This window comes from Bos taurus, chromosome 24, assembly GCF_002263795.3.
Source record: "Bos taurus isolate L1 Dominette 01449 registration number 42190680 breed Hereford chromosome 24, ARS-UCD2.0, whole genome shotgun sequence".
NCBI lineage: Eukaryota > Metazoa > Chordata > Mammalia > Artiodactyla > Bovidae > Bos > Bos taurus.
In genome coordinates this window covers 4,070,590-4,131,537 of record NC_037351.1, presented here as the reverse complement: position 1 = coordinate 4,131,537, position 60,948 = coordinate 4,070,590, and the positions used below count along the sequence as shown (strand labels likewise).

Below are 60,948 nucleotides of genomic sequence, written 5' to 3'. Positions count from 1 at the left end.
ATGTTCTACTGTTAGATCTGGGTGGTAGGTATATAAGGATGGTCATTTTTGATAAACCATCTAAGTGTGTACTTATGATATGTTCACATTTTAATTTTGAAAGGTTTACCCATGTTGCACATAACTGTAGTTCATTATTTTTTGTTTGCCTTATATAATTATGTAAATATAATTCAGTTTATCTATCAATTCCCTTGTCCCTGAACATTTGGGATTTTGTTTGCTTGTTGTAGCTACTTACTTTATTCAACAAACAATGCTGCTACAAACATATTTCTTGGTGCATATATGCAAGAATCTCTTTAAGGGAAGTGTATGGAAGGAATTTCTAAGTCTAAGGGTATGTTACAGCATTCAACTTCAGAAGATTACATCACATTATTTTCAAATTTTCATTCCTGCATTCCAACAGTGTATGGGACATCTAATCCTGCATCCTTACGATTTTGTCAATACTATGGTATCTCGTTGTGGTCTTATTTAGATTTGATAATTAACGATGTTGAGTATCTTTCCACAGGCTTATAAGCCATCCTTCTTCTTTCTGCAAAATATCTGTTCATGACTTAACTGCTTTTTTCTATGACACACTGTCTTACCCTAACTGATCTGCAAGAGTTCTTTATATAGTCTGGAAAATAACCACTTGTGGATTACTTTCATGAAAATATCTTCTCCCAATTTGTGACCTGTATCTTCAATCTATTTTACTTCTCAAAAACATAATTTTCCAAAGCTTTTTATTATGGACAAGTTCAAACAAACACAATGAAAGTGGGAAGGAGGCCAGACAGCCCATCTTTTAGTCAGCAGCGGCCATACCCTGAGGATGCATCCTACCTCTGTTTGGGAGACAGCAACGACCTCGCGCCGGCCACACCAACGCCAAAACCAGGTCTCTCTCAGAGAACTGTGGGTGCAGGACGAACGGCTCATGCCAGCAAAAGCTATGGCGGGAAAAATGGGTACACAGCGGCATTCTGGGAACGTTCAGAGCATGCTGGGAGCACGCAGAGTATGCTGGGAGCCCTCGGGGTAAGCTGAGAGAGCTGGGGTACGCTGGGATAAGTTGGGGTAAGTTGGGGGCGCTAGGGGTGGTGAGGGGAGGTCTGGGATGGCCAGGCATGCTGGACACAGTACCCCTGAGCCACGAGGAGGGCTCTGAGGAGCGAGAACACGCAGGCCAGGAGACTGAGGAGACTGAGGCCGGAAGACAACTGCCTGACCAGCCCGAGAGGGAGAGGGAACTGCGGAGGTTGCTCCAGGCCTGGCTTCCAGCCTGCCCCCGCGAGGCTCGAGCGTCGCCTCCTGAGCGGTTCTGATGGCCTTGCTTTGACAGGAGGCGCCTGCTGAAGAGATAGTTGTAGCTTTTGAAAAGGAAAGGAACCAAGAATCGTTCTTTCACGAAGGCCCACGGGTTCCAACATTAGGGCATGTAATTTAATCAGTAATGTATAGAATCGCCTTTTAAATAAGGCACTTACGGTAGGTACAGACCTTGGAGATATTTCCACCAATTCCATGCGGTGCGTAAGAAAATGAGGCCCCAGGGGAGGAAACTTGCCTGTTGACCTTGGAAGCGGTGGGTAGGGCCGGTGGAAATCCGACCCCCAGTGAGGCCTCTTCCCACCAAGGCCCCACAGAGGCAGGCCCAGTGAAGCTCCGGCGGGGCTGGACGCTGCTTAGACGGCAGGTCACTGACTTCACAGCCTGGGCGCTCACCATGACCTTGGTTCTCTTGGGGTTTTGAGTCATCAAATGGACAATTTTGTAGGTACCTGTTCCTTACTGTAATACTTATCGCCAGGGCAGAGATGTGGTCAAAATGTTCTTTTGTAGTCAGCAAGTTTTCCATTAATCAGCTTGGATGTGACAGGTGCTACTCTCTAAACAATCTGTTAACTGATCATCTGAATTTCGAGCCTTCCAATGCAGTCCTTACACAGTCTAGGGCAAGAAATTTGTACGTTTTAATTTGTGTTTTGCCAGTTATGAATTGAAAAAAAATTGTTTTCATGTAATGCTAAGTAATAAAATTAAATAAATTCCTGCCTATTCCCGAAAAGGTCAGAGTTGTTTACTCAGTTTTCTGATCAGTCTTTGAAGTTGACAAGAGAAGGGGAGGACCACTCACAGGAATTTTTTGGTGAATTTGCTGATATTTAAAGGAAGAATGAGGCAGAAAGTAATTTTAGTGGGAAATGTGTTTCAGAAATGAAAGCAACAATCTCTAAATTTCAACTGTCTAACCTATTTACACTAACGTGCACTTTTGTACTTCTGGGCCCAAGCTGTAATCAGTTCTTTGTTTTTTATTTTACTTCATTCATTATTGACGTTCTTTACTTTGGTGAAGTAGATTGAGTTGGCCTTGGAACTTTGTACTTCATTAAAAATTTTTTTTTCCACAACAGCATTTAGCATAGAGAGAGAGTAGAAAAACAGAGAGAAGGAAGGAATGTTTCTATTTTTACTATCAGCAGTCATCTTAATTAGGTACACCAAATTAATTAACACCTTGTGTGACTTTGTGTTAATCTTTCTAAGAGTACTCTCAGTTTTAAAAGAATTCCATGATATTTAATAAAGAAAATTTCAAGCACTGTGGTACTTGAGTGAGAAAGACATGTGGGAGCCAGAAGGGCAATGCCACCATTGGTCAAATGGCACCACAAGGGTATTTGGTTACTGAGATCAGACCTAAGGCTGGTCACACTCCGGATTCTAGGACTGTGTTACTACTCCTCTAAAAGAGAGAAAATATGTGGATGCTTAAAAGATTGAAGTACCAGAATACCAGTTACCTTCCCTGGATATGTTTGTGTATCCTAGAGAAACTGAGATTAAATCATTTCACATTGCAGTTTTCTTTTCTGTTATATGTAAGATACACCACAAAGGTATGCCCTGTGAATTATCAACTGTAAAATGCATCCCACAGAGAAGTTGGAAAGCCAGAGAATTAGTAGAAAGGGAAGCTAGATAACAATTTAAAGATCTCAGTGAACAATTTTCTTTAGTGTAAAATGGTGAAAAATATATTCTTCAGCTTTGAAATGCTTTATAGAGATAACTTAAAATAACAGAAGGCTTTGCTATACATTTTGATTTTTTAAGAAGTATTGTTGTCATAGGCAAGATTTTGTTTTCCTGAAAACAAAGAGAAACTTAATAGCCAAAAATTTTAGAAAGAATTTGTTAAATAAAAACAATATAGCAGAAACATATCTAGTATCCAGAACAGAGTATGCATTTAATACACATTGCTGGTGGTTCTTTGTAATAGTTGTACTCAAATTATTCTATTTGTTATATAGAACTGCAGGTTTAAAATTCTAGATTTTATTTTTGGGGTGGCAGAGTGTTCTAAAGTGTATTGTGATGGTTGCAACTCTGTGAATGTAGTAAAAGCCATTTAATTATACACGGTAAATAGGCAAATTGTATGTGATATGAATTATATCCTAATAAAACTTGTACCCCCCGAATTCTGGATTATCATTAGAAAACCTCAAAGGTAAAATGTAAGTGGTATTTAACTGCTAATATTTGCTAAACTTGTTTTTGCCATTGTATACCAATGCAATATCAAATATTCTGTGATGGATTGAAATGCTTTACCCTATTGGTAAACTGAATACAAGTTTACTATGTTTTTATTGTTGTTTGTTTTTAAAGGCCTGATTACTGGGGCATTCAGTCAATAGGAAAATATGAATGATTCTAAGCAGCAGTCACTATTCTTCATCACACTTCCTGATTTACACAAACTCTGTGCTGTCAAGATAATATTGAGTAACGGAGTGGCAGGCACTGAGATTAGGAGTAGACAAATGAAGATATGCAGGTAAAAAAACACAATCTTGTAACTAATACTTTCTAAAATTTTACATCTGGAAGAGCTGTTTTAATAATATCTCCTTTAAAGCAAGATACTCATTTGCTAAATCTGTTTATACAATTTTAGAATAAAGGAATTCAGTATTGTTCTGACCAAGTATATTGAATTACATTTAAGGGAGGACTTAAAGTACTTCAGATAGAATATATCACTGTTGAGTCTTTATATTTGTGGCTTCTTGTGTGTTATTTTAATTTAAAAATTTTATAGACATTTATGAATTAAATCAATGGATTAAGTCAAAACTTAGTCTTGGGAGATAGTCATTAATAACTGTTTACCTACTGTTTGTGAAGCACTTCAGGAGATACTGTAAACATCTTACAATAATATAGTTTTTAGATTTTCAGATTGATGTAGGAGTATTTCTCCAAGAATTATCTTGAAATATCTAACCTACGATAGTCTTTGGAAAACACTTCTGGAAGTTGACGCCTGAAGTATAACACTGAAGACCCACCATGTATTAGTCCCTTAAATTGTTTGAGACACTCAAGGAAGAACTCTTAGAATACATAACAAGATTATATCTCTAGTTGAATTTCACAGAGAGGGGCAAACATTTACAAGATGGCTAGGAGTCAGAAGTAAAATACTCTGGAGTGTCCTCCATTTTGCTCTTATTTATAAAACTTGTCTTCTGACCACTGTGTATTTTCCCACTCAGGTACATCCAGGAATCGGAACCCTTCCTGCTAAGGCATAATTTGATACCCACTGAACATTTACTTGTGACCCCTTACGGAAGCAAATAAGTAGAAAACCTTAAGAGAGCTTTTCTGCCATTTACTCTCATATTGAAGGTGGTCTTGCCCATAGAGAGGGGAGCTTTGACTCATCGTCCCAATAACTGACAAAGAGGCTAGAACAGGACAAAGACATGGTTGTGTCAGACAAAGGCACATCTTATACAAGCATGTCCTGGGAATGTCCCTGGTGATCCAGTAGCTAAGACTCTGTGCTCCCTGGGCAGGGGGCTCAGTTCGATCCCCCGTTGGGGAACTAGATCTTGCATGCTACAACTAAGTTCACACTGCAACTAAAAGATCCTGTGTGCCTCAGTTAAGACCCAGCACGGCCAAATACATAAACGTTAAAAAAAAGTAATAATAAGCCTGCTGCACCACAGTTCCAACAAAGATGAGCCTAGCAGAAACACACTGACCCATCTCACGTTTTGACGTAACCCCACACACACACATGCACTCCTAGCCTTTAAAATTTGTTTCCCTGATGATTAATAATCTTGAAAATTTTTGTATTTCTACATCTATTCCCTTTTGGGTTTTTCCCATCTTTTCTAATAAAATTATTGATGGTAATTTGAATTGTAATGATTATTGCTGTAAGTTCATTTGTCTTTTGAAAACTAAAACCACTACCCACTTCATTTTCCTCCAAAAAATTTCCTTTTTGAAGGAAAAGAATCTAGTCAATAGTTCTGACACTGAGGTAGTTGATAACTACACTGTTCCTTAGACTCTTTTCTCCAGTACTTCTGACCACCACTTTAAAGAAAAAAAAAAAAAGGACAACGGAAGAAATAGGAGTTAGAAGAGCTGAAGTCTTCATAGTGCTTAGACTTTTTCAAGTCTATACTTAAAATAGAAATGAAGTTTTAAAAGAGAAATTTTAATTCACAGATGAAAAGGTTAGGAAACAGATGTGCAGACAAGTTTTTATATTAATATCATATCTAAAACTTTATAGTTCTCTCAGTTCAGACCTTGGCTGATGCTTACAGTATTCAAGGTGCCATGCTCAGTGTGGAGAGACATACGGAAATCTGTAATACAGTCCCTGCCTGCTACTGCTACTAAGTCGATTCAGTCATGTCCGACTCTGTGTGACCCCATGGACGGCAGCCCACCAGGCTCCCCCGTCCCTGGGATTCTCCAGGCAAGAACACTGGAGTGGGTTGCCATTTCCTTCTCCAATGCATGAAAGTGAAGAGTAAAAGTGAAGTCGCTCAGTCGTGCCCGACTCTTAGCGACCCCATGGACTGCAGCCTACCAGGCTCCTCTGTCCGTGGATTTTCCAGGCAAGAGTACTGGAGTGGGGTGCCATTGCCTTCTCTGAATCCCTGCCTAGAAGAAGCTTAAACTTTTATGGGAACTAGCAATTTCTAAACGTTCTGATAAAATGAAAACAGAGGGTGGGCAGTCCGCTTTAAAATGAATACATTTCATCTCCACAGGCAGTTGCTGTTTTTGCACCAAGATATCCTTACATCACCTGTACCTGGAATATTTACCCAAATCTGGGCGGTGATGGCGGTTAGTATTGTAACATTTTATACAGTATCATTTATAATTATTTAGAGCAATATTGATAAGCATTAATTTGGGTATTAATTATAGCTCAAATTGAAGACAGTTTATGAAGACTAATTACATTGTGTTGTAGGTTGATCAAAACATTAACAGACTTTAACTTTGATATACCTCATGTTTAAGATCCATTTTTGTGGCTCTAAATTCATATTTAGTTTTCTCTGTCATTGATGTTAAAATAAAGATTATCAATGAATAAAATATGTTAACGGCATGGTTTTTAAGATAGTACAGACTTAATCCTTTTTTATATTTTATTCTTTAGAATTACATTTAATATAAAAGAAGTTCCTTGTTCCAACAGATCTCCAGTTGTGTTTAAAGAACTGGGGCCGACATGTTTTTTTATTTTGGAAATTTCATTAAAATGTTTTTCTTACTTAGTAAAATTAGAACAAGAAATATATTTTCTGGTGCTATATATAGCTCTTATTCTGAGATTTTAATTTCCTAGAAATTAATATTTATTAACAATGCTGATAGTTCAAAATCTTTAGTTTTTCAATTTTTCTCTAGGTTTTAGGTTTATATCTATTTTTTATCTTCTCATACGTAATATGGTTTTTAAGAAAGACCAGATGTTAGTGAACAAGTAGACAGTAATGTCTCTGTATTCTTTTCTACCTGAAAAACTTAGGAAATGAGTATCCTAATCTTAGCAAGAAGAAGAAGAAGAAGAAGAAAGTCACCATATAAAAATATGTTTTGAACTTTCTCTTGATCTTCCACTTGTGTCCATTTTCCTTATTCATGTCTAAGAAATTATTATTTAATAAGGAAGGTATTAAATATTTATTACATGAAATTTACTGACCTTTCCCTATATGGTTTCTGGATTCAGGTCATTTCCAGAAGGGCTTTCCTCACTTAGAAATGTACCCATAGATTCTATTGGGTTTCCCAGAAAGTTCATTTGGTTTTTTCTGTAAGACGACACTTGTAGCACTTCATTGTCTTTAACTTCATTTGAAACAGCTGTTAGACTGTATTGTGACAGCTGTCATATCAGTATGCATTTTTTAAAAAATCAAAATTGATACATTTTTGTGCAGCCATTTTAATGTTGAAGATGGAAGAAAAAAGCAACACTTTCAGTAAATTATACTTTATTATACGAGAAAGGTGGGCTTCCCTGGTGGCTCAGATGGTAAAGAATCTTCCTGCAATGCAGGAGATGCAGGTTCAATCCCTGGGTCGGGAAGATCCCCTGGAGAAGGAAGGCAACCCACTCCAGTATTCTTGCTTGGAGAATCCCATGGACAGAAGATCCTGGTGGGCTACAGTTCACGGAGTCATAAAGAGTCGGACGTGACTGAGTGACTAACACTCTACCAGAAAGGTAAAAAGCAGCTGAAACAGCAAAAAGATCTGTGCAGTGTATGGAGAAGGTGCTGTGATTGACCGAACATATCAAAAGTGGTTTACAAAGTTTCATGCTGGAGATTTCTCACTGGACAATGCTCCACGGCCAGATAGATCAGTTGAAGTTGATAGTGATCAAATCGAGACATTAATTGAGAACAATCAATGTTATACCATGTGGGAGATAGCTGACATACTCAAAATATCCAAATCAAGCATTGAAAATCAGTTGCACCAGCTTGGTTATGTTAATCACTTTGGTGTTTATGTTCCATATAAGTTGAGCAAGAAAAACCTTGACCATATTTCTACATGCAATCCTCTACTTAAACATAATGAAAAGCTTCTGTTTTAAAAACAAATTGTTATGAGTGATGAAAAATGGATACTATACAATAAGGTGGGACTGAAGAGACTGTGGAATAAATGAGCCACCGCCAACCACAACTAAGCCTGGTCTTTATTCAAAGAAGGTGATATTGTGTATATGGGGGGAGGGGGTGTTGGAAAGGAGTTCTCCATTATGAGCTCCTTCCAGAAAACCAAATGATTCATTCCAACAAGCTGCTCCCAATTAGACTAACTAAAAGCAGCACTCGACAAAAAGTGTCTGAAATTAGTCAACAGAAAAGGTGTAATCTTCATCAGGATAATACAAGACCGCATGTTTCTTTGATGTCCAAACAAAAGCTGCTACAGCTTGGCTGGGAAATTCTGATTCATCTGCCATATACACCAGAAACTGGACTTTAAGATTTCCTTTTGTTTACAAAATTCTCTTAATGGAAACAAATGTCAATTTCCTGGAAGACTGTAAAAGGTACCTGGAATAGTTCTTTGCTCAAAAAGATAAAAAGTTTTGGGAAGATGAAATTATGAAGTTGCCTGGAAAATGGCAGAAGGTAGCAGAACAAAATGATGAATACATTGTTCAATAAAGTTCTTGGTGAAAATGAAAAATGTGTCTTTTATTTTTGCTTAAAAACCAAAGGAGGTTTTTGGTCAACCCAGTATTTCAGGAAGAGAATGATTATCACTTGCTTCTTTCTCTGCTGCTGCTAAGTTGCTTCAGTCATGTCTGACTCTGTGCGACCCCATAGATGGCAGCCCACCAGGCTCCCCCATCCCCGGGATTCTCCAGGCAAGAATACCGGAGTGGGTTGCCATTTCCTTCTCCAGTGCAGGAAAGTGAAAAGTGAAAGTGAAGACACTCAGTTGTGTCCGACTCTTAGCGACCCCATGGACTGCAGCCTACCAGGCTCCTCTATCCATGGGATTCTCCAGGCAAGAGTACTGGAGTGGGGTGCCATTGGCTTCTTCAATGCATGAAAGTGAAAAGTGAAAGAGCATAGAAACTGTTAGGATGATGGTCCTCTGCTGTGTTCTGCTGTATACATGTTTAAATTCTTTATGTAGTGTATTATTTAATAATACATTTAAATCATTTTTATAAATATGGATTTTTTTAATAGATAACATTTTATAAAGCTGGAAAACTTAATGCCTATATGGAAAAATATGGAGCTAAGGTAAGTTTTTAAAAAGATAATAATTCCAGATGTTGTTTTATTGATTTTGTATATTCAACTTATTTTGTTAGTAAACAAAAATTGGAATATCTTTCTCATAAGTTGTTTCTGTGCTTGTGAAAAAACTAATATTTTCTCTCAGGACAATTTTTTTGTGGACATTTAATAGAGAAAGGGGGAAGAGGCTTAATTTTGTTGGGTACTTTATTGCAGGCATTTTATGTGACATAATTTCATTTGTCATCTCTATTTTCCAAGAAGTAAATATTCCCATGTTTACAGATAAAGAAACTGAAACCCAGAGAGGTAAAAAAAAATTGTCCACAATCGTATAGCTAGTAAGTAAGGGAATAAAAAAATATAGACTGTATTCCCCATGGTGATGAGTGTCTGGATCTTAGCAAAGAAAAAAAGAAATGAATACTTGAAGTAGAGCACCTCTCGTGTCTCAATACTCAGGCTGCTGAGACTTTGCTAGAGCTCCCATCATGTCTCTGTGCAGGTGTCTGAGGCAGTGTATCCTTGGTTATTCTAGCAGCCTGTCCTGGTATCACTGCTGGCCTCTGTTCCTCGATCTAGTGGAGTTTGGAATGATGAGGTTTTTGGTCATCTTCAAGATGAAATGCCTTAAGTTCTAGGAGAATGATGAGGTCTCAATAATACCCAGAGATGCTTTGCAGTTCCCTGAGAAATACTCGAATAACCTGAAAGCTGATTTTAGCCATCATTTACCATCTGTGGGAAAGCAGTGTTCTTCTCACCTGTGTTGAGCCTTCACAATTATGCTCAATTTGTCTTTATCTGGATACTTTGTACATGAGTAACAATCATGGCAGATAGTTATTGAACATCTATGATATACTGAGCACTTTGCTTGTTTCTGGAGATAAAGCTGGGGACCTGATAAACTTCTTGCCCTTGGGAATCTTAACATAGAAAAATATTTTCCTCCTTTTTATTTATTGGGTGATAGTTCTTGGCTCGGAGATGGCAGTGGCACCCCACTCCAGTACTCTTGCCTGGAGAATCCCATGGACGGAGGAGCCTGGTGGGCTGCAGTCCATGGGGTTGCTAAGAGTCGGACACAACTGAGTGACTTCACTTTCACTTTTCACTTTCCTGCATTGGAGAAGGAAATGGCAACCCACTCCAGTGTTCTTGCCTGGAGAATTCCAGGGACAGGGGAGCCTGGTGGGCTGCCGTCTATGGGGTCGCACAGAGTCGGACATGCTGAAGCGACTTAGCAGCAGCAGCAGCAGCACATGACTGAAGCGACTTAGCAGCAGCAGCAGCAGCGGTTCTTGGCTCTCTCACTTTTGTCTTGCTAACAAAGGCCCTGGCAGTGTTTTAGTCTAAGCTGCATTTGCAAGAATGTTTGTATAGCAAATAGCCCCAAGTGTTTGCTCATATGAATATGCTACTCCATATGCAACTGAATACTCAAGGAGGGACTCTGCTGATCTCAGAGTTTTCTCTCTGTGCAGCTCTCTTCTCTCAATACTCTGCCCTCCAAACTCTAGCTCCCGTGGCCTCCATGGACTCTCAGTTCTGTCCATTCAACCCAGGGAGCCTGCTGCCTCTTCCGGGATTCCCCCTCCCTGCACTGCAGCCTGGAAAGCCTCTTTAATCAATATGCTGGGGTCTCATGAGTTTCCCAACTCCTAGGGGTTTGTCTTTTTTTGTTGCTTGATGGCCTGTGTGTTGTGAAACATTGTTTCATTTAACATTTACCCAGTGTTTTAGTTATTTTAAGTAGGACAATGTGTCTGGATCCCATTGGTCCTAAGTGAATACTTTGACCTTTGAAAATGGTGTGCACCACTCCAGTGTTCTTGCCTGGAGAATCCCAGGGATGGGGAGACTGGTGGGCTGCTGTCTATCGGGTCGCACAGAGTCAGACACGACTGAAGCGACTTAGCAGCAGCAGCAGAGATACTTGTTGCACTCTATCTGGTACAAACATATACAAATTGCTGGTTCCATGTGTGCTCATGTAAACATTTAACTTTTCTGATATTGGAGTAGAGTGAACAGTAATGGATCATGTTACAACATAGTTCTGGCCGGCTTCCTTTGTACAGAGCAGAGTACAAAGTGTAAGGTTCTAGCACATGAGATCCAAAGATTTAGGCTTATTGAGGCAGGATCAGATCAGAGATCAGATCAAATCAGTCGCTCAGTCGTGTCCAACTCTTTGCGACCCCATGAATCGCAGCACGCCAGGCCTCCTTGTCCATCACCAACTCCCGGAGTTCACTCAGACTCACGTCCATCGAGTCAGTGATGCCATCCAGCCATCTCATCCTCTGTCATCCCCTTCTCCTCCTGCCCCCAATCCCTCCCAGCATCAGAGTCTTTTCCAATGAGTCAACTCTTTGCATGAGGTGGCCAAAGTACTGGAGTTTCAGCTTTAGCATCAGTCCTTCCAAAGAAATCCCAGGGCTGATCTCCTTCAGAATGGACTGGTTGGATCTCCTTGCAGTCCAAGGGACTCTCAAGAGTCTTCTCCAACACCACAGTTTAAAAGCATCAATTCTTCAGCGCTCAGCCTTCTTCACTGTCCAACTCTCACATCCATACATGACCACTGGAAAAACCATAGCCTTGACTAGACGAACCTTTGTTGGCAAACTAATGTCTCTGCTTTTGAATATGCTATCTAGGTTGATCATAACTTTCCTTCCAAGGAGTAAGTGTCTTTTAATTTCATGGCTGCAGTCACCATCTGTAGTGATTTTGGAGCCCAGAAAAATAAAGTCTGGCGCTGTTTCCACTGTTTCCCCATCTGTTTCCCATGAAGTGGTGGGACCAGATGCCATGATCTTCGTTTTCTGAATGTTGAGCTTTAGGCCAACTTTTTCACTCTCCACTTTCACTTTCATCAAGAGGCTTTTGAGTTCCTCTTCACTTTCTGCCATAAGGGTGGTGTCATCTGCATATCTGAGGTTATTGATATTTCTCCCGGCAATCTTGATTCCAGTTTGTGTTTCTTCCAGTCCAGCGCTTCTCATGATGTACTCTGCATATAAGGGCAGGATAAACTGGTAGAATTTGGCCATTACAGTCATAATGTCAACGTGAATATATTTTAACACTTCTTTAACTTCAGAACCAGATAGAATTAGCTGGAGTGATGGCTGTAACTTCTACCCAGGATAGCCCAGTTTTGTTGGGAGGTGATCTAAGCACACAGGCATTTTCTCTGAGTTTCTAGGATAGCATAACAATTACTGTGAACTTGCCCATATTTTGTGCTTTAATATTTTTAGGTGGAGGCTCCACAACAAGTAATTCCTATAATTCTTCAAAACTGCCTTTCATATTCACTCACGGCTAGACTTGCTCCAGCCTGGAATAAAGCTGGCCATCTCTTGATACAAGGTGACTTTATCTCTTTCAATCATTAGGGCTTTCTGAACCAGATTACTTCTATTATGTATGTCTGTTTTTAATTTCAAAATATATTGTTTTTAGGGAATGTTTTTTCAAAAAAAACCTTTTTATTTTGTATTAGGGCATAGCTGATTAACAATGTTGTGATAGTTCAAGGTGAACAGCAAAAACGTTCAGCCGTACATATATTATACATGTATCCACAGGGAATGGTTTTTAAAGCATAGCCCCAACCAAACATTCTTAAGCAAGGCCGCATCAACAAAAGTGTCGTCTCCTTCCTTTGCAATTATATCCAGAGGAGGTCTCCTAGTGTTTCTATGGAAAAAAGTGGTTTTATTATAGAATACTTGATGTTTAAAAAGGAACAAATATAAGTTATGGAGCACTATAATAAAACAAACACAAATTATTAGTGTTGTTGGAACCAAAAGTCTATTCTGAATTTTGTGTTGTGATCTGTTTTCTAAATATTTTATACCAGGAAAAAGTATTTGCAGGAAGAATTGAGTATTTCTGTCTTTTTAATATAAGAGATATTTTTGAGTGTTATATTTTTTCTCTGAACTATCATCATATATTCATTTGTATAAAACTGCATTGTAAAGCATTTCTGCAGCTTTGATAACTTTGCATAAGGAAGTTATATTAAGCATGATTTATGAGTTTTAATAATATGGTGTATCCTCTGAATTTTTTAAGGAAGAGAATTTCTTTCTCAGATGGGAAAGCAAAGTGCTGTTGGTAAGTAAAAATATAAAAGTTAATAGATGAAACATTAATAAAATAGTTGTTTAAAAAGTGTTATAAATTGTTGGGTTGTTAAAATCTTGATGATTAGCTTGTATCAAAAGTTAATCAGATACTGTTAAATCACAGTTTCACTCAGAAAATCACTTTTTATTCAAAAATATATATTCTTCATGAGAAAAAAATTCACTTTTCTTAATTGAAATAAAAGCTGCATTTTAAATTTCACTAGTTAAAGAAAATTATAACTAAAAAAGAGTTTAATTTTGTACGTATTTTATAATATATAGTCTCTAGAACCATATTATAAGAATTCTTTAGTACTGTTGTAAATAAAAGCTTTGATTTTTTTTTTTATGAGTACATGATTCTTGTTTTTAGAAAAAGATTAAAGCTCAACATTCAGAAAACTAAGATCATGGCATCTGGTCCCACCACTTCATGGGAAATAGATGGGGAAACAGTGGAAACAGTGTCGACTTTATTTTTGGGGGCTCCAGAATCACTGCAGATGGTGACTGCAGCCATGAAATTAAAAGACGCTTACTCCTTGGAAGGAAAGTTATGACCAACCTAGATAGCATATTCAAAAGCAGAGACATTACTTTGCCAACAAAGGTCTGTCTTGGTCAAGGCTATGGTTTTTCCAGTGGTCATGTATGGATGTGAGAGTTGGACTGTGAAGAAAGCTGAGCACTGAAGAATTGATGCTTTTGAACTGTGGTGTTGGAGAAGACTCTTGAGAGTCCCTTGGACTGCAAGGAGATCCAACCAGTCCATTCTAAAGGAGATCAGTCCTGGGTATTCTTTGGAAGGAATGATGCTAAAGCTGAAACTCCAGTACTTTGGCCACCTCATACGAAGAGTTGACGCATTGGAAAAGACTCTGATGCTGGGAGGGATTGGGGGCAGGAGGAGAAGGGGATGACAGAGGATGAGATGACTGGATGGCATCACTGACTCGATGGACATGAGTTTGAGTGAACTCTGGGAGTTGGTAATGGACAGGGAGGCCTGGCGTGCTGCGATTCATGGGGTTGCAAAGAGTTGGACACGACTGAGCGACTGAACTGAAATGAAAGAGACGCAGATTGGTCTAATCTAACTGTTTCGTTGACATGCATGGCTCTATTGCAGGTAGACACATTCCTATCAGTAGTCCAGAGATGGCAGATAGAGGGAAATCCTGAGCCAAACAGACATTGTCAATCATGGTGGTTTTCACCAGCATTTGACCATAGCCTTAAATCTACATGTAATCCACAGACTGTTCCATCTGAGTTGACTTTCAAGCTGAAGCCCGTTTGCCCCTCTTGCTCTGGGTTTGTGTGTAAGTTGGGCAGTGGCAGTCACTGTGCTTCAGCTCTGGATGAATGAGTTCTTTACCTGTCCCCAAACAATATCAGGAGAGTAAGCTGTCGGAGAGTAAAGAGAACAGTTTAGGACAGCAAAACTCCTCACTCATGTGTTAGAACTTTTTCTTTTAGTTTTATTGAATGTAATATTCTATAGCAAAACTTACAAGCTGTAGATGTATAGCTCATTGGATTTTCACAAACTAATAATATCCTTATAACCAGTTCTCAGATCAAGAAATGAACATTACCAGTACACCATAAAAATAAACAAATAAAGCCCCCGCATGCTTTATTTCAGGTAGCACTATCTGACTTAGAGGTTGTGGAGTCACTAAATCAGGTCCGATTCTTTGCGACCGCATGACTGCAGCACACCAGCCTTCCCTGTCCTTCACTATCTCCTGGAGTTTGCTCAGATTCATGTCCATTAGTCGATGATGCTATCTAACCATCTCATGCTCTGCAGCCCTCTTCTCTTTTTGCCTTCAATATTTTATAATTACGAGAAAGCAAGATAGATGCCTTGGGGCTCTGAAAGATTTGAAATATATCTGCCGTTATATTTGAGGACATTTGTTAGTAAGTCAAAAACATGGGATGGTACCTATTCTAATTTAAGAAGAGTCTTCATTTTTCACATATAATAAATGTCAGGCCTCTAGGAGGTGTCTGCTGAATTTTCCTCTCAATTGTGGGATGTCTCATTTTTCTCATTGTAACCGTGCCCTACACATTATACCCACATAAGTACTGTTCTGTGCGTTTGTCTTCTTTTATATGTCTCATCTGTAGACCATCAAATAATATAATATATTCACCATATAAGGTGACTATTTGAATGTTACCATGTGTGAAAAAAATCAATTCTTAACTGAATTTCTAATTGAATAAATTGAGTTGATTTCTTATGTTACTAAAATACTTAATTTGTTAGGTTGGAGTAATAATTCCAGAAAGTTCATGGTTAATAATTTTATTTTCAGTGTTAGATATCAATGTAACATCAACTCAAGTTTGTCTAAGCATAGAAGTTCACACAGTCAGACTGCCACCACCTCAGGTACCACATATTTTCATTTCTTAATATATAATTAATGTATTTTTATTACTATATAATTAATGTATTTATTATCATTACTGATATGCTAGGAGGTTTTAATTTTTAATAAGAGTGATGATAAATTTTTTATTATCAAAATCCATATTATTAAATACTTGACATACTGATATTGTCTTAAATCTGTTTACCAAAGAAAACATCATTCTGTCAGTTTAATACAGATCTACTTATGTTACTACTTTGCTCAAAAATCTTTTTAGGTAGCGTTCAAGACTCCACAATGCTGCCTTGCCTCAGCACCCGCTCTTTGCCTTTTCTTTCACCTCCAAATGTTAAAAGTGCTCTATCAGCTCATACTAAATATATTAATAATAAACCCACATTGGCATTACTATAGTTTTTTTCATCTTTTTTTTTTTACAGCTAACACTTTTTGCCTTCTTAGTAGAAGGATATGTCTTCTATTTTGCTTATTCTCATAGCACCCAGTATAGAAACTTTCACATTAACGGTAACTCAGTGAATGTTATTTTTCTTCTCCTGTGACAGTGGTTCTGAACAGAGAGGGGTGGAGGGTGAAATGAGTGATTTGTTCCCCGTGAGACATCTGTAAAGTCTGCAGAAAACTTGGCTGTCACTAGGTGGGAAGGTGTGTTGCTACTGGCGTTACGTGGATAGAGGCCAGGATGCCGCTGAATCTTCTAGAGCACACCGGAGCACCTCCACTCCCATCCCCACCAAGAGTTTTCCAGCCCAAATGATCAACAGTGGCCACACTGAGAAAGCCCAGGCACAGGACAGAAGACTCCTCTTTGCTTAGAGTGCCCCTTGATGTGCTATACACTCTGCTTGTTCTTCGGGGACCAGCTCAAATGCTGCTCCATTCGTCTCTCTATAATTTTTTGATTACTTGTTATGTTAAGGCAACAGACAAGTCAAAAATGAATAGGATCTCCATTCTGGCCCTCAAGAGTTATGTAAGCCACTAGGAAAGCTGACCTGAATATGTGTAGTTGGAGTTGCTGCTGAGTCCATCCTCTTACTGCTCGCTGCATGGCAGGCCAGTAGGTTGAAGCACGAGGTGTTTGGGCAAAGACCTGTCAGCAGCTGGAGAGCATGGTGGACTAGCGTTCCAAAGAACCGTCTTACCAAGTTCCAGCTCAGGTTGCTGTTATACTAAAGAGGGAGCGGGTGTGGCTAGTTGTTACAAACTCCTTGGTGCCCAAATCCTTTGTTCTTGCAGCTGTTGTCCATGTCGGTCAAGTCACAGTCTTCCTATAAACCTCCAGCAAGACAAAGTTTCCACAACTTTCTATCTCTATCTGAATGAAAAGTGTTACACCTTTCAAGGTCAGGCCTGGGAGACAGGGCTTGAGAATGGGCTATCGCATATATTTCAGGTTGGTTCTTCTCTGTCACAGAGACAGTGGCATAATGTGATTATCTTGTACTGACAAGGAACCTCCCTAAAGCTCGAAACCTGCTGTAATCTTTCACCCACTAAAACCTCCACACTGTCCCTCACCACATATATTCCTAGTATCTTCATTCATCTCAGAAACGCAATGGAAATTCAGAGCACAATTAGTCATTGAATGTGGAGGGAAAGGGTCTAGATCTAGGCCTGTAAGGTTTGTATTGGCAGAATGCAGAAAATCAGTGTGGGGGCAGTGCTTTAAGCCAGGGCCTTGTTACAATGCTGATGGCTTGTCCAGGAATTGGAAAATTGGCTGGGTCAGCTGGAGTTCATTGAGAAGCAGCAGGCAGTAGAGTTAGAATGTTGTTTCCCCGAAGATGAATGAATAAGAGTGAGAGATGTGAAACGTTCTCTATGAACGCAGTGTCCTCCACCCTTTAATATTTTATTTTGCACCTCACTTGAGGCCTCTCCAACCTCTGCCTCGCTATAAGAAAATGGCCCACACTACCCAGAGTGAGGGCGCTGTAAGTGGCGAGTAGTTGCCAGACAGGGCACCTGAGGACACAGGAAACAGCACTCCAGATCCTGGAGAAGGGACATGAAAAGAGCACAGGGGCTGCTTCTGCCCCCTTGCCTCCAGAAGACCAGAGGAGGCATAACTCCCTAACACATCCTCCTCCACTTAAAAAAATGTGTTTAAAATTTAATTAAGAAGTTATTCTGACAATGTAAATATCTTCCTTTGGACAGAGATTCAACTCCCACTTAACATAATTAAAGAAACTGAAAGCCAGTTCAAATAAGTACAAAATAGGAGTTTGGCTTTGGACCATAAGAGGGAAAGTATGAAATACTCGATAAACTGTGTAGAGGAGAAACGGGCGCGCTGAAACACTGATTACCTTGTGTAAAGTGGTCATACGTGATTCAATAACAGGCTTTGAAACTGTTTCTTAACTGACGGTGTATGTGTGATAAATGTTTATTTCTTTTTTTTTTTTTTAAAGAAATCTGTGTTTTTAAATGTTTCCTTTTGTTTGCCAAATTCTTTGGCGGACTTACTTATGCATTAAATTCTTATTTCTATCAAAAGCTAAGAGAATTTGATATTTCTCAGAGTATTATAAAGAGTTTTGAGACTAACCAGAATGCTGTTATTGAGGAACAGTCCATTTTAAGCAACTGGTGCTACGTTTTGCCAAGGTGAGATTTCAGTTTGTCATATCTGGGGTGGGTTTGGGATATAGTAGTTTTCTCTTATTTTGCTTCAACATTGATATGTGCAAAGTATAAACCATTTTTGTAAATTTTGGAAACTGAATTATAACTCTAAAAAGATATTGAAACAATATTGTCATACTTGGAGAAGCCATCAAATTACTAAAATAATTTTATTATACATTTTATCTTTATTAGACCTCATTTTAAAACAGTAAAATTTATAGATATACAACTATATGTAACATCAATAGAACCTTATAAACATGTACATATAATTAATGATTCAATATCATTTGATATGAGCTAAGTTATAAGTTTATACTATTTTCAAGGGAAAAAATGACTTGTTATTAATATAAATATGACTATTAGCATGAAATTTTAACCAGATTAGAAGTTTAAGTAGTGGCATCTGCATTATGACTTGGTCACTGAAGCAGAGAAGAGGTGGATAGGGAACAAAGATTTGCTTCCGATTCATTCAACTCTTAACAAACTTTCCCCTAAAGTCTAAAATTACCAGGCATACCTCTGTGTGGCAACACTGTATTTATTAGTCATTGTTCTGTGTTTGTAACTAGCATATTGTTTGCATCAGTTCAACTTTGTTTTTCCTAACATTTCTTTGTTAAGAATTTAATACAATGTTAATTTAGAACTGGGAGCAAATGAGTAGCTTATTACTTATATGTTGATAGTTGCTATAATTTTTGAATGCTTTCCAAATCACATAGTTGACTTAAACCAACCCAGGGATCAGAACCAGTTCTCTTACATCTCTTGCATTGGCAGGTGGTTTCTTCACACTAGTGCCACCTGGGAAGCTCCATGTCTAAGCACTGGCTCATAGTATTTTACCAACTGTATTTTTCGTAGCATGAAAATGGGACGACTGATAAGTATTCTTCACACCATACCCCCTGACTGTCCTTTTCACTCGTATGAAGATTTCCAGATGCACTGGGATGGCCTGGTAAGGAATAGAAATATATATTACATTCAGTTCAGTTCAGTTCAGTCGCTCAGTCGTGTCCAACTCTTTGCAACTCCATGAATCACAGCACGCAGTAGCTATTTAATTTTGCTTCTTGTACTCAAGTTTAGCTTTCACTCAAGACAATTTCAACTTTGTTCTTAACTTTTAGTATGGTTATAAGCTTCCAGAAGACCTTGGAACTATTAAAATATACTGCTGCATCTACTTCAAAATGATAGGAGAAAGGCTCTTCACATATCCTTTACAGATGCTCTCTGCCCTCCCTAGGATCCAGGCATGTCTCCCAGTAGAAAGGAACAAAGAAATTGTATAGGATTCTCCTTAGCCAAGGGCTCCCTCCGGTGGCATATTGGACACCATTGAAAGGATGGAATTGAATGTCACTTAATGAAAATTTCTTTTTTGGAGAATAATTTCACAGGCAAAGTTTAGAGGATTTAAATTGCACTTAATGCACCTCATTGATTTGAGAAAATATTTTTCTTGGTGTTAATTTTAAAAATCTATACACAGAGCACAAGTGCTCAGGTGAAACTCTCCCATCTTAATTAATACTGGTTTCATCATTTTTGTGTCTTTGTATTCTGACCAGCTGGTCCCTAAAAGAAAGAGAGAGGAGCCTAGTGTTCTCTTTCTGTATTCTATATTTCCTAACCCAAATCTTAATATAAAGTTGAAGTTAACAGCTATCAATTATTCCCCTTCATTAGATGCCGAGACATTATTCCAAGTCTTCAGAATGTTTTATATCAGAAAAAGTTAACTGCTTTGCTCAAAGAACCACGTTCAGAGCTTGAATGCAATTCATATGTGGTGTTTCTCTGTGCTGAATTTTTACTGTTCTTGGAGATGCAACCTGTTTATTGTTTACTGTGAATATTTACGTTTACAATCTATGAAGATCATGTCTTTTTTATAAATCTTTTTTTGGATAGCGTAGTTTGCCAGTCTGTGGCAAGAGCCATATGGTAATAAGGGTACTACTGTGAGTTGTTTTTATTGTGAAAGTTAAAATTTAAAGTAGTTAGGATTTAGTTATTTGAACCTTTTCAGCAGTTACAATTTTCAGACCTTTTTACATCAGTTAAAAAAAATGCTGTCTCCTATCTGCAAAAAAAGTCCCATTGTTCTTTAACAATGCTCAGGTACCCTCTCAGTTGCGTCAGAAGCCAACCCATACAGTTCTTTCCAAGGGTAGATATGGAAGGTGTGCTGAGAAGTTTTCTTTCAGATTTAAAATCTAAGCTGCCCCATATATGTGGATTTCCCATAAAGATGACAACTAAACCGTGCTACTACACACAAGAACTAACCACACTGCATTTGCAGGTGAGTAGTTTTTCCTGTCCTACCAAATTCTCTAAGACATGCTCTGCACGTTATTCCTCGGATCTTTGCCGTCAGTGATGGACAGCCTAACCCACTGTGCTGGGTCCTTTCCCTCAGTTCGGTGTTTCCCTGCTGCTGTTTGTTTTTGTTGTACTGTCGTTCCTATTATTATTGCATTTACCTTGGTATCATGGTAGTTGTTGGTCTATTTCTTCTAATTAATGTAGCGTGACTTCCTAGAAGGCAGAGAACATATCCTAAGTTCCCGGTACTTAATACATGTTCATTACATGTTTTTTCAAAGAATAAATGATAAATGATAATTACAGGATAATTTGGAAACATCTGCCTCATACAAATCCAAGTTTTCTTTGAAGTTCTGTCATTTAAAGTCCAATTGATTGAGAAAGCCTTTGAATAATTGATAGAAATTGAATTAACTTGAGAAAATTTTTATTGTAAGATGACATGCCAAGTGAAATCTTATTTATGAAAAAAAAAATAAGTAGTGGTTTAAGCAGTACTGATGAAGAAAATAAGATGGCCTGTCTTCACACTCAATAGGATACAATTTCTTTGTCAAAAGGCAACAAAATCAAAAGGGAAGCTTTGGAAGAACAAATGGAAATTTAATTTAAATTTTTTAACAAGATCTTTCTTTTAAATGACAGATATAATATGTTTTCATCAGAAGGAAAGACAAAGGTTTGAATAATTTGAGCAGTTTGAAATATAATATGGATTACTGGAATATTGCTGAGTCTCCTTTCTTGACTTACTAGCGCCTTGTTTTATTGTAGCCTCCACTGCTCAAATGACTTAGGCTTTCATGTATGTTGACTTGCTATGGCTCCAACAGTATGCCTCATGACATTTTTTGCTTTATGTTTTCAAGCCAGATCACATCATCTGTCACTAGCCAGCATGGGGGTCTGGTGTCCTTGGGTTAAGGGTCAACACCTCATATAAATGCTATAAAAACATGACAGGCAAGATATCAGGTACTATAGGCAAGGCCATTTCGCTGGGAGTGTGGGTAGAGAGTATCAATTGACTTCTTTTTGAACTTTATGCATCTTAAAATTTTGGCCAGACATAACATTTTAAAGAGTTTAGTTGTTGGCCAAGTCTAAATCTGAGGAATTTAGAAGACATGTCATTACATCATGCACTTTTTTCAAATATGTTTATATATTTATTGACTACCTAATATTTCCAGCCCATGTCTATTTTGGAAATGGTGAATGCAGACAATGTATTTGTGAAAATTTGCTTCTTAAATGTAAAATAACACTTATATAGAATTTCTGATCTTTATATTGCCTCTGACAATTGGAACATTGACAATAAGAATTTCTCCTACTCAGTTTTATTGAGCGCCTTCTGTATGCCTTCTCATTTAATTACCAAAATAGACCCTTGGGGTAAAAAATTGTTTTCTCAATTTTGCAGAAAGGGAAACTGAAGCTTACAGCTTTCAAGTAATTTAGCCAAAGCCACACAGTTAAATACATTGCAAAATTAAAACTGAAACCTGAAGAATCAGATTCTTAGTTCTAAAATTGGAAAATTTAGATTTGTAGTTAAGAGCTCAGGCCCTGGAGACAGGCTGCCTGGGTTTCAACCCCTTATTACTTATATAATCTTGAAAGTGAAAGTGAAAGTTGCTCGGTCGTGTCCAACTCTTTGCGACCCCATGACCTATACAGTCCATGGAATTCTCTAGGCCAAAATACTTGAGTGGGTAGTCTTTCCCTTCTCCAAAGGATCCTCCCAGCCCAGGGGTCAAAGCCAGGTCTCCTGCATTGCAGGCGGATTCTTTATCAGCTGAGCCACAAGAGAAGCCCATGTATAATCTTGGACAAGTTATTTGAACTCTCTGTGCCTCTGTTCCCCCAGCTGTAAAATGGGGCACCACAGTAGTGGTAATGCTAGCGCTCATCACAAATCGGGCTCTCCAGGAAGCCTGCTCTGAGACAGAGTCCAGTGTGTGTGATGATTGTTGAGAACTACCCTTGGAATCAACAGCTATGGAAGGCAGGGAAGGAAGATTGGGTGAAGGGAGAAGTCAAAACCAAAGCAGGTACTAAAATGGCCAATCACGGTGGTTTTGCATTGGCCAAAGTAGCAGGCCTTTATACCCTCTTCCAATCTGTTGCTAGATTTGGGCGACCTCAAGACAGGCAAATTCTAGGGTGAGATGGGCGTCCATAACCGAGGCCGTCTCTGCAGGGGCTGACTGCCAAAGGAGGCTTGCTGATAGCACCCAGCAGCGAGGATCCCCCTTTCTGGAAGGAGCTCTATGCAGCACATCACCGTTTCCTTCCCAGCACCAGACTACACAGGGGTTTGTGGGTTTTATTTTTAGATTAGATAATCCTCCTTGGAACAGTGGCTTGTATTGAAGCCTTCAGTAAATGTTAGTTTATGTTATTGCTACCACCTTGTTAGCTCTAAGAGTCGTGCAGTAGTACTAGAAAAGAATACATTAAAAAATGAAAAATCAATAGATCAAACTGCTTGAAAAAACTCAACTGACTTAAAAAAGAGTTTCATAAATTAGCAGGAGTACCTAGCCCAATTAGCTTAAAAAAAAATTATGAGAATTCTCCAAGATACATAAAAGTAATTACTATAGTATAATGAACTCTTGTATACCTACCATCTGGTTACTCCTTGACATATTTTTGGAGTGTGGGATAAACTGTAATATTTTACAACAAATCCAGGATATACTATTATTTAATTTATAGAGATTTTAGCATTAATATATGTCTTTTTCTGATGAGAGCTTTTTAAAAAATTATTTAACAGTAGTTCCCGTGTGTGTGTGTGTGTGTGCTTAGTTGCTCAGTCATGTCCGATTCTTTACAACCCCATGGACTCCTCTGTCATGGGATTCTCCAGGCAAGAATATGGAGTGGGTAGCCATTCCTTTCTCCAGGGGATCTTCCACACCCAGGGATTGAAGCCGGGTCTCCTGCATTGCAGGCAGATTTATTACCATCTAAGCCTAGTTCATACTCTAATTCCCTATTTATCTCAAAGATTTATTTTAGAGGTTTTGTTTAAATCAGAATCCAGGAAAGGTCCACTTAATTTGGTTGTTATATTTTTTTAGATCTCTTTTATTATATAACATCCCAAACTGCTTTCCCTTTTATTTATGCCAGTTATTTGCTGGGGAAAATGGATTTTTTTACCCTGGAAAATGTTCCATATTTTGCATTTGAATGATGGTTTCCTTGTTGTCATGTCTTTTAAACTTAACAATTTCTTCCAAGACCCATATTTCCTACAAACCCCTAGCTAAGTCTGAGCTTAACTGAATCCTGGTTCGACTTTAATTAAAGAAACACTCAGGTGGTGCAAGGCACAGAACCAAATTTTAATAGATAAAGCACATTTGATGCATCATTTTGGTTAGTCTTCAAGCTGTATTAAAGATTTCCTTAATTCTAGGCCTCTATTAGATATCTATTTAAATATAGGTTAAAGCTTTTGGTTTCCCTCTGTAATTTTACATTAATGTACAAAGATATAAACTGTATACAGTTCTAGAAGTTAAAAGTCACCTAAGCCACAGTGACACCTGGCAGAATAGTGGTCATAATGTGGTAAAGCGTATGTTTTCTCTTAGGTTATTATTTCACAAAGCTTTGGTTTTTTGACCATTTATGTATTTTAAGTTCTGTGAATTATTTATGATTTCATCTGCTGTTTACATAAGCCCTTTTTGTAGCCTTTAAAATTTTTTTGAATATAAACCTAGAGGTTTCCCCCTTTGGGCTGTTTACTATATTTTAGAAATTGAAAGAATGCATAAATAATATATTGAAGGGCTAGGGGGCAAAAAAAAAGACCCTGGAAATTATTTCCATCAGAGGTATATTCCTGGAAAATATTCAAGTATATTTAAGTATATTCCTGAAGACAAAACTGGACGTGAATTTAAACGTTTCAGATACATATTCTAGATGAGTTTTATATCAGAATACAAGTAACCTATTCTTATATAAATCTGCCTAGATTGAGTTTTTCTTTTTGTATCCCAAGTAGTATGTATGCTGTTTAACAGTCATTACAGTTTATAAAAACAAAGAGTCTAAAAGTGTTCTTGGATTTTCTGTAATTGATTTCAACTTAATTCTTGAACCATATTTTCGTCAAACAAAATATTCACTCTAGGCAGTTTAAGATGATTTAGTCACTTCTGACAGAGCATCTTTTTGAGATAGAATTTTATGCAAATTTAGACATCATTCTCCCCGTGGTAGCATCTGTGTACAGAGGGAAGCCTCGTAGGGTGAGGTTGGTGGTGTGTGGTGAAGTGCATGTGGTATGTTTACCTAATATGATCCACACCCGGAAAGTGACTGTCCTAAGCTCTGTTTCCAGACATCTACAAAGCTGGTGAATGGACACTTGAACTTCTGCTAACTCTGCCACCAAAATTCCAAAGTCATCCATAAGTAAACCTTTCAGCAGAAACTACAGAAGTATGACTTTACCTCACTTCTCTCTTCCAAATATTGTATGAGTGCATCTGATTGGTTGATCTTAAATCACATCCTGAACCCTAGATGCAAAGGAGAAAATGTTCATTTTAGATTTCTAGGCTCTAGAACGGAGAAGGCAATGGCACCCCACTCCAGTACTCTTGCCTGGAAAATCCCAAGGGTGGAGGAACCTGGAAGGCTGCAGTCCATGGAGTCACTGAGGGTTGGACACGACTGAGCGACTTCACTTTCACTTTTCACTTTCATGCACTGGAGAAGGAAATGGCAACCCACTCCAGTGTTCTTGCCTGGAGAATCCCGGGGATGGGGGAGCCTGCAGGGCTGCTGTCTATGGGGTCGCACAGAGTCGGACACGACTGAAGTGACTTAGCAGCAGCAGCAGCAGGCTCTAGAAAGAGTGCTAAGAGAAGGAAACGGAGTTATTGTTTAAAGCCTCCAAAGTTCCTGTTTGGCATAAAGTTTTATAAATAGTAGTGATGATTATACAGCAGAAGTACAGTGGGGGGTATACTTAATGCCACTGAATTGTATGCTTAAAAATGGTTAACATGGTATATTTGATGTTCTATATATATATTTTTTACCACAGTTTGTTTAAGAAGACTATGAACACTTGTTTCTCCTTGATATATCTGACAAGTCAGTTTGACAAATATTTCCAAAACGCTTCCAAGTACCAGGCACTCTAGTAGGCAATGAAGAGACAAAATGATTAAGACAGTCACTGCCCTATAGTCAATATCGTACTTACTCTGAAAGGCCCAGTGTAAATGCCTCTTCCATTACTTTAATTTCTTTGAATAACGTGTTTTGTTAGTAACTGTGTGGAGGATTTAAGAATGTGAAGGCTGTAAGAAGAAGTAACACATGGTTTTCCTACCCTCAAAGAGTCTAGTATTTACTTAGGGAGAGTGAACATGCATACTAACAGACAAGAGCGCTACACTGTCCTCTTTTTTTGTGTGACAAATACTGACTGATAAATGATCTTTGGGAAGCTGAAAGGGAAAAAAATGGAGAGAAGAGAGATATTCTGAGGGAGAAGGACGCATGAGCACGTTTGAAACACAACGGGAGTAGCTAAGTGTATAGTTTTTACAGTTTAGAGCGCAACTTCATCTTAAAACATTATCTTGAATGGATAGTATCAAAAGTAGGATACAAATCATAAGAAACACACACATGTCCTCAGTAAGGCCTGTTTGCTTTTTGTTTTTCTTTAGCTGTTCTATACATTGTAGTGTTACTTTTTATTCTTATCTTGATGATATTTTATAAATTATTTATTTTCCTTTAAGGATAGTTTTACATTTTCTAATGTTTATCCTTTCAGGGAAACAAAGTCAAGCCGCCCAATCTAACTGCTCAAGCCAAGTCCTCTCCAGCTCACACCCCTTCCACAAGAGCCGCCCGGGCCCCGAGCTTCCCGCCGTGCTCAGCAGCTGCGGGCCACAAGGGGGCGCGCTCGGTCAGCCCGCCGAAGCCCTCGGGGTCCTCCGCTCTGCGCCTCCAGCCAGAGTCTGTTCTGAGCAGCAAGAAAGCGCCGTCTGACCAGGCCGCACAAGTACTGGAAGTACCCAAGCCCACCAGAGGAAATGCTCAAGTTCAAGACACAAACTTTAGCTCCCAACATAATATTGCCCCTAGATTCATACCAGTTTTCAAAAGTCGACCGCTACAGATGACCAAAAGTATCTTAGCACCTGAGAACCTGAGAAGAAAACGTGTTGATACAGAATCTAAGTTGTTTTCACTGAAATCTAGTGAGATCCAGGACGATAAACCAAATGTAGATCCAACTACTAAAAAAAGACCTAGTCATAGCATTCAGATGAAGGCTAAAAATCTGAATCTCAAGACTTGTAGATCTCTGCAAGAAAAAAACACTGAATCCTATGGAAATATGACAAAAAGTCCCCTTTCTAGTGGAAAATCATTGATCACGAGTTTAAGTGAAAGTAAACAACTGTCTAATAGTTCAGTATTTCAGATGCCAACTAGCAATTTAGATGTACTAAAAAGTGCTGTTGGCTCCCAAGTGAATGGAAAAGAGAATTTGACAAGCAAATATATAACACAGGTTTTAGGGAAAAGCCATGAGTCACTAAAAGTAAAAAGACAACCACATATTTTTGAGTCAGACACAGATCCGGAAGATTCCCAACCGCTACAGCCGCAATCAGTTGACCAAACTAAAGAAGCTGATGTAACTGACCGCCAATTAACAGTAAGCAGAACAGCCCCCAAGTCTAAGAAGTTATGTCAGGACTCTCTAAAAACGTCAAAGAAGCCTCACTCCAATACTGTCCTTTGTGGACAATCCCGTGCTAGGAAACAGGTAAAAAACCAAAATGCAATTTTAATCTGGGGCCACTCATCATGTGATACACTTTTAAACCCCCTAAATAAAGATTTAAATGACTTGCCAAAGATCTCTTAGAAACACACTGAGAATCAGAGTATCTAACACACCTGCAAGTATATACAATTAATTTATAATAAAATGTGATTCTTCAATCTGGTTACAGATACATCACTTGGACAAATCAAAACCCAAGAAGTCTCTCATTCCTAAAGCTTAGGACATGGATGTGAAAGAAGGAAATATCCACCAGGTAACTTCAGTAATATCTTCTGAGTCGTTTTTTATGACATTACCCAAATTGGAATCATCAAGATTAGGGGTCCCCAATCTCATGTACCAAAGGAACTACCTTTAATTCCTTGAAGCCTTAAAATCTAGGAAATAGTAAATGGTGGGGACAGTACAGCCCTTGACGAAGGACTGTGTGCAACAGCTGTGGTGTGTTGTAAGAGGGCCCTAAAGAGGGGTGAGGTAGAGGGGTCCCATCGCTGGCTCCCACCCACTGTGGGGTCTCAGCAGACTAAGAGGAGGGCGCTGCAGCAACTGACTGCCTAAAGATGTAGGATTTCACAGCCGCTAGAGCACCTACCTTTTGGACTCTCACCCAAGATAACAAACTTCAAATGATATTTCCAAAGTTAATCATTAAGTTCAAGTTTACTCCAAAGAATTTTACAGTGCTGGCTGGAGTTAAACATGAGATTTAGCTGAAAATGCTGAGTCCACAGCTCTGAAATCACAAAACCATGCATCTGGAAAAAGCATTTTATTTTGTCCTGCCATCTGGTTAATCTAAGAACAAACATATTACTAAAATATACACAAATACTTTTCTGCATAGAACTGCTGGAATATTTTCAATTCAAATTTACTATAAATGAACTAGAAAGCATTTTCTTATTTTCTCTTCCAAATGCTATTTCTCTCCATAATTAATAGAATTTTAGCCTGATTTGAATTAACCAAGAGATAATTAAGTCTATTTTCATTTATTTTATAATTTTATGTTTCATGTAGTGTTTGATGTCTTTCTTTAAACAACCAGTAGATGGTTGAGGAAAAATTTTTATTTCCATTGTTTAAGATAATGACATCTACTCTGGGTTTCATGTTGTTTTAGAAGTATAGCACTTTGCCACTTTGAATTTTTTTATTGTTTAGTCTCTAAGTCCTATCCACCTCTTGCGACTCCATGGTCTATAGCCCTCCATGCTCTGTCCATGGGGATTTCCCAGACAGGAATACTGGAGTAGGTTGCCATTTCTTTCTCAAGGGGATCTTCCCAACACAGAGATCAAACCCACGTCTCAGGTTCTTTATCACTAGAGTCACCTGGGAAGCCCTCTTTGAATTACATAAGACCTAACACAATTTTTAACAATTAAATAATCATTCCATCAGCTAGGAAGAATAACATGATGAGAAAAATCATAGGATATTATAGAAAACAATATCCCCAAATATAAAATTAATATAATATATATGCCTGTAAAATTTTTGAATAATACAAAATAGGTTCAAGAAAAGGTAAAAAATAAAAATAAAAAACCACCTGCAATTCCTCTTTGCAGAGATAACCACTCTGAACAACGGATGGACATGCACACACTCCTGTGAACATGGAATCAGGCTCCATATGCTGCTGTGGAAACTCTTTTTTCACTTAACAGGCTTTTTCATCATTGGATAGGATTCCATTGCATGTGGATGTACTATATTTGACTGTTCCTAATGATTGATGTTTAAGTTGTTCCCAACCTTTCACTATAACAACGAGTTACATAATTAGTCTTAGTACAGATCTTTGCAAAATGTCCAGTTATACAGTAGCTTTTTTATTATTGAAACTTGGTTGGATTCATTATTTTTACTGTTAAAATTTTCAACCACAGAACATACAGATAATACTGTAAAAAACCTCTGAGTACCTATCACCCTGCTTCAAGAATTATTAATATTTTGCCACTCTGTTTCATCTATTTCTCACTGATAACACTTTTTTATTATACTAATTTAAAGCAAATTCAGCACATCATTTGGTTTTACCCAAAATATGTTTTCTCATACAGATAAAGCATAGAATATTTTTAAAGAAAAAAAAAGAATGTGTTTATATACATTACATTTTGAAGGTCTACCATATCTTTGTTGAGTCACTAAATTTCATTTTAGTTTAATAGGCAAACCAACAGGAAGGCCTCAATAAAAATAAAATAAATTTCACAGAAGAACTAGAGCCTTCAATCATGTAATCAGGATACTGGAGGGTGATTTTATTCGTTCAGTCTTGAAATGATAAGACTGCAGTTGACCGTGTGGCCTCGTGTCCAGCAGTCCCATTCCATTCTGGGTTCCTGGCCAAGATGCAGAAGTATAAATACATCGAAACAAATGTCAACAACGACATTTGGTCTAATATTTAAAAAGAGGGAAACTGAAATGGAGCTTCTGTTCTAACAAGTATTATTCTGGCTTTCAAACATTTTAGATATTTAATTTACAAAATGTGATATAATTGTTGTGGTAAGATATTTAAAGAAACCAAAAATCCTTATTGATGTTCCACTGAAATAATCCTTCATTAAAAAAGAGCAGCAGAGGGTCAAATATAAGTTGAGCTTAATTTTATAGTGTGACTTACTGCTTTTACTACTTCCCTAAACCATTGCAATTAAAGGCAAAAGTGAACACAGATTTTATTTCAAAACTGTAAATATAAAAATAATATAATTAAAATTGTACCTTGTTAGTTTACTGTATACCTTTGCTGTAAACATTTCTATTGTCCAGAGTTATCTTTATAATTATTTTACCATTTTCTTAGGGAAGTGCATCTAGTTTAAACACTATTTTGAACATGCCTTTCTCATTCTAAAACTAGTATGATGGACAACTAGTAGACTGCAGTAAAAAACGGTATGTCACTTTGTGAGGCTATGGTGGAAATATTTGTTTATGAAAGTGCTGTTAATAAGGATAAATATTTGATCACTTGATCAGTCATCCACAACACACTCATTCCTGAAACCAGCATTCCTTCTGTTCCATGTATCTCTAGACTGCCTTCCTGTTACTGTTCTGTTATCATGCCTCAGGTAGGTAAAACTTATTTTACTATTAGACTTAGCAAAATAATTTAAAAAGATAAATCCACTTGATCAAGTAGTGTATTATATCTTCCTGTTCATTATATAAAAAATCTTGATAGCCCCTCCTCCACTCTGTTAGTGTCTGAAACTTAGAATTTGTAGGAAAGTATTTCTTTAGATAAATATTAACCTACATGGCAAAAGCCTGCTTATGTTAGGATCAGTATATTTTCTGGTGTAAAGTAGGTTTATTTTTCATCTTGTAATATTTATAATATCTAAATGAAAATTTACCAAATATATATATACACATATAACATATAAATGCATATACATATATGTATATATATGATTTACTATAAAGATAAATTGATAATTTACTAGTCCATATTCAGACCACATTGTGCACAAATTCACTGGAGAAATCAGTGAAGTTTTTTATTCATTTTAAAGATTACAATTTTGAAAGCCAGAATAATTCCAAATCTAATTAAGGAAAACTTAATTATTTTCTTGTTTAAATTTTTGGTAATCTGTATGCATTGTGGGATACCCCTACCTAACTCTGCCCTCAAATCATTTTTCACATTCCAATTGTATGTTGTTAGCTTTAGTACCATTACAATTTCAAAACCATAAATAAATGATTTTGTTTGCCTAAATACAGAATCTGAAAAGATCACCCATTGCATTTAAAAACCAAGTATGCTGAAATTAATGATAAAAATCACCTTCATAGACATTAAAATTTTTTTCTACCTTTTATATTTTAAATTTCACAATATTGCTTACGATATCACTATTTTATTTGTATTTTATTATATATTACTATAATTTTTATATCTCATTTTATTTATATTTTATTTATTGCTTACATAGCAAGTAAGAAATATGAGTTAGTCAGTGATTAGCTTTTATCTGACTAGCCAGTTGACTACCCAGTTTTTGCTCTTTTTCAAATTTCACATCATCTGCTGCTATGCTGAAACTGACAATATATTGAGTATTTGCTGCTACTTAAGAATGGTCAATATTGATAAGTGCTTTAAAATGTCATGGTCTTTATTTATTGATGCTTAAAATACTCATGTTGTATCCTACATGGTGTCATAGTGTCTTATTTTTAATGAAAATAATGTATTTCAAATAGATGTATTTCCCTATGTCAGAGTGACTGTAAGTAGGACTGGAAAGGCTTGGATAAATAATAAATTCCTTTACCTCTGTGGTTCTATTTCTTCGCATGCATTTACTGCTGGACCCATGTAAAACAATTTTAGGTTCTCACCCCTTAACAAAACCTTTATTCTCAAAGTTGCACATCCCTCTTTTTAATATAGTTTTATTTATTTCAGCTGTGCTGGGCTTTGGCTGGCGTGTGGGCTTTTGTCTCGTTGCAGGGAGTGGGAGCCCCTCTCTAGCTGCGGTGTGCGGGCTTCTCGTTGCGGTGGCTTCTCTTGGTGTGGAGCAGCAGCTCCGGGGCTCGTGAGCACAGGCTCAACGGTTGCGGCCCGGGGCTTAGTTGCTCTGTGGTACGTGGGGTCTTCCCAGATCAGGGGTCAAACTCATGTCTCCTGCGTTGGCAGGTGGATTCTTTACCACTGAGCCACGAGGGAAGCCGCAAGTCTCACATTCTTTCATTCAACAAACATTTATTTAGTATTTGCTGTGTTCCAAGAGCTATTGCAGATGCTTGGGATATACCAGTGAACACTGGCAGAAAGAGACAAACAGTAAACATAACAAATAAGTTATGTTTTAGAAGGTGACAAATGTAGGAAAAAAGAAATACATATTCCTATATAAAAATAGAAACTGCAGTCATATTCAAGGAGAAATCTGGCAAAATTATTGGCTTTGTGGTTTATGATATATCTACTTATCTCACCATTAGAGTTGTTTGGGAATAAAATATTTAAATCTCTGAGTTAAGCAGCTTTTAAAATAAAATCCTGGGTCTGCACGTAGAGGGAACACATGTCAGTATAATCATTTAGCTAAGATGAATAACGTAATGGAATTTTAAAAACATGCTGTTTAAATCATTATAAGGTTTTATTTCTAAGAGTAAGGATTTTATATAAATTGCCTTTTCCAAATCCAGTTCTAGGTCTGCCCCTTACCATTACTACCAAAAAGAAAGAAATATGGGACTTTTATGAAGAAAATGCAGCCTCACTGCCCTCATTTCCCTTTGGTTCTCAGCTTGGTGAATGCTTGTTTTGGTCTGGATCAGAAGTTGAAAACTATCTACCTTTTTGGAGTTCCTGTTTTTGATAATGGCACGCTAGGTTATTCAAGCTAACCCTCTCATGGAAAGCAACTAAAAATGCTGGATGAATTTTCTTAGAGTTCGTAGAAACATCCAAGAACCAAAGTGACATATGGAATTACAGTCAAAAAACACTAAGAAAAAACCAGAAAGGTAAACAGAGAATTCAAAATCACTTTTGCTCCTAAGATATGTGATAATCCAGACTTGACATGGAGCTGTGTTTCCACGACATTGAAGAGTGAAGGGAGACAAATATCCAAGTTCAGAGCCCGCAGAGACAGAGAGCCCAAGGGAGATGCCGGCACGCCCTGCAGCACAGGCGCTTTCCTGGACCCTGAAGGCTGTGCCCACAGTGAAGGGACGCCCTTGTAACTAGCTCCATGCTCTCTTCCCCCAGGGACCTGTAAAGGGCCCCCCAGTGGATTTCTGCCCAAATGTATATCACCAAGGTGATCTAAGAAACCTCAAACCAAGAATTAGCTTAAAATAATACCAGACATATAAAACTATTGGAAATGCCAAAACCTTTGGGAAGAAATGGAACTTTATTGAATTATATTAAAAAATACTATCCAAGTAAATGGAGAACTATGTCACGTTCATAGATTGGAACTCAATCTATGAGAAAAATTGAAAGAGATTTCCATCCAAATTTCAACATATTTGTTTTAGAACTTGATAAGCTTCTTATAAAATTGATATGGAATATAAAAGTCAAGAATAAGCAAAGACTCTTAGAGGAAAAAAGATAAGAAGGGAGCATTTGCTCTCCAGAAAGCAAGATTTATACAAAGCTGTAATAATTAAGACAATACGGTATTGGTATGCAGACTAACAAACCACTGGAACAGAGTCCAGAAAGGGACCGATACATGTAAGATTGCATACTATCCCAGTTCATAATAGCTCAAACACAATCTAAATGACTGGTATGAATTTTACAAACATAAAGAAGCAAGGTAACAAAAGAGCTTCCATTCATGGGTAGTCCAAAGAGAGGACAAACTCAACCGTGTTGTTTGAGGATGAATGCTTACCTGTGTGCTAAGTTAGTCGTGTCTGACTCTGCAACCCCATGGACCGTAGCCTGCCAGCCTTCTCTGTGCATTGGATTCCCCAGGCAAGAACATGGAGTGGGTTACCATGCCCTCCTCCAGGGGATATTCCTGACTCAGGAATCGAACCCGAGTCTCCTGCATCTCCTGAGCCACTGGGGAACCCCTCAGGGATGACTATATAAGTATACACATTATAAAGGAAAACGAAGAAACTGTTGTTTAAAAATCCAGTACAGTGGTGCCTCCCAAGGGAGGGGAGGGACTGTAACCTGGGCAGGTAGATGGTAGGAAGTCCTTCTGGAACAGTGGTAATTTCCATTTCATTTCTTGTCCTGGGTGATATTATACAAGCATTGACTTTATAATTGTCCATTAAACTCTATCTATATGTTTATGCACTTTTGAATGTGTAGGTTATATTTCATGGGGTATATGTGTGTGTTATTTTGAGAAAAATAATACCAAAAAAAAAAAAAAAACCTTCACACAGCGTAAAAGCCGAAAAGGTCTTACCTTTGGGGCTGTAAGGTAGTAAAATGGGGCTGTAGTTCATAACGATTGCATTCTGACAGTTCTCTGAAGGATGGTGGGGGCCCAGGGCTCCCAGAATGTAACAGCAGCTTGAAAGCAGAGTGAGCTGCCTTTGGGGGCATGGGGGTGAGCAGCGAGGGCAAGGGCAGCAGCAATACCGCCTGGGGTGTGGGATTCACAGGGCAGTCCCGTGAGGCTCGTCTCGTCCTGCGCAGAGGGATGCACTGCTTCAAGCTTCTCCACCCAGCAATTCAGTTTCGAGAGGTTCATCCTGACGAAGTTACTGGATAAGAAACCAACTTCATGTACACATGCGTGCTAACATTGTTAGCACTACAGACCCTAACACTTCAGACACTCATCAAAGCAGCATCGCGTCCTTCTAATGGGTGCCTACACACTATTACGGAGAAGGAAACGGCAACCCACTCCAGCATTCTTGCCTGGAAAACTCCATGGACAGAGTGGCCTGGCGGGCTACAGTCAGACGTGACTGAGCAGCTGAGCGCACACACACACACATAAAAAGCAGTTAATGATTATGACCTAGACTTTTACGGCATATCTATAAAACAAAGAACTTTTATATATTATAACATTAAGCAAGCTATGTTTCCCAGAGCAATAAATCCAGCCTGCCTTTTCTCTCCTAAGAACTAGTTTTCATACTTCATAAACTAAAGAAAGCCACGCTATACATGCGGCTGCTGAGATGAAACAAAGAAAAGTATTTTTAGTCATATTTCTCTTTAACCAGATTTACCACATTTCATTACTTTGCTGCCTACTATTGCTCTGCAGTCCCTGAGGAAATAACTAGATGAAACTGAGAGTAAAAACAACATGAAGTAGGACATTCAATACCCCAGGTTGTATACACCCAATCCGGTTGCACAATGATTAAATTTAGCTCTAGTTAACCTGATTTCAAGTGCAGTTCAAATCTGGGGGCTGTGAGAACCAGAATGCTTGCTCTACGTGATCAGAAAATATTTATATTGAAACATATGGTTTTGAGTTTCCCTCGCATATAGGAACATTAACAGACACCAGGCGGGTTCTCCTTTGAGAGATCTCTGAGTTGTATTTGTACTGCCAACGTGACAGAGATTTTATTTGGCCAAGAAGAGCATCAGCCCCGCAGTCCCTGCCGCTCCCCTCTGTACACCTCCGCCTCCCTCTGTGGCGTCTCCACCCTGCGGTGCTCGAGGAATGGGTAGACGGCTCCCTCTGGATTTGGGGACCGTGACGTTTCCAACAGGCGGCTCTCGTTAGACTCAGTCTCCCAAAGCTTTCCAACTTTGAACGCGTCATCTCACTGTTTGAAAAGAGACCGCAAAGCATAGAGCCTCTGGGTAACTCAAAAGGAAGAATTTTCAGACATTTAAAGTTGATTACATAACAAGGCTGTGTAATCTCTTCCTGGAGAAGGGGAGAGTGGAATTTCCAAGTCAAACTGGGTCACTTTTGCCTGGACTGGCTTTAATTAACTGGCAAATCTTCTGGGAAGTATGGAAATAGACCAAATGTCCCCTCAAGTTTCCTTCAAACCTGCCTGCTCTTTGCTGAAGGACAGAACATAAGACCAGAAAGAGATCATGGCCGAGGGGTCCAAGTCCTCCTCAGAGCAGTGAGGGAACTGAGGTACAGAGTAAATGCTGTTCACGTTATTATTATAATGACGAGGAAAAAATAATTGTTGCTTTCTAGTCCCATCTTGCTCTTTAAAAAATCTAATTGTGAAAGATATCATGGATTCAAAAGAGTTTATAAAGTATACATGCGAGGTTCAGTACCTCAGAAGCTTCTCTTCTTTTTAAAAAAAATTTGTTTTAATTAGAGGCTAATTACTTTACAATATTGTAGTGGTTTTTGCCATGCACTGACATGGATCAGCAATGGGTGCACATGTGGCTTCTCTTCTTTAATATTTATTCACTTACTTGGCTGCGCTGGATCTTAGTTGCGACATGTGGAGTCTTCCGTCTTTGTTGCGGCAAGCAGGTCCTAGTTTTGAGCTGCAGCATGGACGATCTTTAGCTGTGCCATGCAAACTCTGAGTTGCGGCCTGTGGGGTCTAGTTCCCCAACCAGGGATTGAGCCCAGGCCCTCCACACTGGCAGTGCGGTGTCTCAGACACCGGACCACTGGGGAGTCCCCCTGAGAGCGTCTTCAGTGTCTCTGCCTGACCTCATTCCTTCCCTGCCCCCAGAGAAGCAGCACAGGGAACTCTCCTCGGCGGTCTGTAACAGCCTGCGTGGACGGGAAATTCGAAAAGGAGGGGATACGTGTGGCTTCCCTTGTGGCTCAGCCGGTAAAGAATCCGCCCGAAGTGCGGGGGACCTGGGTTCGATCCCTGGGTTGGGAAGATCCCCTGGAGAACGGAAAGGCTACCCACTCCAGCATTCTGGCCTGGAGAATCCCATGGACTAGACAGTTGCAAAGAGTCGGATACGACTGAGGAACTCACTTCCATAGCTGATTCACTTTACTGTACACCTGAGACTAACACAACATTGGGCATCAGCTATACTCTAATACAGGTTTTTTAAATAGTTAGAGCAAGACAGTATTTTTCTGTCTTGGCCAGACAGCCTTTTCCTTTTGCTTTATATATACAAAATATCACGGGAGCGACGCTGTTTAGGTTAATTCCACTTGGTTTTCCTCTTTTATTCTTATCTGTTTCATCTTCTTCACGGCATCAGGCATGCTTCCCTCGGATGTGTGCCCAGTTCTGCTTTTGCTCTGTCGAGGGTACTGGGCGACCCCCCAGGCCCTCCCAAACCCTCCTCCCAGGAAGCATGAGAGGGGCTCTGCCAGACAACGTCACACACGCCAGCTCTCAGCGCGGGAAGACGAGGAGACGGGAGAGCCCTGGAGCCTCAGAGGGAGTCCCAGTAACTCAGAATTGAGAAACTGCAGATGCAAGCAGTTGAAACCACAAGAGCTGATGAGCTTTCTCAAGGGTGAGTATTTAAGTAATTACTGGAGCAACGGTAAATGTATGCTTCCTGGGAACCACGTGGATCCCCAAACAGAATTCAGGGCCCTTGTTAAGCTGCAGCAGCAAGTGGGTGCTGGGAAATAACCAATGCTGGCTGCAAGCTGTAACCCCAGAACCCTGACCTCATCGACCTGTAACCAAAAACTTAGTGGTCATATTTCCACTAAAAATGGGCTTTCACTCATTCATTTGTCAAATATTTAGAAAGCACCTACTATGTGCCAGGACCCTGGAGAAGGAAATGACAACCCACTCCAGTATTGTTGCCTGGAGAATCCCGTGGACAGAGGAGCCTGGCAGGCTACAGTCCATGGAGTAGCAAGAGTCGGACACAACTTAGCGACTAAACACACAACACAAATGTGCCAGGAACTGCACTAGGGGCCAGATGTGTATCAGATGTCAAAGACCCAGTCAGTCCTCCCCGAATCCAGCAGGGAAGAGAGGCAATCAGGCTGTGAAGAGATGTTAAATGCTACCAGAAAGGAAGTGTTGGGTTGGCCTAAGAGTTCTTTCTGCAACAGTATACAGAAAAAACAGAACGAACTTTTGGCCAACCCTATATAATGAGCTATTATGGAAGCTATCTAGAGCAGCAGCACAGCTTCCAGAAAGAAGAGACTTTTAAGGATATTTCTGTGGGTGAGAATTTGTAGTGTGCCCTGGAGGTAAAAGAGTGGTCTGCTTGTGTGCTAAGTTGCTTCACTCATGTCTGACCCTTTGTGACCCCATGGACTGTAGCCCGCCAGGCTCCTCTGTCCATGGGATTCTCTGCAAGAATACTGGAGTCAGTTGCCATGCCCTCCTCCAGGGGATCTTCCCGACCCAGGGATTGAACCCTCGTCTCTTACGTTTCCTGCATTGGCAGATGGGTTCTTTACAACTAGCTCCACCTGGGAAGCCCAGAAAGAGTGATCTAGACAGAGGAAAACCTGTGTGTGAGAAGACCAGAGAAAGGCATGGTAAGTCTAAGGAACTAAAGCAGGTCTGTGAGGCTAGCAGGAGGCAAGGAGGAAGGAACACTGAGAGATGCTGCTGGACAGAAGGGATGGGGGATTTGGGATTAGACAAAGACAAGGCTGGAGACGAGGGTTGCTGTTGGGAGGCTGTGCTAGCATGATGCAGAGAGTAAACTGATTCAGAACACTGATGTTAGAGCTTTCTCTTTTCCAACACAAGCATTTTTAGCATTTATAAATGTCCCTCTAGGCAATGCTTTAAGCATATCTCATAATTTTAACATGTGCTTTCATCTCAATTCAGTTTAAGTTGAGTTTTTCTAAATTTCTCCTTAGAAGCTTGATTAATTTTCAAATATTTATGACTTTTCCAGATGTTTTTTCTATTTTTGCTTTCTAGGAAGTCTACTGTGGTCATTTATTTTAAATTTACTGAGACTTGTTTCATACAAGACTTGTTACACCCCGTGTATGGGATACATATGGGCCACCCCAAGTCCAGTTGACACTTTCCCCTTTTTATCTGGCCTTGCTATCCGGACTTTTCCTTCTTCTTTCTCTTTCTTTTTCAATGATCTCTCCTCCAGTGCAGAGACGTGAAGGTCAGACCTGCATAGATTTCCTACAGTCTGGGGATTTTTCTCAACACTGCCTTTGAGGAACAATGTAGCAACTATACAAAAATAAATAATAAAATATTGGCATGGACGTGAGAGTTGGACCATAAAGAAATCTGAGCAGGGAAGAATTGATGCTTTTGAACTGTGGTGAAAGTTCAAAGACTCTTGAGCTAGAGAAGACTCTTAAGAGTCCTTTGGACAGCAAGGAGATCCAACCAGTCAATCCTAAAGGAAATCAACCCTGAATATTCATTGGAAGGACTGATGCTGAAGCTGAAGCTCCAATACTTTGGCCACCTGATACGAAGAACTGACTCACTGGGAAAGACCCTGATGTTGGGAAAGATTGAAGGTAGGAGGAGAAGGGGACGATAGGATGAGATGGTTGGATGGCATCATCGACACAATGGACATGAGATTGAGCAAACTCTAGGAAATGGCGAAGGACAGGGAAGCCTGGCATGCTGCAGTTCATGGGGTCACAGAGAGTAGGACACGACGTAGCAACTGAACAGCATGTTGCAGTATAAACCCATATTTGGGAAAGAAAATTACTCTAAAGGATCACAATCTGCAGAAATGTAACGGGCCACAATAATTACAACCTTCATATTACTATGCAGAGGGGTTGGAGCCAGAGCCACACGGCTTCAAATATCTCCTTTCCCAGAAGAGGGTCTTTCCCCATTGTGGTGGCTTCCCAGAAGAAAAAGATGTTCAGCCTCAAGGACAAATTCAAACTCTCATTTCTCACGAGGGAGGAAATCATTGCATTTTTCTGTTCTCTCTCCATTCATCTCTCTTTACAAAGCTGGTCTCATGCACAGTCATTGTGTTTTATTGCTATTTTTCAGTGAGGAAGAGAATCATTGAATTAGAAATTACAGATTCTGCCTTGCTTTCCATAAGTGGTTAGAACATAAAAATAACCTCCAAACTCAGGTGGGTACCTACTGATATCTAATGCCAGCTCCTATCCCCACTACCTTCTTCCTTTCGTAATTGTAATAGTGTCTGGGAATTTCAGCTAAGAACTTATTCCACTTAGTTCTCACGACATTGGAATTCTAGTAAATTTTAAGACACTGGTCAGTTCTCTTGTTGCAGAAGACGGAGTCCCTTGAGTTGGATCATAAATATTCTTGTGCAGGTCTCTGCCTTGTAAATTAACAAAGGAGCAGCTGATAAAAGTAGGTGAAGACACTGTGGCAGAGGTAGTGTGAATTATTTTAAGTCCTTAAAGTCACAAATTCTGAGGAATCTAGTGATATTTAAAGAGAAGAAAGCAAGGGACATGTTTTTTTTCCCCATCATTCAGAATTTTGTGCTTTAAAAGAGGAAGTGGGCTACAGAAGGAGCTGTGAAATGGGTTACGGAGTCAGGTGGCAGCCGGCATCAACTTTAAATAGAACAGCTTGAGGGCTCTTTTTAACTCTCTTTTGATGGTTGTTTCTTCTTGGGGTACGTAAAACCGTCTCTCTCTACACAGCTTCACTAGAAATGGTCAGCCGCCTCCACCCCACATCTGAGGTCGTACCGTGCCTCTGCTGGCACACTAAGTTCCACTCTAGCCATCACCCTCACGTTTGACTTATATTTCTCCTCCAGGCTCCAGTTTGAGTTCCACAAGTCCTGATTAACCACAGCCTAATGAGAGGAGATGTCATGCATTCCTCTAGTCTCTCTAGTGAACACTGGAAAGCTCCACATCCTACAGGCTGGGGAGCCAGGGCAACAACTCAGCTTCTCTCCAGATGCGTGTCTGTCACTGTCCTTAAGCTGCTGGCCCAGCAGTTACCAGCTGCTCATGGCTTCCCTGGTGGCTCAGGCGGTAAGGAATCCGCCTGCAATGTAGGAGACCCAGGATTGATCTGTGGTTGGGGAAGATCCCCTGGGGAAGGAAAGGGCAACCCACTCTAGTATTCCTGCCTAGAGAATCCCGTGGACAGAAGAGCCTGGTGGGCTACAGTCCAGGGGTCAGATCACAGGGCTGCTCAGCCTCCACAATTTCATGATGCAATTCCCCATAATAAATCTCCATACTTGTGTGTGTATGTGTGTGTTTAACAGAAGTACATAGACCCAATGGGTTTTGTTTCCCTGGAGAGTGTTGACTAATACAACACCCTTCTTCAAAAGAGTTCTGAGTTCTTCCATGAACATTTTGCATTTATTTATCTCCACCCTATCTTGTAATAGGAATTGTGAACAGATGAACTGTGTGAGCCTATCTAACCTCTCTGGTGGGCGGAGCATCCGGACCTACAGGGAGGTGAGGCAGGACACGGGGAGCGAGCCCCAGGCTGTGCAGTGCTCACAGCCCTCTTGGCCTCACGGTGGCTGCCTCTGCCCGCTTTGACAGCACTCGCTCCTCTCCATGGCCTGGTACCCATCGGGCTCTCTCTGCCAGGCCCCAAGCGAGGACATTCCTAATCCAAGCTGAGAACATTGCACTTTCCTCTTTATGTGGAGCTTAAGGTCAGAGGCTGCTGGTTCTCATGATTTCAGAAACTCACACACACATTCCTCGGTGTGAAGCACTCCTGATTGGGCCTCACGAGCACAGGGAGAACAGGGAGGGGACTGGCAGGGCCAGGCAGGTGTCAGAGCCCTCCCAACCATCAGCACCGCTCGATGCCCACAAAGAACAGCTGTTCTTCTGTTCCGTCTTCCCCCTTGAACTTGGGCATGGCCATCCTACAGACGCCAAGCTAAAACAAGAGGGGAAACCAGGACCGGCTTTGCTGATGAGGGGCTTCCCTGCAGGCTTAGACAGTAAAGAATCCGCCTGCAATGCAGGAGACCCAGGTTCAGTCCCCGGGTTGGGAGTATGCCCTGGAGAAGGAAAAGGCCACCCACTTCAGTGTTCTTACCTGGAGACTCCCAGGGACAGAGGAGCCCGGTGGGCTATAGTCCATGGGATTGCAGAGAGTCGGAAATGACTAAGCAACTATCACTTTCACTTTTCATATTGATGAAATGCCCATATTTTATTTTTTTATAGGGCTTAGTTCTTACTCAATTTTATTTACCTTGAAACTTTACCATTGTGTGTTTTTAAGCATTATTCCTCAAGCATTATTTTTTTCAATTTATTGTTTTATTGAAGGAAATAAAAACAAAAGTAAACAAGTGGGACCTGATTAAACTTAAAGGCTTTTGCACAGCAAAGGAAACTATAAGCAAGGTAAAAAGACAACCCTCAGAATGGAAGAAAATAATAGCAAATGAAACAACTGACAAAAGATTAATTTCCAAATTATACAGGCAGCTCATACAACTCAATACCAGGAAAACAACCCAATCAATAAGTGGGGAAAAGACCTAAACAGACATTTCTCCAAGGAAGACATACAGATGGCTAACAAACACATGAAAAGATGCTCATGCGTTAATGAGACCCGGAGACACCAGACAGCACTGGGGTCTTCTGCGGGCCGACAGCGGGGCAGTGGGAACTCAGCAGAACTGCCCTCCTGCTGACTGTCGGGCTTCTCATCCCTCCTGAGGCTCCGGGCACTTGGCTTCTCCGCACTGCCTCGTCTCCCACCCCTGCCTCACCGTTCAGCTTGCAGTGGGGACTGCTCGAGCATCCCTGCTGAGGCTCCGGGCACTTGGCTTCTCCGCACTGCCTCGTGTCCCAGCCCTGCCTCACCGTTCAGCTTGCAGTGGGGACTGCTCGAGCATCCCTGCTGAGGCTCCGGGCACTTGGCTTCTCCGCACTGCCTCGTGTCCCAGCCCTGCCTCACCGTTCAGCTTGCAGTGGGGACTGCTCGAGCACACAGCTCACACGAGCATCGGGCCCCTGCTCCTGGACCAGCTGGGCTCGCCAGGGGCACGCCAGAAGCACGAGGGACAGAGCCCAACACCACGAGACGCGAGGGGAAGAGACATGCTCCAGGACTGTAACCTGCGACACTGTCTCATTTCTCAGGCTTGCAAACGTTTGCCCAGCCCCAGATCTCTGGGCGTATTCTCAAGAAACGCTGCTACTTCCATCTCTTATAAATAAGAGCTCCACAGGGAGAGCGGGGGCCAGGACGGAGGATTCCAATTTATGTTTTATGGCCTCAGATTTCCCAACTTGAAATACCACAGTTAATTATCCACATTACAAACGCAGCATTCAGGGTATTTACTAAGGTTTCATTTAATCTCACAGGTCTCTGGCACCTGGAGAAATTAGGAGCCTGGGGAAAACAGTAATTAGCAACCATTCAAGACTTAAAGGGCCCTGCAGTTGCAAAAAGCACTTTTAAATGCTTTTCAAATATGTATTTATCAGCACCTCTCCCCTGAGAAGGTAGCTCAGCTCCAGAAAAGGTAACCTGGGCAATTTTTACAGACGAGGGAGATTAGAACTCTCCAGGTTTTCAGTCCAGGTTCTCCTCTTTGTGTAAAACGTAGGGGACACTTCCTCAGCACAAAGCCAGTACAAACCTGCAATCAAGGGGTCTCTCTCTGCAGCTGTCCACCCTGTGAGCAACAGAGGAAGGAAACCCCTCACACAGGTAGATGTTTGTATACAGAAAATGCAGATTACTTGTGTTAGTTTTCTGACGTGGTCAATCCCAACCTCCTCATACTTTTTCATCTCATTCTATGACATTAAAGGAATTCAGAGGGCCAGAATCTTTGAAATGACACAAGATGTCCTTGCAGGAGCTGTGACTCTCTTTGGTTGTACAGTCAAAATAGCCCTGGGTCTGAGGAGGCCCAGCAGCCACAGAGAGAGCACAGTATAAGTGAAAGTGTTTCTCAGCGTCCTTTTTAAAAAAGGGGGCAGTAATGCCTAACCTCAAAGTGCTGCAGTCCATGGGGCCGCAAAGAGTCAGACACGACTGGGCAAAAGGACCGCACCGCTAATCGTGGAACTGTATGTCCTGCAGGGCTTATGGAGGCTGGGAGAGGGATCCTGTCCGTGAATGTCTCAACTCAGACAGTGGAAGCTGGACCTAGGGATGACAACGGTTCCTGCAGACTAGGCTCCTTGACTGTCCCAGAGGAGGACGATTCTCAAATGTACGACTCTGGGCTGGGAAGCTGCATCTCCTGCAAGCTCCCAGGTGATGCTCCTCTGAGCACCACGGGGCTGGCACACCTTCCTCAGGTAACCTCTTGTGTTTGTAAAAGCATCTAAGCCTGCCTTCACTCTTTACTCACTGTTGTGTTGACAAGCACCAGATTTGAACCATCGTGTGTGCCCCAGGGCCCGCTGGCAATATTGTGCTTTATAGCAGAGATATGGGCTTCCCAGGAGGTGTGGTGGTAAACACCTGCAATGCAGGAGACACAAGAAAGGCAGGTTCGATCCCTGGAAAAGTGTATTTGGCCATTCAGATGAGAAATAGTGTGAGACATATGTACTTGGTCATTCATCCACTGTTCCTGGCTCACAGCTCCCCAAACTCTTGGAATTCCCTGAGCAATAAGGGCAATGAGATAATATGTGGCCTCTTGTCTTTAGTTCCGGAAAACATATCAGGGAATCCCACGCAGGGGAGGGGCTGGTTGCCATGAGAACCATATGATTAGAGAATGGAACCCTCAGTCCCGCCCCCTTATTTCCAGGAAGGGAGGGGGCTGGCTGTTGAATCAATCACCAGTGGCCAACGATGTAAGCAATCACGCCTGTGTAGGGTTCGGTTCAGTCATGCCCGACTCTGCAACCCCATGGACTGAGCACGCCAGGCCTCCCTGTCCATCATCAACTCCCAGAACTTGCTCAAACGCATGTCCAGTGATGCCATCCAACCATCTCATCCTCTGTCGTCCCCTTCTCCTCCTGCCCTCAATCTTTCCCAGCATCAGGGTCTTTTCCAATGAGTCAGTTCTATGCTTCAGGTGGCCAAAGTATTAGAGTTTCAGCTTCAGCATCAGTCCTTCCAATGAACACCCAGGGCTGATCTCCTTTAGGATGGACTGGTTGGATCTCCTTGCAGTCCAAGGGACTCTCAAGAGTCTTCTCCAACACCACAGTTCAAAAGCATCAATTCTTTGGCGCACAGCTTTTTTTATAGTCCAACTCTCACAACCATACATGATCACTAGAAAAACCATAGCTTTGACTAGACGGACCTTTGTTAGCAAAGTAATGCCTCTGCTTTTTAATATGCTCTCTAAGTTGGTCATAGATTTCTTTCAAGGAGCAAGCGTCTTTTAATTTCATGCCTGTGCATTGTTATTTAGCAACTAAACAACGAGTAAATCAATGATCTAGTGAGAAAACAGGTGTCCCGAGTTCTGGGAGCCATCCTAGCACATGAATGGAACCTGCAGTGGGGTGGTGGGAGCCTCTGATTTATAGCCGGTGGGTCAGAAGTGCAGGTAACAACCTGGCCTTGAGATTGGTATCTGACACAGAGGCCGCCTTCTGGGGCTGAGGCCTTGGCCTGTGGAATCGGAGTCTGTCTCCAGGTAGAGGGCCTCAGAGGTGAGTTGAATTCATCACCTGGCATCTGAGAATGGTATGTTGGTGTGAGGAAGCCTGCACACACGTCCTGGAATTGGGTCTGGGGACCCAAAGGCCATCCCCACCCCCATCCCACCCCCATCTTTTCTGTTTACTGTATTGAAAGTGATAGAAGTCAAACAATTCAAGGGAAGAAAAAGAAAAAAGCTTTTAAGGTTAAAAAAAAGAGAGAGAGAGAGAGACTATGAATTGCTTTGGGTTCTGTCTTTAAAGAAAATTCCTAGGCTTTGGCACGGTCACCTTGAAAATGGAAACATGCCCATCTATTCCTGTTGAGAGTCTCGAGTTTCCCGAGCAACGTGTTCCTTTCCTGCTTCCTAATCTTAAAATTCACACTTCCGAAACAACTAACTGCTGAGCTTATCTTGTCTGTCCAGCCACCAAATTATGTAAGGGCTGTTATTGTTTCAAGGAAAGAGAGAGGGATATTAAAACGCCACATCTAACAGAGGAAAAAGATGCAGAAATGATGTGAAGTTCTAGCACATTTCTGTGCTTACAAAAACCCAGTTCCAGGCTGCCTGATTTGTTCCAAAATCCCCTCCTGACTCTACTCACAGCTGCGTTTGGAGAATAAAAGAAACATTGCCTTGCCATTAGTCGTCTTTCTCCTCCCTTTCCTCTGCTAAGTCCTGGAGGCTTCTCAAGTAATCAAAAAATAAGAAAATGAGGTAGAAGTTAATAATAAAGAATAAAGAAGGTGATAATAAAGATAAAAACCAAAGAAGGTGCAGGTGTGTGTGTATGCGCCCTCTGAAGATGGGGCTGTCATCCTTCTATGGAGCAAAGTCAGTGTCCAAGAGAAGCCTTGTATCAGACCGTCAATGAACACTTAGCAAGCATCCAGCCGGTGGAGGCAGCGCTGCCCCTGCCGGACTTGAGGGCGAAAAAGGTGGGAATGAGAAGGACCAATACCGGCCTTACTTCAGCGTCCCACAGTGTACGGGGCGGGGCCAGAGTGGAGACCTGGCCAATACCGGCCTTTCTTCAGCATCCCACAGTGTACGGGGCGGGGCCAGAATGGAGACCTGGCCAATACCGGCCTTTCTTCAGCGTCCTACAGTGTACGGGGCGGGGCCAGAATGGAGACCTGGCCAGATGCACCAACCCAGTTCACAGAGACTCTGAGTGTGTCGCCCTGTACACACGCACGTGTGTGTGTGTGTGTGTGCACAATTGTGTCCGATTCTGCAACTACATAGACTGTAACCCTCCAGGCTCCTCTGTGCATGGGATTCTCCAGGCAAGAATACTGGAATGGGTTGCCATTTCCTCCTCTAGGGAATCTTCCTGACCCAGGGATCAAACCCAGGTCTCTTGTGTCTCCTGTATCAGCAAGTGGAGGCTTTACATGTCACCTGTGTGTGTTTAAGTTGCTCAGTCATGTCTGACTCTGTGCGACCCCATGGACTGTAGCCCACCACGCTCCTCTGTCCATGGGATTCTCCAGGCAAGAATACTGGAATGGTTTGCCATGCCTTTCTCCAGGGGATTTTCCCCACCCAGGGATTGAACCCAGGTCTCCCACATTGCAGGCAGATTCTTTACCGTCTGACCTACCAGGGGAGACTCATGTCACCTTACGCGCCATAAAGTGCTTTGCAGGCATGATTAAGTTGAAGATCTTGAGTCTGGGACATCATCTCGGAATATTCAGGTGGATCCAGTGTAATCACAAGGGCTCTTCTAAGGGCAAGAGGAGGACAGGGGAGTCAGAGAAGGAGATATGAGGATGGTTATGTTTCTGGCTTTGAAGATGAAGAAGGAGCCAAGGAATGAGGGGCTGGAAAGACCAGGGCTCCCGGAGCCTCTAAAAGGAATCTGATCCTGCTGACACCTTGATGTAGCCCACAGGACCCATTTCAGACTTCTCCAGAGCTGTCAGATGGCTAATATGTGTTGCTTCACAGAATAAGTCGGTGGCAATTTGCTACAGTGGCAACAAGAAACTGATCAGAGGGAAAGGGAATTAGAAAACCCCAAGCAGCCTGGGTCCCCCACTCCTGGCCCTGATCAGGGCCTAGACACAGGAGTCTGTTCCCAGGTAAGGGGAACACGACCTGGGTTTCCATCTGTAGGGTGAGCAGCCCTGCCCAAGGGGTTTCTTCACCCCCAAAACATATAGTTGGTTCCTTTGCCTCCATTCTTGACGAAAATATTTTAGAGACTTAAAAGGCCTTATGCTAATCAGTTCAGTTCATTCTCTTAGTCATGTCCGACTCTTGGCGACCCCATGCACGGCAGCACGGCAGGCCTCCCGGTCCATCACAAACTCCCAGAGTTCACCCAAACTGATGTCCACTGAGTGGGTGATGCCATCCAACCATCTCATCCTCTGTCTTCCCCTTCTCCTCCTGCCCTCAATCTTTCCCAGCATCAGGGTCTTTTCCAATGAGTCAGCTCTTTGCACCAGGTGGCCAAACGACTGGAGTTTCAGCTTCAACATCAGTCCTTCCAATGAACACCCAGGAGTGATCTCCTTTAGGATGGACTGGTTGGATCTCCTTGCAGTCCAAGGGACCCTCAAGAGTCTTCTCCAACACCACAGTTCAAAAGCATCAATTCTTTGGTGCTCAGCTTTCTTCACAGTCCAACTCTCACATCCATACGTGACTACTGGAAAAACCATAGCCTTGACTAAGACGGACCTTTGTTGGCAAAGTAATGTCTCTGCTTTTTAATATGCTGTCTAGGTTGGTTATAACTTTCTTTCCAAGGAGCAAGGGTCTTTTAATTTCATGGCTGCAGTCACCATCTGCCCTGATTTTGGAGCCCAAAAAAATAAAGTCAGCCACTGTTTCCACTGTTTCCCCATCTATTTGCCATGAACTGATGGGACCAGATGCCATGATCTTAGTTTTCTGAATGTTGAGCTTTAAGCCAACTTTTTCACTCTCCTCTTTCACTTTCATCAAGAGGCTCTTTAGTTCTTCTTCACTTTCTGCCGTAAGGGTGGTGTCATCTGCACACCTGAGGTTATTGATATTTCTCCCGGCAATCTTGATTCCAGCTTGTGCTTCCTCCAGCCCAGCATTTCTCATGATGTACTCTGCATATAAGTTAAATAAGCAGGGTGACAATATACAGCCTTGATGTACTCCTTTTCCTATTTGGAACCAGTCTGTTGTTCCATGTCCAGTTCTAACTGTTGCTTCCTGACCTGCATACAGATTTCTCAAGAGGCAGGTCAGGTGGTCTGGTATTTCCATCTCTTTCAGAATTTTCCACAGTTTATTGTGATCCACACAGTCAAAGGCTTTGGCTTAGTCAATAAAGCAGAAATAGATGTTTTTCTGGAACTCTCTTACTTTTTCCATGATCCAGCGGATGTTGGCAATTTGATCTCTGGTTCCTCTGCCTTTTCTAAAACCAGCTTGAACATCAGGAAGTTCACGGTTCATGTATTGCTAAAGCCTGGCTTGGAGAATTTGGAGCATTACTTTACTAGCATGTGAGATGAGTGCAATTATTCAGTAGTTTGAGCATTCTTTGGCATTGCCTTTCTTAGGGATTGGAATGAAAGCTGACGTTTTCCAGTCCTGTGGCCACTGCTGAGTTTTCCAAATTTGCTGGCATATTGAGTGCAGCACTTTCACAGCATCATCTTTCAGGATTTGAAATAGCTCAACTGGAATTCCATTGCCTCCATTAGCTTTGTTTATAGTGATGCTTCCTAAGGACCACTTGACTTCACATTCCAGGATGTCTGGCTCTAGGTGCATGATCATACCATCATGATTATCTGGGTCGTGAAGATCTTTTTTGTACAGTTCTTCTATGTATTCTTGCCACCTCTTCTTAATATCTTCTGCTTCTGTTAGGTCCATATCATATCTGTCCTTTATTGAGCCCATCTTTGCATGAAATGTTCCCTTGGTATCTCTAATTTTCTAATTGGAAAATTATGCTAATCAGGAGGGATTAAATATTATGGAAATCCTAGTACCGTATTTTTCAGACCGTCCCCCCACCACCCCAGGAAATGGAATCTGAGAAGCAGTTCCTCCAGGGGAGAACCACTTAGGATTCTCCATCAGCCTAGGCGAACAGGCTGCACAGCACCCACGAGGAGGGTGCCAGCTAAGCGACAGAAAGATTTATTAACAAGGGACACTTTCCAGTAGTACTCTGAATACTACATGCAGACAAGCCCTAAATTAAGCACTCGGGACAGAAGAAGTTGATTTAAAGCCATTCACTGAATGAGCCAAAAATAGTTGCCCAATAGGCTTGGGATAAAGCCAACAAAAGCAGGGAGCAAAGCCCACAGAAACACATGAAGCCCTGACATACATTTGCTTCAAAATTGGTAGCTTACCAACCATTTGAAGTTGGTTCTCCCTGTCCTGCTTCCTACTAAAAGGAGACCAAAAGGAGGGAATACACGACCCCCAAGTGCAGGTCAAGAGGAATGAGGAACTCCCAGTGGCTTGGAACATAACCTTGGTTTAGTCAGTTTCTTTACGTGGCAAAGAGATCAGCAGCATGATAGAAGTGCGGCCACAGGGAAGAGAACGAGGTGTCACTGAGCTGAGCTCCTCAGGCATCCATGCCACCAGCTGCTCGATGCCCGGGCAGTGGGGCCATGGAGGCAGCTGAGGCCCTGTGCTCTCTAGAATCCTGCCGGTGAGGAGGGGTGGGGAGTGGCGCGGCTGGAGGTGTAAGCCATTAACTAAGATCTGAAATGTGGAAGAATGATGTGGGGCCCTACAGGGAGGGACTGGGTAAGCAACTGGTGGTGTTGTCTTGCTCTGGCCGGGCCAGAGTGTGCAGGTTGACAAAACTTTGAGGTAGAGTGGGAGAAAAGAATGGTTGGCCAAGCTTAAGAGGAGATAAGAGGGAAAACAGAGGAGATAAGGGGTGGAAGAGAAAGAGGAGTGAACAGCTGCTACAGGAAAAAGGATCTTGGAGAAAGAATATTTTAAAGAGGATTTTTATGAATTTGTGTGATTTGCGAGGGCTTCCCAGATGGTTCAGTGGTAAAGAATCTGCCTGCCAATGCAGGAGATGTGGATTTGATCCCTGGGTTGGGAAGATGCCCTGGAGAAGGAAATGGCAACCCACTCCAGTATTCTTGTCTGCAAAATTCCGTGGACAGAGGAGCCTGGTGGGCTACATAAGTTTCCATCAAGTTGGTGATGCCATCCAACCGTCTCATCCTCTGTTGCCTGCTTCTCCTCTTGTCCTCAATCTTTCCCAGCATCAGAGTCTTTTCCAACGAGCTGGCTCTTTGCATCATATGCCATCTTTGCTCTAAAGTTTTGGAGCTTTAGCATCAGTCCTTCCAATGAATATTCAGGGTTGATTTCCTTTAGGATTGACTGGTTTGATCTCCTTGTTGTCCAGTGGACTCTCAAGGGTCTTCTCCAGCAACACAGTTCAAAAGCATCAATTCTTCAGTGCTCAGTGTGTTTTTAACCCCCAACTTAACAAGGCAGAGACTGGAACCCAGTGAGATTAAGTCACTTGCCCAAGGTCACTCAGCCAGAAATCAGCAAATTCCATCTGAGAATTCTATCTGAGGTTTGTCCGAGCCCCTTGTTCCCCCTACTGCTCTCTGGAAACTTCTCAAATGTTTGCCAAACAAATGAGTGTAGAGGAAGAAGAAAATGTATTCTGCACAGTCTACATGGTCAAATGAGGTTAATGGGCAGAAGCTAAATGGATATTGACTTTGACTCATATGAGAAATTTTTATACCAATTAAAATGACCAAATGAGCCTCCTAGGAAGGTAATGAGCTCCCGGGCATTAGAAGAGCTGGGATGTTGACTGGATACCCTGCTGGGATGTTGCCAGACGGAATTCCAGCAGTCGGCTGAGCCGAGCGGTCCTACAATACTGGAAGGTTTTGTTTTCGGTCCTGTGTGACCCCTGGATTCTGGGACTCTGGGACTCCAGCAAAAGCTGTTTTCACATCTATTCAGAGCGGGCCATTCACTGGACTATAATGCCTCTTTGATCTAACTGATGACCCAAATCGCTCTGAGCAGCTCTCAGCGGGTGGCCCAGCCTGTGTGCAGGGTATCCAGTTGAGGGAGCGGCAGACCGAATCGTGGGCACAGGCCGGCGCCCCCCAGGGTCAGGATGAAGGAGCCCTGTAGCTGATAGGGCCCCAGCGTGTCCCCACAACCTCACCAGGAAGCTGGTACGTGTGCTGACTCGGTGGCTCGGGTGACAGCATTGATGCACAATTAGCCCCAGTCCAACAAGACAGGTTAGCTCCTGGCTCCAGGGTCCGCAAGGCAGGACGTGCCTGTTGTCCAGGTGGAGGAGCCCCGAGCGTTACTGTCCTGCGGGCTTTGGGTGCCCAGGGCTGCTAGGTCCAGTGACGGCACTTCCTCTCAGCCACACACAGAGCTCAGCGCCCTGGATCTGAGCCTGGATCAGGGATCACCTTTGTGGGAGCAGATAGAGTCCTCCCCGACGTCCTCCCGTGCCAGCTGAGCCTCCATGCAGCTCCACGTAGTACCTTCACCATCGGCCTCCATGGCCCTGGCCTCCAGCCCTCCTCTCCCCTCCAGGGTCCTTGACCCTTGGCAATGCGAGAGGAAGGTAGTAGATGCTGTCGTGGCTCTTGTCTTAGGAAGCCTCTCCTTCCTGGAAGCTGCACGTGGACAGAGGCTTCCAGGATGCTTGTTTGAAAGAGGATACTGAGGTCTGAGGTCCCCCGAAAATTCACACATTGACACTTCACCTTCAAGGTGGTGGGGTGAGGAGGTAGGGCCTTTGGGAGGTGAGAGGGTATAAGGGATTCCCAGGTGGTGGTCGTTGTGAAGAATCCGCCTGCCAATGCAAGAGATGTGGGTTTGATCCCTGGGTTGGAAGATCCCCTGGAGAAGGAAACGGCAACCCACTCCAGTGTTCTTGCCTGGAGAATCCCATGCACAGAGGAGCCTGGTGGACTACTGTCCACAGGGTCGAAAAGAGTTGGCCATGACTGAGCATACACACACACACACACACACACACACACACACACAGGTCATGAGGTTTGGAACCCTCGCAGGTGAGATTAGCTCCTCATCAGAGACTCCAGAGAGCTCCCGTCCCCCCGCGTCACGTGGACAGTCAGAGGACACCACCCAAAAACCTGCAGGAGGGTGCTCACCAGATACGCCTGGACCGTGGACTTCCAGAACCGTGAGAAATAAATGTCTGCTGTTTATAACCCTTCACACGCACCCCGCCAGTCAGTCAAAGTCTGCTACTGTAGCCGGGATGGATGAAGACGCATAAAGTGCTGACCGATCTATCCTGAGCATTGCTCACAGGCAGGCCGAGGGCTTCCTCTAGAGAACTGTCACAACCACTGAAACATTGAACATTTCCTTCCACTCGTTGAGCTGAAGATCTCTGCACTAGAATCAGCCTTCCCCTGTCACCCTGGTCTGAGCGCTGGGACAGATGGGAAGAAGAACCCTGGAGAGAAGTAGACACCCCAGGTGCCAGAGATGGAGAGCCCGTCAATCCTTTGTCTTACAGCCACAGGGGTGCAGCTGCTCTGGGAATGAGGGAGTGAGTGAGAGTTGCTCAGTCGTGTCTGACTCTTTGTGACCTCATGGACAGTAGCCGGCCAGGCTCCTCTGTCCATGGGATTCTCCAGGCAAGAACACTGGAGTGGGTAGCTGTTCCCTCCTCCAGGGGATCTTCCCCACCCAGGGATCAAACCCAGGTCCCCTGCATTGCAGGTGGATTCTTTACCAGCTCAGCTACCAGGCAATTCCTGGGGAGCTTGAAATCTTGACCGAAGTTGCTTCCGGGCCCAGGTTTCCTGTAGAAAGAGGAGAGGTCCCCCGAGTTCACCGGCAGGCCCCCACGGTCAAGGTGAGGGTCCCTGTGGCCTTTGCTGCCCTCAGGCTGGCGGGGCTCCTGGTAGTGGCGCCCACAGAGCCCCTGGGGCCTCGGAAGCTGTGAGGCCTCGAGGGTGGGAGTTGGTTCATCTCTCAGGAGGAGGTCAGGTCGATTCTGAGGTCAGCGGAGGTTAAGCCGGTGGACGGGGCAGGCCTCCCGGGAACCAGGGCCCACTGAGAGCATTTCAAATGCTGCAGGGCTCGGGCCCTGGGGGCCTGCGGGGTGTGTTCCTGGCAAAATGTCTGTTCCTTTTGCTTCTTCCAAGCAGACGTGGTCTTGTGAACCACTCACAAGCCTTTCAGGTTAGATTCCTCGGTAACCCAACCTGGCGCTGCCCCAGCTCCTGACAGGTGCGGATGGGGCCCGAGCCCCTGCAGCCTCTCGGCAGCCGGAGCGGCCCTCTGGGCTCCTCCCGACCCCGCGGCCCCGGGTCCGCTTGGCCCCGTCTCGGACGTTCAGCCTGAACGAGGACCGCCCCAGGCCTGGCTCCTTTGTTGGTGCCCAGCCACAGGGCCGCTCTCTGGCCGACGGCGGCCTGGGTGCGGGGCTTCGGGGCGCCAGCCACACGCGGGCGCGCTGCCTGTGAGGCGGGAACGCAGGAGCCATGAACCTCCGTCCCCGCGGCCCGTCCCAGCCTCCCCCCTGAGGACACAGACTCGAGAGGCGCCCCGAGGCCTCGCCCTGCTGCCCCAGGGACAAGCTGGGGATACCCTCCCCGGCTTCTCCTCTGCGCCTCGGGCTGGCCCCACAGCTCACCGGCCCTTTGGGAGCCTCTGCGTAGAGCACATTCCCACACACTCGGGGCAGGGGGCACAGACACCCATGTCTAAGTCGGTTCCAGGCATTAGCAGCTCGAAGGAGTCTTTCATCCTAAAAGACTTTATTTGGTGTCCAAGACAAAAACAGTATTATTCACGTATGGCTTTAAGGAAAAGAATGTCTCTTTTTAAAATACAGTTATTTGAGTTCCCTGACCTGCTATTCATAGTCTTGAGGTACTTTTAAAAAATACTCCCCTCACTGCGACCTCCCCAGGAAGACTTGTGGACAGGCTCCCAGTGATTTGTAAGCTGTTGGTCTCTATTTCAACAGTCACAGCTGCAACGCACAGAAACTGCCCCCTCTCCCAATGTTTGCATGAGTGAACTCCTGCTTCACATATGGAGAAATATTCTCAGAGCAGTGTGGCTGTAGGTTAAAGGGACAAAATAAACCAAGTGAAAATCGAGTATTTCCTTTCGGGAACCTGATAGCTCAGGCCACAAATGATCTTCAGAGCAGGTTGAAGCAATGATGGTGTGTGTATGTGTGAGTGTGTGTGTTTGTGTGTGCTTAGTCATTCAGGCATGTTCGATTCTTTTCGACCCCATGGACTATAGCCCTCCAGGCTCCTCTGTCCGTGGGATTTTCCAGGCAAGAATAGTGGAGTGGGTTGCCATTTCCTCTTCCAGGGGATCTTCTCAACCCAGGGATGGAACCCATGTCTCCTGCGTCCCTGGCATTGCAGGTGGATTCTTTCCTCACTGAGTCTCAGGGAAACCCACTGATATCCATGTGACCCAAAAGGTTCCCAGCCTGCTGAGTGGAGCAGGCCCCTCAGACATACCCCTGCAGAAGCGAGGTCTTTGCTCTGCCCTTCCCCTCCCCGCTGCCTCCCCTGGGCTGGGGCTTCTCAGACCCGGGTCTGGAGTCCATTCAACTCCCGCAGAACCCTGCAGCCCCCGTCTCTGCATGCCCTGCCCAGGCTTCCTTCAGCTCCTTAATTCTCCTCATCAAACAGTGTGCATCGCTCCCTGGGGCTGACTCTGGCTACATTTAGGGAGGCAGTGAATCTGATCCATACCTGCCTTTGGGCCTTCGCTCAGGCCGGTATTGCAGAGCACTGACCAGTGACCTCCCCGAGACATCCACATTCTCTTTCCTGAAACCTGCGAATGCCTCCTTAGGTGACAAAAGGCGCTTCGCAGATGTGACCACATTAAGGACCTTTCGATGGAGAGATTATCTTGGCTTACCTGGTTGCCCTAAATGATACTAAGTGCCTCCCTAAGAGGGACACAGAAGGCTATCAGACTCCAGAAGAGAAGGAGGCGAGGCGATGATCACAGGGTGTGGGGTTGGGGGGGTGGTGTGTGACCTGCAGCCCAGGAGCAGCGGCAGCCCCCAGAGCTGGATGAACCGAGGAAAGGGCTGCTCCAGGGGCTCAGGAGAGCCGGGCTGTTCAGACTGTGAGTCCAGCCCGGGGAAACCGGTTCTGCACTTCTGGGCTCCAGAACTGTAAGAGAATCAGCTTTGGTTGCTTTAAGCCACGGGATTTGTGGAGATGAGTTACAGCAGCCGCAGGATACAAGCCCAGGTGTGTTATATGATAGTGTCCCAGGTGGAGCTAGTGGTAAAGACCCACCTGCCAATGCAGGAGACTCAAGAGAGGCGGGTTCAATCCCTGAGACAGGAAGATCCCCTGGAGAAGGGATAGGCTACCCACTCCAGTATTCTTGGGCTTCCCTGGTGGCTCAGATGGTTAAGAATCTGCCATAATGCAGGAGACCTGGGTTCCATCCCTGGGTTGGGAAGATCCCTGGAGAAGGGAAAGGCTACTCACTCCAGTATTCTGGCCTGGAGGATTCCATGGATAGAGGAGCCTGGTGGGCTCCAGTCCACGGGGTCACAGAGTCAGACAAAATAACTGAAGAGACTTAGCACACACCATGTAATAGTTCAGGTGAAGTGAAAGTCGCTCAGTCGTGTGTCCAACTCTTTGTAACCCCATGGACTATACAGTCCATGGGATTCTCCAAGCCAGAATACTGCAGTGGATAGCCTTTCCCTTGTCCAGGGGAATCTTCCCAACCCGGGGATTGAACCCAGGTCTCCTGCATTGCAAGTGGGTTCTTTACCAGCTGAGCCACAAGGCAAGTCCCTAATAGGCACTCATTTTGGTGCCTCCTGGAGACTCCTTGGCCGAAGCCCTGCACACACCTCGTATTCTCTGTAGTCTCTGGGCCCATGACGACAGTAAGCTACCCAGGGTCTTCTGGTGCAAAGTGTTGTCTGTTTCAATGTCACATGACATGCCATGCGAGCAACAACTGCTGGATGCTCACTCAACCCTCTTGTAAAGGAAGGCCTTCACAGGACCTGAACCTATGACACTCTGTACCCAGTTACCCTTTTCCTCGGTTCTGAAAGCAACACCCTGTAAACTCAGTGTGACAGCAAGGCCTTGACAGTTTCCTCTCCCGGAAATGCAGTTTTTGCTTCTGTAGTGGCACGTCCTTGGCGTGGGGGACTCCTCTGCTGATTGTGGAGTATTCTGTAGGATGAAGGGCAATTTTGTGAGGGGTGTCCTGACCGGGTGGACCCTGCCTCAGCTCACCGGCATAAGGCTGGCCCTCAGCCTCCGCAAGGGACTGCCCGAGACCACTCTGAAAGACCAGCCAGTTTGTAAAGGCATCACACTGGGTTGCTTTTCTGTACCAACACTTGGCAGACCAACCTAGCTGATCATCAGAATCACACAGGGAAGCTTTTGAAAAAGGTCAGGGGAGGGTTCTGGTGTCGCCCTTATAGTGTCTGACTTAGAAGGTTTGGGATGGAGCCTGAACGTTTGCTGTTTGGGAGAGTCTTGGGCTCCGCCAGCTGGGAAAAGCACTGCTGTGAGCTTGCCGATATTCCTTCTTCTGAGAGCTTTGCCTCGCTCTGTTTATAGCTAAGTGTGTCCCTACAGCTTCCCCAGGTCAGGTAATATTTAAGAAGCCATTTAGTCACTGCTGGACACCCTGCCCTTGCGACACTCAGGAGATGGGTGTTGAATCACACCCTCCTCCAAACACAACTGCCTCCAGAGACAGGATTCCATGACGAGAGCCACAGCTGGTGATGGCCAGGCAGGGAAACCCTTCACGCTCAGTGAAGCTCTCTCTTCTGTAGTTTGTCTAGCTCATTCAGCCAAGACGTTTATTGAGCACTTGTTACATGCCAGGGGGCTTCCCTGGTGGCTCAGATGATAATGCAGGATAAGACAATGCAGGAGACCTGGCTTCAGTCCCTGGGTCAGGAAGGTCCCCTGGAGAAGGGCTTAGCTACCCATTCCAGTATTCTTGCCTGGAGAATCCCATGGACAGAGGGGCCTGGTGGGCTACAGTCCGTGGGGTCACAAAGACTCAGACACGACTGAGCAACTAACATTTTCACTTAAGTACCAGGAACCAGGAATATAAAAGTGAAGGAAATATACACAAATCCCTGCCCTTTAATCCACATCCGATCATCCCATCCTGTCATCCGGCAGACTGACAGTTCCCCTAACCGGTGGACCATTGTGCCTGACTTCTCCTTTCAAGGATGAGGAAGCCCAGTCCATCTTTTTACTCTTTGATCCTCAGCCCAGCCCTGACCCCAATCCACCCATCAACTTTGTGACCCTTGCCTGCGGCACGCCCCACAAGTTCCCCTTATTCCTTCGTGAATAAGTGGAGACTTGCTCCTCTGTTCTCCACAGAGGATTTCTAGGGCAGTGAAACCACCCCGTGTGATGCTGTAATAGTGTCTTTGTGCGTTTGTCAAACCCATAAAGTAGACGCCAATGTGAACTGTGGACTTTGGTTATGAGGATGGTGGGAGGATGTTGATAGTGGCAGAGACTGTGCTTTTGTGGGAACGCTCTGTCCTTTCTGCTCAGTTTTGCTGTGAACCTAAAACTGCTCCAAGAAATTAAGTTTGTTTTTTTTTTTTTGGATAGCATGACTTAGTGCAGAGCTTGCATGATTCAGTTCAGTGCAGACCAGCTCCAGCAGCTCATGATAACCCGTATTACCCCAGCCGGCACTGGGACTTTTTCTAGAGGCAATGCAGATTTTAAAGCAGAAAAATGATGAGATCGTTAGCGAGATTTAGGAAGATGGCTGAATGGGAATTAGTTGAGCCAGCAATGAGTCAGGGGAGCCATCAGAACCATGTGGGGAGGGCCTCTTCTGCCTCACTGCTCCCAGGCCATCCGCTCTGGAAACCTGCAGGAGCGGAAGAATTCCCTCAAGGCCCAGGGAAAACCCCGGCCTACTTCCTCTCACCCCGGAATTTTGCCGTAACAGCTTTAGACATCCTCCGTTTGAGAGTGGAGGAAGCACCTTGGCAGTGCTGGGTTCCACCTGTGACTTAGGGATCTCCGTCAGGAAGCCTTCCGGGTAGACATGTGTGCAAAGCACCCACACGTGCCTGGTAGTGACTTGGCTACCCCCTTAAGAATGGGGTGTAGACTCTGGTCAGGCCACAGTGGGCACCCCAGAAGGGCTTTGGTCTTCGTGGTCTTTCTCTAAGTCATGCTCCTCTTTGCCTGCTCAGATGTCTGTCATCCCCATTTTTCATTTACTTTTTTTAGTTTTTCTAACAAACTTCTCTCTTTTTAGGCCTCACCCAATCTTCTCTCATTGATTCCCCTTTATTTCCTCCAAGGATTCAGAAAGCTTAACATCAATTTCAATTTCCAAACTTTGGGGCTATTGAGAAAAGTGCTTCCTCTGGATCAATACTTCCTCCTGACTTGACATGGAGCTATTAACGACTGTTTGGTGTACGATTTCACTAGGAAAAAAAAAAAACAAACAGAAGCCAATAGAACTGTAATCCATGGGTATAAAATGCACTGGTTTCATGGAGAGGCCCCAAACGCTCAAAGAAGAAAGATGCTCTAGTTCACTGCCCTTTCCTGGTCCACTAAGCTTGTCACCATGTCCAGAAACTAGGTCCGTTTGGCAGGAGTCCCTGCGTGATTGTTCTGCCAACTGTGTGTGGACATTTCTTTCTCTCCCCATAATTTCAAATAGACTACTTTGCCAGCCACGTCAGCGATTTTGCTTAGCAATTATAAGTTATTTACAGTCGCTAATTGACTTACTGGGATCTCTTGTTGAAAAGTGAAAGTGTCAGTCACTCAGTCATGTCCAACTATTCATGACCCCATGGACTGTAGCCCACCAGGCTCCTCTGTCCATGGCATTTTCCAGGCAAAAACACTGGAGTGGGTAGCCACGCCCTCCTCCAGGGGATCTTCCTGACCCAGGGATGGAACCCCGGTCCCCCACCTTCAGGGTGGATTCTTTACCGTCTGAGCCACCAGGGAAGCCCTGGGGTCCTTTGTTAGTGAGCCAGAAAGGACTCGAGTGTTTCCACTGGTGTGAAGTTCAGCTATTCCTCTGGGGGTGCCCACAGTTATTCCTTCTGCAGCGCCTCTGCCTGTCTCCCCAGAACTCCCCTTCTGGATTTGGGGGGCGCCCATGCTCCCCTCTCAGGCAAAGCAGAGGAAGACGCTTGCCCGCTCTTCTGCCTCTCTGCCCGGTGCCCCTTCTCCGAACCACCACTTGCGACATCGAGGAAGATTCTCCTGAAGGATTTAGAACAGCTCAAGAGAATGACACCATCAGAGTAGGAGGTTTTTAACAGCATAAGGTGGCATCCCCTCCACAGGTCCAGAGGGAAGAGAAACCAGCTGGGCTGGGAACATCACAGGCTCCCCCCTTCTCCCCTGGCTCGCAGAGCCGGTCCTCAGCCCAGAGGTACCTGTTCTCCTGCTGAGTTTGCCTTCACAATGCACCCTGAGGGTGTTAGATCAGGCAGGCACACGCACACACACATGCACGCACACGCGAGCAGTCACACACGCACACACATGCCCAAGCTCAGCCTCAGTGAAGAGTCACAGAGTCAAAACCAAGGATCGGAACAGAAGCATATCCCTAAGGACCCACAGTTTGCAAGGTCGTGATGCCATCGGGAGGGTGTGACTGCCTCTTGTCCTCACATGCTTCACTCACCGCCACCCCGGCCCCACACCTTTCAGATTTTGCTTCCTTGGACCGGAGAAAGGAGCCCATTTCTTACAAGGTCGGAGGGGCTGGGCCGTCCTCTCTAGCTGGGCAGGAGGGGAGTGAGGTGTGAAACTGAAAGGAAAGGTAATTCGTCCCCGCACTTCTGCAAGGAGCAGGGTCTGCATTTTAAAAGGAAGCTTCCGAGCCGGGGAGGGTCAGGGAGGACCTCACTCCCGCTCCCTGACCTTCCCTCCTCTCAGGAACACCGAGTGCTCCTCGAGCACGTCGACTGAAAGGCTCCGCCAGTGCCTTTACGAGCACTTGGCGCCCGACCCTGGGAGGTTCCGTTCCCCTGCTGATCTGTCACTTACACTTTCAGCACCTCTGCGAATTTTATTTCCCCACAATAGTACCATTCACTTAACACTTTCAACTTCTGCACAAGCTATTAATATTTTTAAGGAATTACTATTATAAGTATGATAGATAAATAAATAGATGATAGATAGAGATGATGGATGGTTGGACATGGACCTATGGACCGATGAGTAGTTAAGATAATACTTTCTCTCTCCAAACCTAACACATTCCAGCTATTTCCTTGGAGCAGGCGCCTCAGCCTTCTGGCCACTTATTAGTTGAAATGGGGCCCCCCATGTGAATCTCCAGACTCAGCTGAAGAGGAGCCTTCATCAAGCTGGGGAGGAGACGGCTGCACTGACCACTTCATCAGGGGGCTCAG

The 60,948-nt window shown here is 43.0% G+C and overlaps 1 protein-coding gene across 1 annotated transcript; it reads left to right on the top strand.

The window, feature by feature from the left end:
- The first annotated feature begins 872 nt into the window (after positions 1-872).
- Positions 873-31,895, top strand: C24H18orf63 (chromosome 24 C18orf63 homolog). The gene is made up of 14 exons (XM_059881010.1): positions 873-1,074; positions 3,679-3,847; positions 6,099-6,177; positions 9,069-9,125; positions 12,395-12,506; positions 13,221-13,262; positions 15,610-15,686; positions 18,200-18,309; positions 19,204-19,300; positions 19,473-19,558; positions 20,470-20,653; positions 26,507-27,511; positions 27,702-27,788; positions 29,110-31,895. Exons 2-13 carry the CDS (start codon positions 3,714-3,716, stop codon positions 27,753-27,755), a joined length of 2,037 nt encoding a protein of 678 aa, XP_059736993.1. The 5' UTR covers positions 873-1,074; positions 3,679-3,713; the 3' UTR covers positions 27,756-27,788; positions 29,110-31,895.
- The last annotated feature ends 29,053 nt before the right edge of the window (positions 31,896-60,948 follow it).

Coding starts and splice junctions, on each gene's coding strand:
- C24H18orf63 (XM_059881010.1), top strand. CDS start 3,714: ATGAATGATTCTAAGCAGCAGTCACTATTCTTCATCACACTTCCTGAT. Junction 3,848..6,098: donor AGACAAATGAAGATATGCAG/GTAAAAAAACAC, acceptor TCATCTCCACAG/GCAGTTGCTGTTTTTGCACC. Junction 18,310..19,203: donor TGGTGCTACGTTTTGCCAAG/GTGAGATTTCAG, acceptor TATTTTTCGTAG/CATGAAAATGGGACGACTGA.